The sequence below is a fragment of the Cydia fagiglandana genome, chromosome 7 (genome assembly GCF_963556715.1).
Source record: "Cydia fagiglandana chromosome 7, ilCydFagi1.1, whole genome shotgun sequence".
NCBI classification, from domain to species: Eukaryota; Metazoa; Arthropoda; class Insecta; order Lepidoptera; family Tortricidae; genus Cydia; species Cydia fagiglandana.
The window spans coordinates 5,994,310-6,066,398 of NC_085938.1; the positions used below are offsets into that span (position 1 = coordinate 5,994,310).

The following is a 72,089-nucleotide window of genomic DNA, read 5'->3' on the forward strand; positions in this document are numbered from 1 at the left end:
TTTGTATAGTAACGCCACCATGGTCCGAGTACAGGAACAGAGCACGAGGGCGATTCCATTGGGAAGAGGCGTAAAGCAGGGAGACGTTATCTCTCCGAAACTGTTTTCTGCCGTAATGGAAGACGCCTTCAAGCTCCTGAAATGGGAAGGACTTGGCATCAACATCAACGGCGAATACATCACTCACCTTCGGTTTGCCGACGATATCGTAGTCATGGCAAAGTCGATGGAGGAACTCAGCATGATGCTCGATGACCTCAACCGAACTTGGTTGAGGTCATCGAGATTGAGTCATGAGACTCAAGCACCGCCCATGTTTGCACCGAACAACGGGTGGGCTTGAAAATGAACATGGACAAGACGAAACTTATGTCAAATGCCAATGTTGTGCCCATCCCAGTCTCTGTTGGGAACTCGGTACTCGAAGTTGTTGACTCGTACATCTACCTAGGACAAGTAGTCCAATTGGGTAGGTCCAACTTCGAGAAAGAGGTCAACCGCCGAATCCAACTCAGTTGGGCAGCGTTCGGGAAACTACGTAATGTCTTTTCGTCCGACATAACTCAGTACCTCAAGACAAAAGTTTTTAATCAATGTGTGTTACCAGTGATGACTTACGGCTCCGAAACGTGGTCTTTCACTATCGGCCTCATCTCAAAACTCAAAGTCGCTCAACGAGCTATGGAGAGGGCTATGCTCGGAGTTTCTCTACGTGATCGAATCAGAAATGAGGAGATCCGTAGACGAACTAAAGTCACCGACATAGCCCACCGGATTAGCAAGCTGAAGTGGCAATGGGCAGGCCACATTGCACGCAGTGAAGATGGCCGATGGGGTCGAAAAGTTCTCGAGTGGAGACCACGGACTAGCAAGCGTAGCGTAGGACGTCCACCCACAAGACGGACAGACGACCTTGTTAAGGTCGCCGGAAGACGCTGGATGCGGGTCGCTTCCAACCGGCACGTATGGAGGTCCAAGGGGGAGGCCTATGTTCAGCAGTGGACGTCTTATGGCTGAGATGATGATGATGATGATGATGTCTCTTTGCTTATGAGCGGAAGTGGTCTAAAAACTTTGTGCAGACGCAGGTGCGTGAATTTGAAGCCAGGCGACGCACAGAGCTCGACGTTAAGCGTGACGAGCTAAAGGCCAGACCACCTGTGGCCATCACGTACAATTATATCGGAGGGGTGCTGACCTGCAGCGAATGTGGCCGCACATTTGCTGCAAAGATTGGCTACGTCAGTCACCTGAGAGCACACCAGCGACGCTCTCAGCTGTAGCATAGCAGTCGCTGTAGCCGAAAACGGCTAGGAGGAGATGATGATGATGATGATGATTTTTGAGCCTTTATGTTATTATTTATTCCTTTTGAAAACTGCGTATTTGAAATTTGGATGAGGCGAGCTTTTCTTTAGCCACTTTGGCTGTCACTATATTTTTGATGTTGATTGTACTGATTGCTGAGAATCATTTACTTTGATTTTTGTTTAATTGTTTTGATTTCTGAGTGTTTTTAGACTGATTAGACTTACTGATAAGTTAAAATGTGAAAACAGAATGACAGAATGTCTCTTGAGTCACTAAATTTGTCTCTGGAGGAACCAAAAATGTCTCTTGGATAACTAAATTTGTCTCTGGGAAAACTACGATGTCCCAAAAAATTTCAGGCATGTTTTGCATTTTTCTGGAGAAGAGTGATTAATAAATGTTTTTAATTATAATTTTTTGATTATTTCGTAACATTAACATATTATTCCGATAGGTAGAATATGCATGGTTGCGGTATTTGAGTAATATAAAAACTTTTCGTACATTTTACGACATAAGTGACTCAGGAGACACTATTAGTTGATTTTAAGGAAAACCAAGAAGGGTCTCTTTAATTTTAAGTTAAAAGAAGCAAAGAGTTTATGCTCCTTTATATAATAGACGAATATGTATTTCGATTAAATGAAGTTTTATTTAATAAATCCCGGGTAACCCAGGGGACACGTTTTGAGACAGCACAACATATATAACACCAAAAGTTGTCAAAATAATAAAATTTGTGCGCGGCCCGTAATCGCATACAAAACTTTAAATGTTCTTGTATGCTAAATGTCTGAAAAATAATCATAATTAAAAGATTTATTTTTTCGAAAAAAATCTTTCTCCGTGACATGAAAAAGTTGATCGACCCTAATTTAATAAGTTTCTGGGCATAAGATATTTTCGCCTGATTATAATGAGTTTGATAACTAAACCACTTTAGACGTGTGTATTATAAAGTTCTATTAATATTGTAAATATATCAATTTTGCTTATGTTTTATGCCTGTTTACTGCAACATTGCCATGTAGACATTAGAAAAAAAATAAGCCTATCTTTGGGTCATACACAGCAGGGATGCGGATGCAGGTTTTTTGACATCCGCGGATGCGGATATTTATTGGCTCACATCCGCGGATGTGGATGTCAAGATTTACTTAAAAAACTTGATTTTTTTTTTACTTAAAAAACGGCAAAAAAATATTTTAGTATTTTTTATAAAAAAAACGATGCGTATATTTGCAACATCCCTGATACACAGCTGGTGGTTAATAGTATGCTTTAAGTTTAAAATAATAGGGAGTACCCCTTTATGCAAAAAAAGGGTTCAATAACAAAATTAGGCTTTTAACCTTGGGCACCGGAGAGGCGTGAACCAAATTTATGTGTACCACCCGTTAATATCTTAAATGGACGCTGCATTGTAGATGTCGGTGGCCGATCGTAAGATCAGGCATATCGTGAAATTCCTAGGCATATCGTGAAACGTGAAAATCTTTGACTCGTTCCCTGAGTCGACGGAGCCCCGCTATGCGGGGCTCCTATTTCTGGGAAGTTTGCCCTTCGGGCATCTGAAGCAACCTAACGAACCTATCCTGCCTATATATTGGTTTAATGTGACTATCGTCAAAACATTACACAGGAACATTACGATCTGCCTGATCTTACGATCGGCCGCCGACATATACATTCCAGCGATAGATCCTTAGTTATTACTAATATGATTTTAAATTCAGGAAACAACTAAGTATAGGCAGATGAAGACCACCTATAAACAACCAGTATTTATCACAATTGTCTCGACGGCACCTCAATAGCCATTATTACGTGAAGCCGATTACCTTGATAGATAATAAGTAATAACAACCCATCGTGTTTACAAGGGCTGGGTCTTATTCATGAAGCAAAGTACCTCGCCTCACTAAAACCAGTATAAGTGTGATATTTAATTACACACAGCTGTCACAATATTTGAGATCAAGTTATACGAACGATTGAGCTGTGTTTAAAGTAAACTGCATAGGAATTAGCTGGCTTTAACTACCGTGAAAATCACTGGATAATAAGATTAATAAGACACTGACCTAACAACGAAGTTAATTATTTTCAGCCTCTAAAGTACACTTTGATACTTCGTTATCATTATCACGGAGACGATATTAGGCAAAAGTACTGCGGTCGTAAAAATACAACGTTTTAAAAGTTTATTAAACTTATAGATTGCTGGAGATACTTGACTTTTCAATGTTGATTCTTGGAGATCATATATATTTCTTAGAAATTGTATAGGTAATTGTACTTACCTTTTATTATAATATTTCATGCTATTGATGCTAGACACTTGGCAGGTTTGTAACTTACCTATCATATTTCTTCTGTATTACTTATACAGTCCATATAGGGACTCTAGGGTATAAATATAACAGCACTTAATATCACAACTCAAGTATTTCTGGTAATTCCCATCCTATATTAATGTTAATTGCAGATACCACCTTAATGGGGTAGTGAGGGTGACCTAATAACCCAGACAAGTTAATTTTCTTTAACAGTTCCGAACGGGAATAGAACTGGAACTTTGAGGAAAATATAATTTTATTTATAGCACATAACATTGTCTTCATAGTTCACACTAAGTAACTACTTCTTGAAATTCCGGAAATCGAAATTCCGTCCGTCCGTCCGAAGATAATATATAATTGAGTATTCCTTATTAAGATTATTATTATTACCTTCGATATTATTTTTAACAGCGCACCACGTTGGGCGCCATATTAAATCTACCCCTTGTCTCATTGTCAAAATAAAACTACTTCTACGTGACTAAAGTTGCGAGCAGGGCCAGCGATGTATATATATATATAGGCGTTTTTTAGATATATATCTAAAAAACGTCTATAAAGATAAACTATACATATACCTAAAGTGAAATAAATATCCAATACGAAAGAAAATGTGAACAAAGCCTCCACGTGCCTGAGGCTGGGATCTAACCAGTGTCTTCTGCATTCCCAGCTATTGATATAAAAATAAGTACTTATACCTAAATATTAGTATTTAGATTGAATTCTTGAGAACTTCATACTTATCCCCGAGCTTTCCCTGTCGCACAAAATACCTATTTATTTTATTCATTTTAGGGATAACCAAGATAACCAAGGGATAAGCGTGGCGATTATGGCATTCACCCCCCATCATGCAAGGGGGAGGCCTATGTTCAGCAGTGGACGTCTTATGGCTGAGATGATGATGATGATGAGGGATAACCAACAACTATGCAATATAATGTTACATTTAGTAGCACAAATAAAATTAACTTAACCAACGACATTATTCAGGAATGGTTGGCACAAAAAAAACGATATCATCGTGATCATATTGTACCTATTAGGAAACAAACAAGAACTTTAAATAACTGAGTATATACACTTGTATATCTGTACTATCTTTATCAAAACAAAAGTAGTGTACTAACTTGTACTCAATTCATAGATAGCCTAGACATAGAAAACTAAAAGTAAAAAGTTACAAAAACTAGATTCCTTTTTGTCTATCTAGTTTCAAGCTTGTGGTCTAGTAATTTCAACATGGACCGCTTTACTGATATAACAAAACTTCCGTAAGAGATAAAAAAGGTAATAGTGCTTTTGGTCGAAGCCACAGATTAGATAACATAAATAAAACTTAGCGAGCTAAAGACCGGAGTTTAAACTGAAAGTACGAGTACATACCTACATCACATATTCACAAACAAACATCTTATTTCGTAGAGACAACGCATTTACCTAGTTATTAAAGTTGTTATTGCCTAATACCTACGAAAACAAAACAGTTTAGGGTGAAGCTTGTTTGTTTATACACAAACAAATGTTTCTAGTTATCTCCTAAACGGTAACCCATTCAGCGCTAATCACGACTCGTTGTCGGTTTGCTTCTACGAAGCATTTCGGATACATACCGGGAAACCCATGTTATCGGCTACAATAGCGCTACGGCAGTGCTCAGCGGTGAATGTGTTAAGACCGCGTCAAAGTGGCGCTCTCATTGGGGAATTGTGTTTTCTAATAAGTAACTATTGGTTGTTGTACTAATTCCCCAACTTTTAAGTATTTGTCGCATAGAGGTTTATTTTGCTTATTTTTCGCTTTATGAACTAAACGGCAAATGGTGGCCAAATTTTTCCATGTAGGTAATTCTGCCACTTGATGGTCGACGCCGGTCGATTTTTTTAAACTTGTTCGAGGCGGGGGGTAAATACTAAAATGATAGGTACCTTAGAACGCCATTCAATCAATGATTGATATTATAATAACACTCTACCAGTAACCTCAAATTAATATCAAATCTAAATTGCATTCTTATAGTCCGAAATGCCACTTCTTGCACCTAGAGTGCAAACGCATCAGATGCTGTAATTAGGTTAGATCACTATTAAGTCATTTAAACGTAATTTTTTAGGCCGTTTAGCAAAGACAATGACACTAGAACAAATCGAGCGACTTAATTACGCACCTGTTAAATTATTACGTTAAATCATCCAAAGCAGTCATTTCATGCATGAATAATTTTCAAATAATCTATCTGGCTAGAGTAAGGAAGGAATGAAACGGTGAGTAGCTCTAGAGCGGCAATCTTATATAAATCATCGGTACCCTCTCCCCCGTATTATTTTATTATGGAGTGCGCAGACGGCCCGCGCGCAGTATACTAAGAAAAATCGGCGCGAGAACCTGCGCAATCAATGTGGTGTGACGTTTGACAGTGATTTGAATTTGAATAGTGACTGAATTTAAGAAGAGATGTGGCGGCAAATATATTTGGTGAGCATAATTGCTTTGTCCTGGAGAAAACTACCGTAAAATAATAATATCACACTTAGTGCTTAAATAGTGTTATTTTACACAGGGATTCAGGCTGACTGATTACTCCCACGGGAGTAATGGATTTTATTTAAAATGTCGTTAAGTCAAAGTATGCATGTGAGGGATAAGTACGATTAATATTTTTTGTAAATCAAATAAGAAAAATAATATCTTTTAATGTACGAGTACCATCTACCTGAAACTGAAAATAAATCTCATTTACGATTATATTTAAAAATGAACGAGTAATATGCTAAGAGCGATTCTATACATAATATATATTCTAAGTAGATACTATTAATTTAACTTATTAAAAATAACTTTAATTTAATGTCACACGTTTCATCCTTAAATAACAGTCAGGTAATATATCACAGTACATACAAACTAGTGTATTGATTAACTAAATACATGAGTTGGTACTTGATATGAGTAATTCCAAGTAATTGTCTTCAGGTTAGGGTACAGCAAATTCAATAACAGCCAATGTATATTAATGTAGTTTCGGCTCAAGACCTTCTAGGAAAGGAAAGTAACATTAATAGGTTTATTGGTACCTACCTACCTAGCTAGTAACCGATCCTGCGATAACTGCCTAACCCTCGTTGTGCATTTCATGACTTTTCTCTTTAACACACTTTGACGACCGGTCTAGTGGGTAGTGACCCTGCCTGCGAAGCCGATGGTCCTGGGTTCGAATCCCAGTAAGGGCATTTATTTGTGTGATGAACACTAATATTTGTTCCTGAGTCATGGGTGTTATCTATGTATATAAGTATGTATTTATCAATATAAGTATGTATATCGTCGCCTAGCAGCCATAGTACAAGCTTTGCTTAGTTTGGGGCTAGGTTAATCTGTGTAAGATGTCCCCAATATTTATTTATTTATTATTTATTTACTTTCCTATATTACATTCACTTTTATTCACTCTTGGTCCTATCAATATAAAACTCGGCAAATAGGTAAGTAAATATTCTATCACTTTTAGTTTGTGAGCCGCTTATTTGCAACTGCTCCTATTTCACGAGCCCAGTTCACTATGTTTGAGGTTTGAGTATTAGAGGTATATCTATTAAGTTATACAAAGCTCATTTGAATCCAGCCCCTTGCATGACCTACGGCCTAAAGGTCACATTGTACATGTACATTCCTAATTTTAGATATTTGATTAGCCTTTGGTTATTATTTGATTGCTGTTTATATTGGCATTTAGGTACCGTTTATATGTATATTGTACAGTAGCATTGTAGCTCCCAAACATATTTTTTAAAATATTAAATATATATATATATATTGGATCAAGGGTCAGATGTAGAACGCGGTGATCTTGGACACGGCGCGGATAGTCCGCTGGTTCCTCTCTCTGCAGCCCTGACCACCGGTAGCTTGGGCCTTGCATTGCCTAGGTTAGGTTTTTTTATAATATGTTTATATCTATTTTTTATTGTTTGTAAGTATTTTTATAGAGTCAGACCAAGAAAAGTCTGCAGCGGATTTGATAGCCCACACAGTGCAAGTATTATTTTAAACGTCAAACTTCTATGAAATTATGACGTATATCTAACACACGCAATGCGTGGGATATCAAATCCGCTGCAGACTTTCCTTAGTCCAACTCTATATTACTTTTATATTCGTATTATAAAAACCCTAGCCTAAGAAGGATGATGAATAAGGGAATAAATATACTTATATTTACAATACCTAAACTATAACCTACCTAAACTTTTGCGAAGTTTCTAGAAATAAAGTCGGAAATTTGAATATTTAAATCTCATTCCACGAATTCACGTAATCCAATCTTTTCCAATTACAATTATTAGCATCAACAGCTCAGACTAACCAAGTTATTTACGAAAAAAAGAAACCATTTAGTTATAAAGGGCATTACTAAAGAACTTTCCTTAGGTACACCAATATTTTGCTTGGCGAGTCGTGGCCTATTAGTCTCACTTTCCATCCAATTTCTCGACAAGCAAAGACGAGGGCTCATTATAAATACAATGGTCAGTAAAATGGATTTTATTTGCCTGTTAGTTCAGCTGTACTTAATCATAATACTATTAGGGAGAAGAAAAGAGATTCAATTCATCTCTAGGCGAATTCTGCGTTTAAGGAAATGTTATCACACTGTGTCTCGGAAATATAAGATAAAGAAAAGCAAAACAATTTACTCGTACATGATAAATAAAAATATTGCGAGTTCAAGTCTCGCTAGCGCTTAACAGAATAAAAAGAATTAGATATCTACAAAATGGAATAAGACGGTGTAAAGTTTATATTTTATAGTACTTAATTTGCCAATTAAGAAAATGGTTAAAATACAAATTTAACTGTTCCTTAAATTATGCTATCTTTAGGTGCTTACCTATATCACACTACGTATGATATTATTGCCATTATCGCCATCAGTATAGCAGCTGCCCACTAGTAGATTTTTAGATAGGCAAGTAGTACGATTTTGTCATCGGGTAAGTCTTGGAACAATTGAAACAATTTGAGTCCAACGCATGATTTGATTTGATTTGCATAGGTACAAGTGTTGCGGTTATGATGCCATAGTCAGTGGCGGATTTGCAGTCTTTGCCACTCTAGGCCCAAGGCCCTAGCTGTAGCCGCCCCTTTCTCAGCACCAATCATATTGACTACGAACATTTTGAGTTATTTCTTGTTAACATCAGCGAATTTTTTGTCACAATTTGCCGTCCCTAATATCTTGCCGCCTCAGGCCTGGGCCTACTTGGCCTTAGGGCAAATCCGCCACTGGCCATAGTATTCATTCTTAACACATGCTGTTTTAGGTATTCATTCAAAATTAAAAAACTATTGGATATATTATGTACTTAAAAGTAAAGCGTAGCTTTCATTACCACTATCTTGTCCCATTAGCCGAGTGACTAAGTGCAATTGCAATTAACGACACCACATTTTCCTGGCAATTTCTAAAGCGCCGACACTTGATCTATCTCGCAAAGGTATCGCTTACTATCGCCTATTGACCACTCTCGTTGCATAGCTCCTACTTGAACTTTCTGGGCACTGGAAAAACTAACTTGTGTCCTGTGTAATAAAGTGCAGTTTCCGAAAGCAATAAAAAAAGGAACATGAGGTTTAAGGCATCAGTGGTATTGAAAGCGGCAAAGGAAAGTTAATAATAAAATATCCGCCCCATTTAATTCTGACCGCGAACGTAAACAAATGTCCAGGGCAGATAAACAGAGAAATATTTTATCAATGGACGAACGGGCTTCAATATAGTAATGGATGAGTTACATGTCGTACATACGAAGGATGCCAAATTTGTATGAGATTTATACGATGATGAGGTAAAGGTATCGGCAAAAGTTGAGGTAAATAATTACGCTGTAGGTACCTTTGTATACGAAGAGGGGCCAACAATCTAGAAAAATTAGTGGTGACGGGAAAGGTCGAGGGTAAAAGACCTAGAGGACGAAGTCCAAAGAGATGGTCGGACCAGGTCTCCGAACAGCTGGAGCTACCTGTTACCACCGCCCTCCATCAAGCATCAGACCGCAACAGTTGGAGGCAATTTATAAATCGCAAGTGGAGTCACGATCCTCAGCAATGGGGGAGCGATTAAGAAGAAGACCTTTGTATACACACCGCTACATACTGTACATAGGTACTAATTGTAAATAATGTAGTAAATGAACGAATGAATCAATGTATTAGCTAAACAATACTAAACAAGTAGGTAAACATGTACCTATCTTTGCTTGTTGACTTCAATTTCAAAATCCCCCGGCCGGCATTTAGGTTGGTTAGCTTACCCACCTACATGACATGTTTCTGTGAGCTTGATTGAACACTAGTGGAGAACAAAAATTCCATTTTTGAAAACCATGTAATCAAAATTTTCTATTTTCGATCCAAGTAGGTATTGCATTCAATCTGTACATCTTTGCATATATATATGCATAACTATGAAATCATTGTAAATAATTTCAGTTACGATATTATTTTGATGTCTATAATTGTGATGCGATTGTAGCGAGGCTTATTATCGTAAATGAGTGTAAACACTCTGGCAAGAAAGCTTGTAAAAAGGAAGGCGATCGATCACACATAAAAATTTTGAAATCTCGCGTCTTTTATATACGGAAAAAATGGGCTTTCCAGCAATATAGAACATATCTATACAATTTAGAAACATCAGTTATAAATTTATGAACTTTCTGTCTCTTCCTTCCTTGCTATGGTGGTGCCGCTTAAGGCCAGCAGCACTTAAAGTTCCTCTCCACTCCGCTTTGTTCTTTACATTTTCTTCGCTTACCTGAAACTCAGTCATATCGTGCTCATTTTCCCACCATGTTTAAGTTTAGTATGTAACGTAAGTAAATTGAATTTTCATATTTTATTAAGTAAATCAAACTTTTATCATACTTTTATAGACTTTTCAACTTTTAAAGCTTTTCAGTTTTAGACCGCAAACCGCTCTATTTCGTGGAGTTTTAAAAATCAATTAGTAATTGTTTTTCACTTTATTGTCCTGGGGAAAGTTTAGGTGTCTAGAACCATTCCATTATAACTTTTAATAAAACCGGCTAAGCTGATTCACCTTCAAAGACATGATTAGGTGAAGTTCAAGTTATTAATAGGTAATTCATTTAAAGTTTTACATCTTTAGATATTATATTATATTTTAAAACTATAGTTTGTCAAAGGACTGTCTTATTTCAAACATAGACAGAGATAATCATACTATATTTGTCTTACACTAGTATAAGCACCCAAGAGAAAAGGATGAGTATAGTCTTCCTGGTTCTTACCGACTGACAAATTGGTTTGACCAACTATAACTGGTAGTTTGAAATTAATGTTTATATGTATTATAAGTTAATACAAAATGTATGTACGGTTGGAGTAGAATTAGTAGATACAGATACACCTAACTCCTCCTTATTACACCGTACCAGTAAAAGCAACTTCCGCCGAGAAGGCTTTTTCCCTAACTGAGTGCTTTTACCATTACCCGCTACTTGTATTAAAAGTAAATGCATTCGCCCTATAATTATATCCTCCCGATTCATCACCATACCGTCCTGGCCGGTTTCGACCACGGCGACTGTACATATAGCACTGATTATTGAGAGCGACGTTCGTGAGATCTTTAGGTGCCATAACCGATTTTAGCAGTAAATATACGTGTAGGTACGTGTAATTTTTAGTCCCAAACCTCAACAATCTTCTACTAGTAGAACTTCTTAATAAGCCCCTTGAGACAAGTACAAGTAGACCTATAATCAATACTCAGGTACCTTGCCTATTTATTCGAATAATATTCCTTAGATGTGCTCCCATATTTTCACATCAATAAATTACTTCAGCCGTGTTACATTAGGGGCCAAATTCGACATGTACAACTGTCAGATTTCGCATCCACATCAAATCAACAGTTGATTTTATCATTTGGTACAACCAAAACTCAACTCTGAACTAAGGGTGGTTCGGTTTCGTTTGCTTGTCACCCTAACTGTGGATTGTTAATATCAAATTTTGACATTGTACGTATTCGAGAACTTATGATTTTTTCTAGATCAACACGATACGTCAAACGTCGCTTGTCGAATTTAGGGGTCTAGAACTTTAAACACAAGTAAATTAAATTGTAAAGAAGCCGCTCCGGCCTTGAGCGGCAGGTCAAGTGTACAATAATCACGAGATAGGAAACTAATCGATTTTCAATAAAACCACTTTCTGTATCTTTAGACGTCTGCACCTGACGCAAGATTTTCCAATCGAGTTAATCTGGTCGATTTTGGCACGATTACGCCACAATGGTTACTTTGTAAGACATCGAGACAATTTTGATGTAATTTAAAGCTTTTGTGTGAATTACCGTGTCTGTCACTCGTAAAGCATTGAATTAACAATTAGGATCGTGACAAATAACGATGTAAAGTGCGTATGCAACATTTTGAAATTTCCTATTACAAAAATTAACTATTGCAGCTGTAAAATACTCAAGTAGATAGTGAATTTGTAATGTAAATTCTATACATTGTTATGATTTTTGTATAATTAAACTACGAGCATTTATTGTAATAAGACTTTAGTATAAGATTAAAACTAATTGCTATACCCTGTCCGGGTTCATGTTCACATATATTATGTGTACCTTGTATACTTATAATGTTGTACATGATTGCAATGATTAAATGATTAAACTGATTAAACTGAATAAAACCAGGCGTTATTTTGCGGAAATCCATATTAATGAAAACCAAAATACAATATATTACTTTGCTAATCCGCGAAAAGATAACGTGCTAGTCAATCAGTGCTTAACTTACAGTGCTTAGTTACTTAATCAGTACTTAAGTAGATACCCAAATAAAATTATGAAATGAATTTTAGTTAAAGTATAATAAGTATGCAGCTCTCTTGTTTAGCCATACATATTTAGATGTTTACCAAGCGATTTTCATCGGCTGAACATCATAATCCGGCCGTTTCCACCAGATTATCCTAGTAAAGAGACGACACATTAAGCGATTACAAGACCCCGAGCAAGATATTACGGCCCATTGAATTCTGACCTGCTTCGTTTCATATTTAAAATATAAATGCGGTTTTTCGCGGAACCATGGTTAATATGGAAGCAAAGAAAACACATCATTAGCGGTTCGCGGTTGAACTTTTTACTTTAGTTCGCGTAAAGCGGTTCGCGAGATTACTTAAGAACGAGCGACTATATTTAAGAGAATAAATACGCCAGTTAGGAGTTTAAGTTGGCGCGGACTAAGTTATGAATTATGATATCTAAATAAGTACTAATACGTAATAGGTACGTAGAACGTAGAACCTATATTATGTAATACTAATCCCGTGTATAGGAAAATCTTTATTCTTGATATGATAGTGGTAGACATCATTTTTTAGCGAGATTACCGCCAATTATAATTACCTCTAGGTACCTGTATATATTTTGTGTCGTTAAGGTGTATAATAAAGAATCGTTTTATGAAGGTACTTACCGTTTTTTTAGTCGTTTGTTTTTTATTTACTTAGGGTTTGAGGAAACAAACAAACCCGCACGACGTGATTTGGCGCATCTAGTTAGAAAAATAAGGGTAGTATATTTCGCGAGCGAGATACGAGTACTGTCGCGGTGCACTCGTGCTAAGCCTACCAGGCCGCGTAGCCAACATGCACATCGCTTACGCTCCGTAGCGATCGAAACGCCACTGTCACTGTCGCACTAATATGCAAGAGTGATAGAGTGACACAAAGCGTTTCGTTGTCGTAGCGATAGCGATTGTCACCTTGGCTAGGCGGGCTGGTCGCGAAGATCCGTAGTCATACAATAGTAGATTGTTAACCAAGGGTTGAAAGGCACCCATTTCTGTCGAGGTAGTTTGGCGCTCGAACCCAGTGAGAGCGCCAATAGTCCGAGACAGAAATGGTGTCTTTCACCTGAGTTAAACACTCTACTTTTCGTATCGAATGCGAGGAAACCAAACAAGACAAGGCAATTTCACAAAATCAGTAATGGAAGTACCTAATAGATCTACGGCCATGATTTATTTTCCTTAGGACTTACTTGCAATCGGTAATTAATTTACATGTGTGAAGAATAATAACCCGTAGCGAAAATCATTTAGATTGCAATATTTACGAAAACACACATTTTTTAACAAACTGCAGTAATTTTAAAATGATTTGTTCATTATAGTATAAAAATCAGCGGGATTGCCTCTTACTTTTTAATTTTATACTTTTTCGTTCTAAAAGCCGCAACAGACTACCGGACCGCATCGCGACCTTGGTGCGCCGCACCACGTAATAACATAATAAAAGTATTTTAAATGTTAAATTTAATAACAATTTAATTAACAATATAAGTAATTTTTATCTTGTATTTTATTTTATTTTCATGAATATAGTGCTAAATAACTTTAAAAATCAATTTAATATCGTACAAACTATTAACTGTGGCTGTATAAGATTCTGCCTTTGCTCATTTACGCAAGTGTAAGGTTTAAAAAATATTTTTGGTGTATTCTTTTTGGTTCCCGCCTTAAATGAAATGGAATAAATAGAATTCAACGAAAGGAATCAAGAATAATTTGTTTTTAACAATTCACTTACATAATTATTTATAAAAAAAGGATCAACGTGGGATTAGTAAAAAATTGTTCCAGGCGAGGAAATAAAGACACTATTTTTCCCATTTTGTTTCCACCCAGTTGTTCGTGGGTCGGGGACGCAGAGGAGTACACCACTTTTCTGCACTAGAGCATAAACGTATCACTTTCTGCGCACCTTTTAGAACAATAACGACCCACTTTCAGAGCATGAGATATGAAAAAGTTTAATGGCCCACCGCCACGGAGCGCGATTTGCACCGAACCGTTTATTCTGTGCGTTCATTATATGAACTTATAAGGTTTCCTAATTTTACCACCGTGAGTAACGAAGCGTGAAGTTTATTTTGTTCCAATAATTTTAGTTGACAAACACAGACATTACTTTCTAGAAGTACAATAGTCCTAATTAAGTCTAATGAATTCTCAGCCGGCGAAAAAGTTATTAGACCGGCAACATTATCAGTGCGGTTCCATTACATAGTATTATGCCATCTATTATGTCCCAACTAAATCGTGACAATGAAACACTTGCGGTAATATTTTGCAGCTTTCAATTCGATTCAATGTCTATTGGACTAAACATGCATTGATGTATTGGTAACAGTGTTGTGGCTATTATTAGGGTTCCGTGAAATTGTTGATGTAGCTTTAGGTTAGTAAACGGTACTAAATTGAAAATCGTAATTAGATTCCAAAAAAAGTTGCCACTGCAATAATTTGTTTTTTTTTTAGTAAATTTATTTTCATTTATTTATTTTTCTTATTAGGCTAGGTCATTTATAACATGAATATAAAAGTAAAATACAAAAACACATAAAAAACAACAATAAGTATAAACACATTATAAAAAACCTAACCTAGGGTGCCGCCAGCAGCGGGGCAGCGCCCAAGCTGCCGGTGGTCAGGGCCGCAGAGAGAGGAACCGGCGGACTATCCGCGCCGTGTCCAAGATCACCGCCTTCTGCATCTGACCCTTGATCCAACCACCTAGCGAGTCTCTCAAGATGTCGGTCGAGACTCTTCGCTATTAGACCGTTCACTGAAACGACTATCGGGACAATGATCGTCGAATCAACATCCCACATAGCGGTTATCTCGTGAGCCAAGTCTAGGTACTTACTTTAGTAAATTTATTTTTATAAATAAACACGCTAAGATAATTTATTTAATGGTAATTTTACTCCTACGGTTTAAAAAAGTACTTTCATTTACTTATTTTTACATAAATACAAGACGCGCTAAAGTGGCAAAATATCTTGCTTGTTTTGAAATCTAATTATGATTTTCAGTATAATGTAAGTAAATATTTATAGGTCTCAAGGGACCCTATGTATATTGTATGGGTTTCTCAAAAAGGGAGTGGGGATTTTCAAGGGGTCGGTAATGTCGGTATCGTTTGCATTAAGCAAATTTGCGACGAAATTGACAAAATAAGAATCGACTAGTAAATAAGGTACCTTTGTTTAATTGCAAGTCGAGTTTAGGGACTTTAAAACTCAATTGATTATAAAAAAAAACACTTATTGAAGTCAATCTCATAAATGAGTGCAATATTTACAAGCAGACTCCTGAAAACTATGAATCAATCAATCAAGCATTTTATTCCTGGTAAACTTAAAGCTAAGATTACATACAAAAGTATAACTAAAAACTACAGATATTAATAAAAATTGGTAAGCGTTAAAGTTTACCACGAAAATGGAAAAATATGTGAAAAACTACATTTGTTTCAGATACAATCCATAGCAAAAGAACATTTAGAACAAACTACCACAGGTTAACTCTACGACACTTTGTTATTCAAATCCGTTAAGACGTTTGTTCCCAAAATATAGTCGATAATATGAAAAACAAATCTTTAAACAACACATACTTATTTAACTCTTAATTCGACAAACTACAAAATACTGAACCTGTGACCCTCTTTGCATTTTTTAACCCGAATAATTACGACCATTGCGCGGTAAGTAGGCTTAAATTTTGTGCATATACATTCCCTTGTCGTGTCGAAGAGTTAAAAAAAATCTATCAAAATATTACTCTTCTTCGCCAATCGAGTTGGCAAATGTTATATAATTCGAATTTGAAGATAAGTCGATTACATCGCTAGTGGGAAAACTTGAAAGAACTTCCGTAACTAACCAAGTTCGGAGGACGCCAAGTGTTATCATAATTTTAAGGAGCAGGTACCCAACTTCCTGAACAAGTTGTGGCGTTCGATTTTATATATAACAACCTAAGGATAAAAGCATTGTGGCATTTCTGAGAAAATGTTTTAATGTTTTGTGACCTATATGATGATCTATAATAAACAACCTTTATAGGATCAATTTTTATAGGATCTATATTAAACCTTTTAAGTTTAATGATGATATCAGTGGCCAGTTGACGCTTGTGCAGAGAAATGAAGATTCAGTCGGTGATGAAATCTTGTATCAAAAATGATTTTTTATTTCTCATGCTCTGAGGTTGAAGTTTTACATTTAAAGTACGTTTTGTTTTCATTATTTCTTTACGATTAGCAATGGACTGTCGGTTCTAAATGGATTGGTTGTATCATTTCCATTTGGATACTTACTTAACTCCCGATTTAAATAGAGTTCTACTTCTGCGTTCAACGAAAACAATAAAAGTTTATTCTTATAGTCATATTTTATAAAATAAGTACACATCATGTAGGCAGTTTACTTTCTTCGCATTCAAAATAAAATTTAGAGTGTTTCATTCCAGTGAAAGGCACCCATTCGATTCGAAATATTAGCCAAAATATCTCCTCCGAGATTAGTGCCTTAAATCTCTTGGAACAATTTACCATATTTTCTGACATTTGTTTAGATCCTATTACTTACTGCATCTTGAATTTCCATACAAGAAGCCCCGATTTTCTTACATCATCACAACAAACCTAAAAAAACAGTTCATATCAACTGGCCAGACACCGAACGGGTCGAATTCAGAGCCATCGAAATGGAAGAAACAAAACCAATAGTGTATAGTCTGTGCCGCTCCAATACCCGCGAGTGCAATCGCCACGTACATTTTTTGTCCTCAAATACACTTTTTTTCCCCGGTAGTGACATAGTTTCATTTAATTGATGATTACGTGTCACGATGTAATAGAAATTGTCATATATTTTTTGTCGACGGTTAATCGGCTTTTGGGTTCGTTAAGCAATTGGAACCATAACTTTCTTTGGCTTTGTTGGTATAATTGTTCTAGCTGCTTTAATTATTTTACCGTTGATTTAGTTGGTATCCGGTGATTGGTTTTAATACCTTCCGGTAGCTTTGTTATGCAATATTGGTTGTTCCTATTAAGGTAAAGCAGGTTAAGCGAGTTCTATGTCAAACATTTTTTTTACAAAGAAGTTTTGGTAACGCTTGTTTGTGTTATTTATATTTGTTATTGAATGCGCAATTGTTTTCGGGGCGGGGAATACGGGAGTATGGCACGATTTTATTAGGCATATTTTATTTTTGTTAGGAAACTAAACGTAGGTAGAGTTAAACCAAGAAAAGTCTGCAGCGATTTTGATAGCCCACGCAGTGCAAGTGTAATTAATACGTCATAATTTCATAGATAGAAGAATGACGTTTAAAATAACATTTGCCCTGCGTGGGGTATCAAAATTCCTGCAGACTTTTCTTAGTCTAACTCTACTTTAATTAAATATTTAAAGTTGTAAAAATAGGTACCTGAGTTAAACATATTTGTCTAACGTTAACGATTTTTCTTTCGTTGTTTCAGTTTTGGCTGCTTATAGTCTATGCAGCAGCAATCAAAGTGCCAGTGGACAATAAAGAAGAAACCACAACTCTGGTAGTCAACGACACGAGTCCAACTCCAGATGCTCCCATTTACTATGAATCAGATGAACCTAAAATAGACAGCTATCTCATACCGCCCAACACGCACAATGCAGAGGACAAACAAGATCTAATCCCTACATATCTCCTTCCTCCCACACAAGATAAGCAGGAGGACTATTATGTTGTGCCGACTGATGCAACACAGTCAGACTGGTACCCCATACAATCAGATCCGCAAAATAACCCGGCCATCTTACCGCAGTCTTTACCTCAAATAAATCCTAGCATTTTACCTGAATCACTCTCTCAGGGTCAGAGCTTTATTTTATCACAAGGACAACAAGACGATATCCCAATATTTATGGTAGGAGATAACCTTCCTCCGCGATTTGAACATGTTAGAGCAGGAAAAGCACACAAGCTACAAAAACAAGACATACCTGTGCCGTCAAGACACCTGGAACCTCCAGCGGAGGATGCCGAAAATCATTTCCTCTTGCCTACTCCCACAGCGGAATTGGAATTACCATATCAGGAACAAAATCAACAGTTCGTGGCACCGTCAGAGGAGGTATACGAACTACCTATCAGGGGACCCAATCATAAATTTAATCCATTAAATAACAAGCCTATAAATTTCCGACTCAAGCCGGCTGAGCCGACTCTCTCGTTACATCTCACGCCGCCAAAGCCCCTTCTGTCGAAACACAAAAATCCCACAAAATTGTATCCTAAAAAATATCCAGGGGGATTCCGGCCCGTGCCGATTCCTTTAACCCAGTTTGAAGAGGAATCTTCAGCCGAAGTCCCCAAAGCGAATCCTGCGAAACCGTTTAATCCCGCCGCTGATCCTGATTCTGAATATTCGAAACCGAGCGATAAAGATGCTTACTTGTACGAGAAACTCAAGCAAAAGCGTAAACTGAGGAAGGAAAAAGCCGCTAAGGTAATTTTTCATTTTGAAATAATGATTATGTTGTCTTTATAAATACCGACATATTTAAGGAAACGAGACTCGCTAAATTTAATCTGTTATTATTTTACGGTTTCAGCAACACCTCCCGCCGTTAGAAGAACCGACACACGGTAAACCAGTTTCAGAGCAAGAAACTTCCGAAACACACTTCAGATACCCTGGACGTAAGTATCTAAACGTTTAGGCAAGAAACTGTTCACAATTATTTTAACCCGTTCAGGTACCAAATTCGTTATAGGTACCTAAGGTACCCTTTGGTCATAAATTATGATTATGACTCATACCTAATCAATTATTTCAGCCATGGTATTACAAGATGTGCTTTGATTTTAGTCATTAAAAACCATTTTTTACGTAATTCATTGTCAGTCTCAGCCTAAAACTTCGTTTCATTGACACAATTTTAAAAGAATAAGTAATCCAACTAAAAATCTATACAAAGTGCTCTTCACCTATGACGATACTTAGTATGAGATAGATTGTTATACTGGTTAGATCAACAGGCGCAGTTTTTAAGTTTTTGTGGCACAAGAGGAAAATGTGTTCCTAATAGTAAAAACATCAAATTACACAGAATCAAAATATCCACAACACAAACATTTAGCCTCGGCCTCCCTCTGCTAGTGCTAATACACATTCAACAATAGTGCGTTGGCTTTGCATCCAGCTAATGGTAATTTAATTGCTTGTGTAATTAATTACCATAGGTGTCTGATATCAGACGTGGTTAAAAGCACGAAAATTAGATTGTGGTTAAATAGAAAAGATTAAATTAATATCATGGAATACTATTACAAATTTGATATGATTATTTTATACAACGGTAAACAATTATGACGAAAGGGTTTGTTTACTTATAATTTTATGCGAGTTATATATTTGTATAGGGTTCGGTAGGTAATGTTCAAAAAATAATCAAAGTGAGGGAATATAATATAACGTCGTTGCGTTAATAAATTCCGCCATTTTGGGAAAACTGAAAACTATAGACAAGGTTTAAATAGGTAAGGTAGGTACATACATGCGTTTTTCACTTCCCCAAATCTGACAGATTACGTTGCAGAATTTACAACCGCATCGACAATAGGCTAAATAATGAATAATGATGAATGATATTATGAAATGATTAATGATAATAAAATTAATAAATAAATCATTTCAGGCAACGTGTACCCGACGCCGCTCCGGCAAGCTCCGCCGACGCCGCATCCGCAGCCGCTCTCAGGCGGAGCGCCCTCTAAGCCTCCGCCGGCAGGGGACCGCACGGAATTCCGCATGCACGGCATGAAGGGGCCTCATAGCTACCAGTTCGGTTACGATACGGGGAAGGGGTAAGTAATACAGTATGATGTGTTAGGGCCAAAGCTCCTAAGGAGACCGCAAGGGGCTGCGTAGCTGCTAGTTCCGTTACGACACCGAGAAAGAGATTATAACGAATTAGGGTTCACAAGTGGAGTAGGTACTCGTCAAGCACCCGCCGCTAGAAGACGGAACAGAGTTCCGCTTGCACCTACCTATAGTAACTATGCAGTACCTACTTGGTACAAATTCGAGACAAGTTTGACGACGAACGCGTCACAAGTTATCTCTGAAACACCAACATAATTGATTCCTCAGGATGGTAACCATTATAGTCCATTGATGGATAATTGGACAGTTCAATTAAAGTGAGTACTTACAAGGAAACAGACTCCGTTGCTGCGTTCAAATATTACCGTCTGAAGACGCTAGCAACAAAAGCTGTCACAACCCAAGCTCTTTGTCGACCCTTTAAAGATAATTGTATTGACAGATTAAGGGAAAATACTTGTAAGTTTAGTGAATGTTTTTTTTACTTATAAGTTCTGTTTTTGATTTGGGTTGTACCGGCCTCCAGTATCGAAGAAAGATTTCTATTGTAAAGATAATCTTTGAGGCAAATATGGATTTTGTCGTAGGTTTCAAAGGAACAATATTTAAAATGTGTCGCGCCAGGGTGTTTTTGTCACTTTGGGTGCATATAATGCTATAAAATAAAATATTACTGGTGTTAATGAAGGGCTTAATTGGACTAAAAATACGACCCTTTCAAACTCCGAGCTTTCAAATCAGCCGAAATTATAGGTAATTTCTACCTTTTTTCCGTGTAAGCACGTCTTGGAAATAGCTTATTTTTCTAAAGGTTTGTCAGATATTTAATGTTAGTTAAATGCGTCAAATGTAGTCTATCGGTACATACTCATACGCACACCTATGTAATCGATTTTTACTCAATAATTCACCTACACAGTGTGACATAGAAACTTAACACAAAGGTCCTACATTTGACTCAATTAACGTAACACCATTAAGCGTAGGTACCATTTGTAGGAGTAGGTAAGTCTTCATTGTCGGTCGCGTGATGATAGCGGTAAAGATATGAATCAACGATAGACAAGTCTGTATAAATCATGGCTTTTGTCTATTTATCTGACTTGTAATATTAGAGTGGTTTGAGGTCGCGACGATTCATCAGTTGTCACGCACGACAATTATTATGATAACAAGGATAATAATTGCCTCCATAGTTAAATAAAATTTATGATAGGTAATTGTTGTAGAATGGAATTTTGGGTGAGACTTAGTAGGTGATATTACCACGATATCGGGAGGTTTCTCTAAATTATCTATTGTAGGTACGGAAATTAAGAGTACGAATATTTTGCACCGAAATTTGGTCCAAATTACGAAATTTTGGTTTTAAATATGAACTAAAAAATTAATGTTGAAAGTTTAATTTCTTATAAGGAAGAGTATATCTAATCCTATTATAATATTAAATTACATATTTAAATAACGTTATAACATAATTTATAATTATACCTACCTAATCACGTTTAGCAACTAGGTATGAATAAGGACTTGTCATTTTCATACTTCAGGTAACACTTGGCGGGGCTAGCGTAACCGGAGTTTATCCGATGGCCACACATTAAAAAATAGACCAGATAATTTTGACAACTAATATTACGACGACGATAATGATAACCACAATTTTTTCAGTAAAAACCGCCAATTCCGTTTCGAGGAGCGCGACAACGACGGGCACGTGCGCGGACACTACGGCTACGTGGACAAACACGGCAAACTGCGGGTCATCAACTATGACGCCGACCCCCAACTCGGCTTCCGTGCCGAGGCTCCCGTGGAGTCGGAGCCGTGATCACTTATATGAGTGCAAAAGGACTTATTGTGTACCAATAGGGCCCACTTGCACCATCTCACTATCCCGGGGTTGAGCGGTTAAACCGTTAACCTAGTGTCAAATTGTACTGGCAACCATGGTAACTCCAGGTTTAACCAGTTAACCCCGGGCTAGTGGAATGGTGCAAGTGGCGCTAGGTGTCAAAGGTACACAGATTTAGATTCTAATTTATTATTTCAGTCTCCGAAAATTAAGGACATTTGTGAAATACTTTACCACATGACACTAGAATTGAGGAATGTCTTTTCAAAAGGGCCTATTTGTGTATGGTCTTAAATTATTCATAAGCCCTCTCTTAGACACTCCTCAATTACCTACAAGCCAAAGTTACGTCGGGAGCGGTTGTTGCCAATACAAGTCACAACCGGAAACTTAGGCTGCAGTTTCCTTTATTTTTGGGAATAGAAGAGACAAAATTTGTTTGTGTGTAAGTATGTGTATGAACAGCAACTAGTATAAACAGCAACTCGTAAGTGTACATCGGTGGACCTTATTACAGACCTTATTACAAAAGGCATAAGGTCCACTGATGTACAGTTAACAGTGTGTATTGATTGCAAAGTGACGCGCAACCCAGGCGAGAGAGAAATTGGCATGATTTATGTTGTTTAGCTGTCAAAAAATATATTTCCTTTAGCTCCTTTAGAAACCAAACCCTACTACGCTTCAGTTTCGGTCCTACTAAGCTTTGTACGTGCCTTTTCCAGAAATATATTGGTTAAAACTAAAGTTAAACCAAGTCAGTATTTCAGTTATTGATATAAGGGTTAATTTTGGTTTGGCCTGTGAGATAGGTTTTTATTTCACAAGATTTGTATGCAAGAAGCTTACATTACACATGGAATAAAATTGTACATTAAAAAGAAATGTCTATTGCATTTAGAGTTATTATTCAATGTGATTTATAATTTAATTTTAGATTATAAATTATGTTTAGTTTATTACGTAAGTATATAACATACCTCTCTTTATAGAATATAGGTATCGGTGTCATATTTTATAAATAATATAGATCATAATGATTACTTATGATAGGTATGTGTACGTAGAATCGGTAGGCGTATTTTATAATTTTATAACAAAATAAAATAAATATATTTAAACAATGTGTTTTATTTTTGGTACTAGCACTTCCAATAAAATTATTTCTGACAAACATCCTCTTAAAATTAAAAATATTACTTTAAAAATAATACTACACATTAAATTGAATATTTTGTTTTGTGTCACAGATGCCTCGGAAACATCCAAATACACCTGCATGCACGATTAGCTAGGCATTGATTCGTGTCCATAGAGCAGAGCAGGTACGTTAACTCGTTCGTACCACACAATTACGTACGAATTTACAAGTGCGACAGAGAGGCAACACGTCGAACGTGGTTCACGGTAGGCTCTCTGAGCTTAACTTACTTAAAGGGCGTAAAGTCAGGAAATTAGAAGGAAACAAAACATATGGCGCGCCGCGCCAGCCAAAACAACTTGCCGCGGAATATATGGACATCGCGCGGGTTTTTACTTTTTATCTCAATCACATCGAAAATATACCTCTGTTTAAAATATTGCTCGTCAATTTAATGGTATTTATCCTTGTAAAGATTCAATATATAAACTAAATTATTGCTCCGCATAACAGCCGTAATATCAATTATAAAACTCATTTATTGTTTGTTTACTGTATACTCTCGCAACCAATTCCAAATTCAAACTTATTTACGTTTGAAATCACTGTTTAAACTCCACCGCGTTATTTTGGAGATGGTTGACAATATCGTCGAGAACGCTGGAAGCGCCAATTCGGAAGAGCTTGGGGTCCAACCACTCAGGTCCGAGCTCGGTGTACACTAGTACTAACCAGTTGACGGCGTCGCGGCCCGTCTTGATGCCGCCTGCTGGCTTCAGGCCCACCTGGAGGCAAATTATTTTGTTTTACGTTACGTATATTTTAACCCCTATTACTAAAGGCGCCCACTGATTAACAGTCCGCCGGACGATATCGGCCTGTCAGGTGTTGGGAACGGTCAATACTTTGTTCTAACCCGTTTCTGTTAAGACTCTGCTGTCCATCTGTCCGTCTGTCTGTCACCGAACTGTACCTATCTAATGAACCGTGATAGCTAGGCAGTTGAAATTTTCACAGACGATGTATTTCTGTTGCCGCTATAACAACAGATACTATAAACAGAATAAAATAAATATTAAAGTGGGGCTTCCATGCAACAAACGTGATTTATTTTGCCGTTTTTGCGTAATAGTACGGAACCCTCAGTGCGCCAGTCCGACTCGCACTTGGTATTGCTGGTAGAACCGATGGCTTGGGGTAGAAAGGTTCTCATGTAGACCTCAAACAAAACGATGCAGCCAGAAAAGGTAACAAGGTAAACAGATGGTCAAGATCGCACGCAATCGTTGGTTCAAGGCACCTCGTTTCCCGTTGTCGTGGGTTCCTTGGGGGATGCCTATGTCCAGGGAAGAACGTCTTTCGGCTGATAAGCAGAAACAAACGTAAACCTATGTAAACAAAACTTAAAGGGACAATACAAAAATGTCGTAGTTTGGTATTACAAGCTGGATTGACGTACCTTGTGTCCCGTCATTTGGTAGAACTTCCTTATGGCCCTACACATGACCAGCCCTACTGGTAGGGTCGCGTTCACTGCCTCCTTTCCCGTGGAGGTCTTGATAAGGTCGGCACCGGCCATCATGGACACCATCGAAGCTTTGTACACCTTGAGGAAATTTTAAGTTTTTTAAATGACAGGTCAATAATTATAATACGAATGAAAGTTACCCAATAATGTTACTTTGGGTTTACGTACAGTTGATACTACTTGATACTCATAACAGTCATAACTCATAAATTACTTTGTGCTGGTGGCCTAGCGGTAAGATTGTGCCACTTTCAATCCGGGGGTCGAGGGTTCAAATCCCGGTTCGTACCTATGAGTTTTTCGGAACTTATGTAGGTACAAAGTATCATTTGATATTTACCAGTAGCTTTCCAGTGAAGGAAAACATAGTGAGGAATCCGGACTAATCCCAATAAAAGTTTCCCCTCTGGGTTCGAAGGTCAGATGGCAGTCGCTTTCGTGAAAACTAGTGCCTACATCAATTCTTGGAATTAGTTGTCAAGCGGACCCCAGGCTCCTGGCAAAATGCAGGGATAGTGCAAGGAAGAAGACTCATAAATTACCTACTTTTACTATATAATAAGGTGTCCAAATCATCGTATGGAAGCGTCACTGAGTTCTTGGATCATACTCTGGAGTCCAAATCATGAGAAGTTTAGTTAACATAAATAATAAAATAAAATAAAATAGCCTTTTATTTCGACCTTAAATTTTTAAATGGTACATTTTGTCATGTTATTGGATATTTGTCAAATTATTCATATTAGTCAAACATATTACACTATTATTATTTTTGTTTGTATCTACATTTATTGTTATTAATTATTATAATTTTTAAATATTTAGAATAAGGTTGTTTGTCAGCTCAGAAACTCAGGTGGGCCATAGACAGCTTCCATCCCTTCAAGGCGGCTGGTCCGGATGGGATCTTCCCCGCTCTCCTACAGTGGGGTCTAGGACTCATCCAGGAAACCCTGACCGACATCATGGCAGCCTGCCTAGCCTGGGGGTACGTGCCCAGGAGATGGAGAGATGTGAATGTGGTATTCATACCTAAACCAGGTAAGAACGACTACACAGCTGCCAAATCCTTTAGGCCCATCAGTCTCACATCATTCCTGCTGAAAACTTTGGAAAAACTGTGCGACAGGGACCTGAGGGACCGGGCGCTAAAGAACATACCGATGCACAACAACCAGCACGCGTACAGCTCAGGTAAATCTACGGAGTCGGCTCTTCACATGGTTGTAAGCCGCATTGAGAGAGCCATCCACGGCAAAGAAATGTGCCTCGGCACTTTCATTGACATAGAGGGCGCTTTTGACAAGACTCACTTTTCCAGTATAGGGAACGCCTTGGAAAGCCACGGCGCTGAACCTGGACTAATAAAGTGGATCATGAACATGCTAAATCAAAGGACAATAAGGTATGTAGGTGAACCGCAGGCCGTAGCGGCGGTGCGAGGATGCCCTCAAGGGGGAGTTCTCTCACCTCTGTTGTGGAACCTAGTAGTCAACAACCTCATAACCAAACTGAACGAGGAACACTTCTACACAATAGGCTACGCTGATGATCTGGCAATATTAATATCAGGTAAATTTGCCAGTACAGTATGCGACCTCACCCAGGCAGCTCTTCGGATCGTAGAACGCTGGTGTAGAGATTTTGACCTAACAGTTAACCCCACCAAAACAGAAATGGTAATGTTCACCAATAAAAGGGCACTTGGCCACTTTACCAGACCAACACTCTTCCAGACTGAGCTACAGCTGACCGACGAAGTTAAGTACTTAGGGCTAACGCTCGACAGTAAACTCAACTGGAACAATCACATCAACAAACGCATAGACAAGGCGGGAGTAGTCTTCTGGCAGTGCAGAAGGATGATTGGTAAGAGGTGGGGACTCAACCCGAAAATTACCCTTTGGCTCTATAAGACTATAATCCGCCCCCTACTCTGCTACGGTGCTCTGGTTTGGTGGCCAAGAACAAACCTAGGCAACGTACGAGACAAGCTACAAAGACTCCAGAGGCTCGCATGCGCGGCCACCACTGGCTGCACGAGGTCCACTCCGACTGCAGCCATGGAGGTCATGCTAAACCTTTCACCGCTGCACCTACACATACAACAAGAGGCCAGTCTCTCAGCGGTAAGGTTACGAACCCTCAATATATGGTCTAACACCACAGGAGCTCTTCACACAGCATGCCTGGAAAAAGTATACAGCGAATTTCCAGTGCTCATGGCGGGCACGGATCGAATTCACAAACAAGCTATCTTTGACAAAAGGTACAAAATACAATTATTTGAGGACGACAACTACGAAGGACTCAATCCCCGGGAGCTGAGAATCTTCACTGATGGGTCCAAAACAGACAGCGGATCAGGCTCTGGAACCTTTTCAGAAGACCTGAACATGTCAATCACCACTCCGCTAGGAGCCCATAACTCGGTATTCCAGGCCGAGTGCATGGGCATCATTAACGCGGCGGCTGCCATCACTGCAAGGAAGGTAGTAGGATCCTCCATCCGCATACTCTCCGACAGCAGAGCAGTCTTAATGGCCCTAAAAAGCCATATAGTCACATCCAAACTTATACACGAATGCCACGAACGACTAATGGAGGTATGTCAGAACAATAAGATCACCTTACAATGGATCAAAGGACACAGTGGATCCCGAGGTAACGACGCCGCGGACGAGCTCGCCAGACAAGGATCGGGTGCGGGGGCGATAGGCCCGGAACCGATCCTCCCGATACCGTTTAGTAAGGTACGCTCAATGCTGCTGGCACGTACAGGGAAACTACACACAGAACACTGGCTAAACCAAACTGGATGCAGACAGGCCAAGCAGGCCATGCCTAGCATGAACGGTAAGCTCACAAGGGCGCTCCTTCAACTAGGAAAGGTTCGACTGAGTATGGTAACCAGTGTCATAACAGGTCATGGACTTTTTAACAAACATCTTTTTATAACAGGTGTCACAGACAGTCCCCTATGCCGTGGATGCATGGAGGAAGAAGAAACAGCCTCTCACGTGGTGTTGGAATGCAGCGGATTGGCCCCATACAGGGCAAAACATCTCGGATCCCCGAGTGACCTCCCCGAGGTCCTACTCAACATCAAAGGTTTGATAGGATTCCTCGAGGAGCTGGGCTGGCAAGACTAGCCCACCCCCTATCACGCAAAATAGGCGCAAGACGTCGAATTGCGGAAAATCGCCCGAGCTACAATACAATACAAGGTTGTTTGTCATTTTTGTTAGAGTTGACATCGGTCGACTTGCCCCCCGGCATAGGCCTCCCCTAAGACCTTCCATTCCTCTCTGTTTGTTGCTCTTCTTGTCCATGTCCATGTTGGTCCAGCGATAGCTCTAATGTCGTCTTCCCATCTGCGGTATGGTCTGCCTCTTTTCCTCTTCCCGTCTTTGGGGTACCAGGTTGTAACAATTTTTGACCATTTTTGTCCTGGCTCTCTGAGCATGTGTCCGGTCCATTTCCATTTTAGGCTATCTGTTACGTAGGATACATCCCTTAAATTTGTGTTTTTTCTTATGGTGCTTAGTCTTATTTTGTCTTTCTTTTTGATGTTGAGAATACTTCTCTCTATGTTGTGTTGACATACTTCTAGGGATTTCCTATTTTTTTGTGTTAAGGCCCACGTTTGGCAACCATATGTCATGCTAGGGAGGATGCAAGAGTTGAACAGTTTACTTTTGTGTTTTAGTGGGATTTCCGGGTTCTTCATAACCTCTTTCCATGACCAGTATTTTTTCCATGCAATACACACTCTGTTTAGTTAACATATGTGACGTTATCTATGAAAAGGGAGCTTTTTGTCGATGGCGCTTACGCCATTATTAAAGATGCTCCGACTTAAATACAATGCCACGCGACGCTGCGCGGCGTAAGCGCCATCGACAATAAGGTCCCTTTTCATAGATAATGTGCCATATTACTTACATTTTCATATGTCCCAAGTTCTCCTACGCCAAGTATGACCTTAAGGTGAGCCGTCCCACATTCCTTCCGCATCTGTGCCACCTCATTATACAGGACGTCCCACTTCCCAGTCAGCACGAGACTGCGGTCCAGGACTACATCTATTTCGGTTGCTCCGTCATCTACAGCTTTTCTGATTTCGAGGAGCCTCGGTTGCAGAGGATATAAACCAGATGGGAAGCCAGTGGCAACTGGAATAACAATTTTTTTACATTTTCGAGTAAGAATATATGGGAAAATTGTAGGCAAAATACTAGTTTAACTAACTGGTCAGTAATAGTAGCATGAAAATAACACTAAATTGACTAGATGGGGCTATTAGTTTGAAAGGATTTTGTAAATGTGTTTTTTTTATTAATGTGATTTTGGCAGATTTTAGTTTGTATGTAAGGATTTTATATAATATTAAGGACTATACAGCATCTCTTAAGTAGATGTACTGAACTGGAGAGAATGATAAAAGAAACATGTCAGTGAAAGACTTTGAAATTTTTAAATAAAATTAGTTGGAACAGTACAATGTATACAAACAAAAGTTTTAGTAGGTACAGTTTGAATTTAGTTCAGTTCAAATATATTTATTTCTCTAAGATACTTATCACTTAAACGAGAAACAAACAAAAGTTTTCTTAATAACATAATTCATATGACATTTTGGCTAGGAACTTACCAGAAGCCACTTGTATTTCATCAGTCAAGCCCATGCGCTTGAGTGCACTGTATGCATCAGAAACTCTGTTGGGGTATACACATACTGCAGCTGTGCGCACTTTCTCATCCTCATTGAGTCCCAAATCACTCATTAATTTTGTTGGTAATGGATGGGCAGCCTAGAACAACAATTTATAAAAAAAATATTATTAAGCTTCTGTGATTTTAATGTTATATTTTGTCCAAACTTTGCTCATTGATATTGGTTCTATGTGTAAAATTATTTACATTCTTACATTAACAAATAAATAAAATATATAATTTTAACAAATGTACTTTATAAGTTTAAGTTTTTGTCCAACTTTTTTAGGAGCAATTAGGTTACTTTACCAGAACTTTTATATTTATAAATTGTAGTTAAAAAATATATGGCTGTAAGGCTCATAAAGAGATTACTTTCATCCTTGTTTAAAAAAAACAGTTTATTCTATTAAAGTCTAACTTTAATATAACTTTAAAGTAAGTATTAAACTATGAGATATTGGCACAAACCTTTATACAGAGTCTCAAAACGTTAGAGGCAGTGTCGTCGCCAGCTAAAGTAGTCAAGTCAATAACAGTGATAGCTTTAAGTAACCAAGCATTCAGGTTCTCAGTGCTGGTCACCGGATTTTTATCCAAAATTGTTTTAACTTGAGCATCCACGCTATTTCTATTTATATGGATATTTTTGAACATGGAAGGATCTGGAATATAATTTAATGATTAAAATCTTCCATATTTAGAACGAGGAATAGTGATAAAAATACTTTAAAACTTACCAAAACTTTGGACTACTTGTACCATTATTATAACTTTGTGGCTTAGCAATTGACCCACTGAAACTTAGTATGGTAGATCTTCGGTAATTGATGTAATAACAACTATCGTTTTTAGTCATAAAGTGATAAAGTTATCAATTTTGTGATAAGAATACAACAAGTTATACAAATGAAACAAAGATACGAATATTTCTCTAAACTGTCACTTGTGTCACTGTCAACTGTTACATAAACAAAGCGTTCCCAAATGAACAGTTAATGCCATTAGGTCAGGAAATGAATGCTCAAAAAACGTTGTAGAGGGAAATGCTAGGAACACAATTTTTGACTCCGTAACTTTGTTTGGACTAGTTAGGAGGTGAATATATCAAAAGTCCCCGGCTGTAGCCCCGGTGCTGGGGGGTAGAGGGGGGTAAGAAGGTCGAATTTTTCAGTTTTTCATTGATATCTTGGAAACTTTGCGTCTTAGCGACATGACTACTAAGACAAACCGAAAGCTGATAAAATTAGTTACAAATTTTATCCAGTCAAGTTTTTCGATATCTTGAATAGTTTTTGAGATACCCGCTCTTGAAAGTTTATTTAGGGATTTTAATTTTATCTTGATATCTACATCAGTGAAGCTGTTAGGCCATGTTTGGTATCATTTTCGTATAAATCGGGGGTGCTGAATTCATTTACGGTATCACATTGACACTATTCCGAAGTAAAACCAAAATTTAAAAAAATATATTTTTTTAAATCCCTCTTCACGCTTAAACCGCTGAACCAATTTCGTTGAAATTTGGTATAGAAATAGTTTCAGTCTCGACACAGGACATAGGATAGTTTTTATAACCAAAAGCATCTTTTGAGGGTGTGAAAAGTGGGGTGGAAATTTGTATGGGGAGTCAATAACCGCTGAACCGGTTTAGATGAAATTTAGAATGGTATACATCTGTGTTTAGATGAAAATGATACCAAACATGACTTCAAACCTTACCTTAAGCAGTATTAACCTCAGGAATTCAGTTTCGTCGACGAAGTTGAATTCCCCCCATACTCCATTTCACAACTTTAAAGGATGATTATTGAGATAAAAAGTATCTTATGTCCTGTCTTGGGACTCGATATCTCTGTACACCAAATTTCAATTAAATCGGTTGAGCGGTTTAAGCGTGAAGAGGAATTGAAAAAAAAAAGGTATTTGTTTAAAGTTTATATGCTTTTTCTTAGGAATGGTGTCAATGTGATACCAGATATGAATTCAGCACCCCCGATTTATATGAAAATGATACCAAACACAGCCTAGTAGCTTCACAAATGTAGATATCAAGATAAAATTGAAAGCACCAAATAAACTTTCAAGAGTGGGTATCTCAAAAACTATTCAAGATATCGAAAAACTTGACTGGATAAAACTTGTAACTAATTTTATCAGCTTTCGGTTTGTCTTAGTAGTCATGTCGCTAAGACGCAAAGTTTTCAAGATATCAATGAAAAACTGAAAAATTCGACCTTCTTACCCCCCTCTACCCCCCAGCACCGGGGCTACGGCCGGGGACTTTTGATATGTTCACCTCCTAACTAGTCCAAACAAAGTTAAGGAGTCAAAAATTGTGTTCCTAGCATTTCCCTCTATACCTTCTTATTGCTTGGCCTACATCGTCATGCCATGCCACATAAAATTGTAGAAAAAAAATATAGTTACAGTATGAATTTCAATTTGGTTTTGGATTTCATGTATCAAAGAGCACCACTTTTGATCACCCACCACTTGGCTGAAGACGGTCGAAAGAGATCTTAGAAGCTCAAACTGACACCAAATTGACAATGCCGCACGAAATCGTACTCAGTGGAGAAGGATGCGGGCGAGGAGGGCCGTCTCAAAAAGTAAATGGGACTACTGGTCTACCGGAAACCGGAAAGAATGAAGAAAAGAAGAAGAAACAGCATTACTTTTCCATAATGGCAACATTTAGAAAAGGACAGAAGGTAAGTCCCTCCCGCTCGGCACGTTTTTCTCCATCCTTCTTATGCCGGCTACATACGTAACGATAAATCGTTGCGATAAAACTGTGCAGTCCGACTGTGCAGATAAATCGAACCGTGTGTATGATAAATCGTTACGATAATCGACAACGATTTGTCTGTCATACACACGGTTCGATTTATCTGCACAGTCGGACTGCACAGTTTTATCGCAACGATTTATCGTTATGTATGTAACCGGCATTCCCAAGCGAAATTAAACTTTAATGGAATAGAACATACACATACCTACATACTTACATTACATTACATTTTCACATACATTTACATACACTCATACACATACATACATTTTATTTTTTGACAGTAATAACTCCACCTATCATTTTTGGGCATTAATTAAAATGATTAAGGCCCAGTAAGTTCGTGTTCTTCTCTCACTCTCACCGAGCGCGGGGAGCGCGTATAACATGTTATTTAATTTAAAATTTTTGTACCTACGTTTAAACAATTCTGCACGAATTTTCGTTGGAAATAACCGCATTTGCTTATAGACTTTGCTGGTCTAATATAACTAGATCTAAGATTCCCATTGATCAAAATTTTAAACGGAAATGCGCGGGATTAAGCGAACGTTTGCAAAGACCAAACGCACTTACGTACCGGCCAACTTGATTAAATGCAAATATGAACGAACACAGCCTGGCTAAATTGAATAAATATATCCATGAACTAACCTTTGGAATCGTACGTAGGCTGTTCCATAAGTCTTGCAATGGAAGGAATCTAACAAGTTTTGACATGTATGACTGAGCGTATGGTTATCTGCCACTAATTACAAGTTCTTACATGATGTGTTTGTTGAGCCTGCCAGCAGTACGTGATAATCGGTAAATAGATCGAAACAAGTGTGAAGAGGGTAACCGCGAGTACAGAGTGATTTTCTATTATAATTTCAAACGTGGATTATCTTAACAAGAGTGCCACGAGGAAATGTTCGGTGCCTTTGGTAAAGAGTGCCCTTCCCTTTCTATCGTATTCAGGTGGTACAAGGAATTTCAAAGAGGCAACTATAATTTAGACGACGACGAAAGATCGGGCCGTCCCTTTACAAGCAGGACCCAAGAAAACATAGACGCTGTTAGAAAACTGATAACTATTAATAGGCGAATTACGTGCAGGCAGATTGAGGAGATTCTCCACATTAGTGCATCAACACTTAATTCAATTTTACACGAAGACCTAAGAGTTAAAAAGTTATGTTCTCTCTGGGTCCCTCATCTGGGCAGTTGGCACTTCCACCATGATAACGCTCCTGCTCATCGTGCGATCAGAACTCAGGAGTTTTTGGAGCAATCGGGGCTTACTGTGCTGTACCATTCGTCTTATAACCCCGACCTTGCACCGTGCGATTTTGGTCTCTTCCCCCTGATCAAGAGCCAATTAAAAGGACGACGGTTTGCAACTGATGACGAGCTATTGAGTGCATGGGATGAAGCCTGCGCCATTGTCACAAAGGAGCGGTGGAAGATCATGTTTGATACATGGTTGGAACGCACGCATAAGTGTATTAACAGTCATGGTTTTTATTTTAAAAAAGCTTAATAAGAAGTTACACTTTTGCAAGACTTATGGAACAACCTACGTACTTAGATGCCACTGGGTGTTCCTACCACATTAAATGCGTTTTGCTGGATTTAGTACTAGTAGTCAAAACATAATTATACAATTCATATAGGTAAATTATACACACAGGTCCCAAAATAGTCCCATCTAACGCCACCTATTCAGTTATTTATATATATTTATTATCAACGATCTTAAAACTTCTATTATTTTGAAAATAACATTAACTGTTATTAAAAGGAGGGATTGGAAAGCTACCTTTACTTATACTTTTCCAAGAAGGGCCGGATGAAAATTCTCACTCCAAGTTCTGATTTCCCATTATGTTTGGGGCCTGGAATTTACTTAAACATTAAAGAGAGAAGTTCTCAGCTTTGCATCCATGGTTCGCTACTTAAATAATAAATGATCCGTCTACGCATCTGTGTTGATATTTAGGTAAGTATGTATTGTTTATGTATGGTAGCTGCCCTACATTTGTTATCACTTTTAATTAGGTACTTGTTAAGTCAAAGAAGTCGCATTATTAAAAATTCTACAAAGGCCAAGACGCTAATACAGTCTCGGAAAGGTGTCAAAATGAAATCAATCAGAAAAATTGGACCAATAGCACAGAATAAATAATACTTAGTACTATAGGTACAGAAGATTCACTCTCTAACAAAACGCGTCTGTTACGATTAGGACAGACATGACCGCTAGGCGGCGACAGCGCCACGCGCGGCTTATGGCTAGCCACCGAAATTGTGTGTGGGACAGATGTACTTGTAGCTTCCTGTTGCAAAGCGACGAAATCGCTAGTCGGAGTGAGCCACGCCTGAAAATAGCTACCTATCTTTAATCAAAAACCGATATCTACGAGAATTATTGTTAAAGAAATGAAAAAGAAACAATTACCTGATTCAAATCAAATAAGCCACAGGAACTTTGTAAAATGAGCAGACTTTCCCAGGCATTCGTTTTCTTTTGCTGAAAAACGCTTTGAAGATAAGCTCTGGCCAAGTGATATTTGTTTACTTAGGCACCTTTGAAAAATCTATTTAGATTTCTCATTTCCTTTTTTTAGTTCTTAATTAAAAACATCGAAGTGACTAAGTTATATCATTCGAGATAGTTTTTATTTTTTGGGAGCGCAGCGTGGGCCATGCCGGTATCATACATTCGAATAGAGAGACGCTAATCAAGGAATAAATCTCCTGGCCGGTAGGATTTATTGCGATCTGAGATTTGTTTCTTTTGTTTAAGTTAAAGGCTCCACCGGCAGCGGGCAGAGCACGCTCGCTATAAACATTTCACCGGGCCATTACGGAACCCTACCGAGAAAATGTCTCTTAGTTTTTGCTTTAAAAGTTTTAAAGGAATTACTCCTGTTTCCTTGTTTGTTTCGCGCGACACAGATTGAATCACGGCACTTCGTATTTTTATCTCAGTCCAATTGGCCAGATCTTTGGAATCTCGGTGTTTTGTACATGTTTTGGTTGTCCTTTGTTATCTTGGTCGTTCCACAGCTGGAAATTAGTTATTGTACGCTTGATTGGCAATAAATTCTAGAGCGCAGTGTCCCCGTGGAATGTGTTCTTTTATTAGCTGATAAATTGGTTCCCGGCGAGAGCGAATGTCACGGCGGAATTACGTTTCCATTGTCTCTTGATCTTAACATAGAAAATGTTTTAACCTAAACAAAGGCTATTTCACTTCACTGCCTAAAACATGAACCAATATAAACAGTGGCGGATTTGCAGTCTTGCCGCCCTAGGCCCTGTAGCCGGCCCTTTCTCAGGAGCCGTCATATTGACTACATTTTGAGTTATTTCTTGTTAGCATTAGCGAATTTTTCATCACAATTTGCTGCCCCTAATATCTAGCCGCTCTATGCCCGGGCCTTAGGGTAAATCCGCCACTGAATATAAACTTGTTAGTTCAAATTTTGGTCACGATTTGGATGAAATTAACTAACTAAATTAATAAACGTTAATATTAAGGAACAAAAGCTAAAAGTTGAGTTGGTGCTTTGCTGCTACACTGGTGACATTATTTGAACCAGTCCTTACAGATGTGCACAGAAAAGCCAGAAATGCTGCCGTCCCCATATGAAGCGATGTTTACGTTTTGAATGTAGGTTAAAACTAAAAAAATACTCCTGAAATTTGAGCGGCGAACGTTCATGTCTGAACACGCCAATGCAAACCCTGCAAACCGCACTGAAAAGGCTCCTCTTCACATTGGGCCAACGCCAACGCCAACGAGGGACGCAGCCATGCGGTAGAATGAGATAGCAATATCACATTTATGCGTTAGAGGGAGCCTCTAACGCATAAATGCGTCCCTCGTTGGCGTTAGCGTTGGCCCAACGTGAAGAGGAGCCAAAAAACATCGGTTAACCGCAACGCGGTTCTTTTACTCATGTTGATATTAGTATTGGTGTAGACGAATTCTGGTTTTTTGTGCATGTTTGATGATAGGGGTTAAAATGAAAGCGCCCTTCTTATGTTATGTGAATTTGTGTGTCTGCCCTCTTAAAATTACGGGCACATTACATTTTAATAATTTTATATTTTGTAATACGTTAGATTGAATTGTTAGTTTTATTTTATAAAATTGTTGATGTTATTATTTTTGCTTTTATGTAAATTCAATGTTGACGTGTAAAAGTGCCCTTGTGGCCTATTTGCTGAATAAATGTTGATGTTTGATGTTTGATGTTTAACAAGTACTTAAGTACCTACTTCTTATAAGAATAGACGATGTACTGAAAACAATAAAAATTTCAACAAATTATTTATAAATCAATTTTTTAAACATGCAGCTACGTCTGCGAGCGATATTCCAAATTATATATTAAAGGAAAAAATTTAAAAAATTACGCTTCCGGTAATACGTAATTACGGTTCAAGGTTCTGGTAGGCTTCCGTAGCTCAATTTGGCAGAGCTAACGCACGGATTGCGGTGGTTGCGGGTTCAAGTCCTGCCGGAAGCGTAATTATTCCATTTTTTCTTTAATATAAATATTGAAATTATTTATAACTACGTATACCTACGAAAAAAACAAGCAATCTCTTTTTTAAAGCTTATGGTAATTCCTGTAAATAGTGAATCCTGCTGAACTCTCATATGTATGTAGGTAGTGTTTACAGAATTAAGGCTAAAGCCTGAACCTTCGAAAACCCATCCTCACAATTTTTCGAATCAACCACATAATGTAAAATTCCGTCAGTGTAAAGCCGGCTAATTACGTGTATGCGTATGTTATGGGCGACCGACCTACGCATCATGCATTTATTCATTACGAAAAAATTACTTGTCTACGTGCAAATATTATGAACTAAAAAAAAAAGCGCTGGTGGCCTAGCGGTAAGAGCGTGCGACTGGAGGTCGCGGGTTCAAACCCCGGCTCGTACCAATGAGTTTTTCGGAACTTATGTACGAAATATCATTTGATATTTACCAGTCGCTTTTCGGTGAAGGAAAACATCGTGAGGAAACCGGACTAATCCCAATAAGGCCTAGTTTACCCTCTGGGTTGGAAGGTCAGATGGCAGTCGCTTTCGTAAAACTGGTGCCTACGTCAAATCATGGGTTTAGTTGTCAAGCGGACCCCAGGCTCCCATGAGCCGTGGCAGAATGCCGGGATAACGCGAGGAAGAAGAAGAAATATTATGAACTACAATAGAAGTACGCATAGGTAGGTACTAGGCAGGTATGATGTATCTTGCAAAATTTTTATCTGTAATTTATACTATAACACGGTTTCAGTTTTTCTCTTTGTATTCCAGTAAAATAAAACACCTGTATATATTTTGATACAATTTTTCAATTCCATAATTACTTACCTGTGAGCAAAGAATTTCGTGTTGCAAACGTGACTAATAAAAAGGTTGAGTCGGTTTGGAAGCTCGATAAATCCCCCGAACGTGGGAGATTTATATTTCTATTAGGGAATGTCTTGAGGCACCAAAGTCTTGTATTGCTTACCTAGCGCCGACTCCAGCTAACCAGTATAATCGTGAGCTCTTCTTCTTAATCAGTACCCCATTAAGAATAACTCACGCTAGACCGGGCCGGGGCCGGGCCGGAGCTTCCGGCGCTTCGTTTTGTATGGAAAGCAACACGTGATCACCGATCAGCCGTCATAGAAAATGACATGTCGGACGCCTCGCCCCGGCCCAACCCGGTCTATAGTTCGTTTTTTTAGCATTAGAAAGAACTTCACAGAAGCAAGCGTGCAGTTTTTATCAGGCTCTTTAATTGTTAATAATTATTGAATTATCTAATGTAGCATGGTCAATAAATATAATTTACTTCAAATTATTACCGCTAAAAGTGCCGGATTTGGAACCACAAGCTTACTTCTGCGGAGTTCTGTCTAATGCTAAAAAAAATGGACTAGAGCGTGAGTCATCCTTTACTGAGCTTCGTGACTCCTTTTTAAGTGGTTAAAGATCTGTCTCCATCTGTTGAGGTCCGCTGCCTGTAGAGCGGCGCTGACCGGCACTTCCAGATTTTCAGTTATCTGGTCCGACTACCTTTTCGGATTTTGACCTCTGGGTCTATTTCCTTAAACCTTTCCCGTCACTATCAATTTTTTTTCAAATTTTTACATTTACAGTGACTTACGAATCCGCTGCGTTGGCGTTGGCGCATCCTTAGGACCAAGCGACTTCTTGTCTTTCACACACCTAAAATATACCTACTTAATAGTGTCCATATGAAGGCTGAACGGACACCAAGTGCGATCTCCACGTTAGGCTTTTTTGTGTATCGAAAGTGTTTAATGACCAGCTATCATAACTAGTTACATTCGAAACACGCAATTCCGATAACTCATAAAATTCATAAACAATTTTTAACGCTAAATTAATTATAAAGTGATGTCTGTTGTATTGTATTTCAGGAAAAATGATTTTCATAGCAGATAAAAATGCTACAATAGACCCAGTTCATGCAAAAATAGAGACTAAGTATATGAATTTCCATTGGTTTACCTTAGGTGAACTACAGTCTGTATTCCTGTAAGTCATTGCCGTGGGAATAGCTCCTATGGACGACGACAGAATCGGTTTCCTTAAATATTAGAGGCTCCGTGCTTATTCGAGCGTTCAACTTAACACTTTCAGCGCCCTTCCGACTGTCTCATTGTCGTCCAAAAACTCGTTCAAGGCAATCAAGGGGAAAACATTCAGTAGCAATAAATAAATTTCGAATCCTCTTCTGCTTGTTGCATTTCGCAATTACGGGGGGCCTAGCCTTGTGATAATCGTTTAAATATAATACGATCGATACTAAAATAATGTGTAGAAATGATCACGTGACTATTGTTCGCATCTGTCATTCCGATACAATTTTACATTTCGATTGGCATTTGTCGATAACCCATTTAAACTTGGTCAAGCAGATCTTGTCAGTAGAAAAAGGCGGCAAATTTGAAAAATGTAGGCGCAATGGGACAGCGTCCCATAGAAAATTTGAATTTCGCGCCTTTTTCTACTGACAAGATTTGCTTGACCGTCTATAATTGTCATGTTGGTTACAGCTCCTGATTCAATTCGAATTTACCTAATCTGATAATCAGAGCGTACACGTTACGAGCACAAAAAAGGTGATTGATAATAAATGAGTAGAATCTGCTTCTGTTTTGGGTCAAAATGGAATCTCAGTGATGAATTGGAAATCAGAATTTAGTTAAGGTTTACAGGTGTAAAGTGGACTTTAAAAAACTAAACTATCCCAAAAACTATTTCATATAAAATACTTACAAAATAATTTCTTAAAAAAAGTGTATAATTAAAAAAATTTAAAAATATTAGGTATGTATATAATTAAAAAATACAAAATATTTAATTTGCATTATAAATACAAGTATTTCAGTTCAGATTAACCTCATCTCTGTCTACCGTAATCTAGAACAAGTCAAACATCCATAACTCGATTTTAATTCTGTTCATACGACCATATTATTAATATTATTATCGAACGAAGCCACCAGCCCACCATAAGTACCACTACAATGAAAAACGATTGAGAATAAAGTAACACCCAATTCAATCACCGTTGTACAGATTTACGACGATCGGACGACCACATTGTTGCTTTATATGCTCTCACAGTTTACTAGCACACTGCGAATCTCATTCTAAATCCAACAATAGCCTCAAAAGCAATTTGCGATAACGCTCAATTAATTAATTTTCCGTACCTCAAAAGGAAAAAAACGAAACCCTTATAGGATTACTCGTGCGTCTGTCTGTCTGTCTGAGCAGCCCCCCCCCTTTTAAACTCAAAACTGCTGGGTCTAATGTTTTGAAGAAAAAAAAATACACAAAATAGTTCTTTACTATAATAATATCTTCAAAATGTTTACTTATACCAAAAATTGCGTAAACCTAAACGAGATGTTCTATCTTAATTTTGTTTTCTTGTCGGTCATTTAAATATTTATCATCCCCCTAATTGTAAGAGGGAGCGTAAATCTAAATTATTCTAAATCAGACAAAGACTGTTCAACAGGTCTATTTGTTTTTCCTTAGTGTGATAAATTCAAATTTCAATATTTTTCCGTCGCCCCGGATTCGAGCTCCGATAGGTAAGTCGGGCGGATAGGATTGCCCAATTCTTTTTACGTGATGATTTGTGGTTGGCTCGCATTAGTGGAACAGCTTTTGGAAGTGAAACTAAATAAGCGGTTCAGCCGGCCTAGCCAAGGTCACAATCGCTATCGCTTCGACAACGAAAACCATTATGTCTCTCTATCACACTTCCATATTAGTGCGACAGTGACAGTTGCGTTTCGATCGCTACGGAGCGTAAGCGATCGGCATCTTGGCTACGCGGCCAGAGATGCTGTGTGAGTAAACTGTTTTCTATCCTATTCAATTATTTAGGTATAGGTATAAAATAGGATACAACTAACTGTTGGATTTATTTAAATATCTAAAAAACAGACACCATATTTTATTTTTAGGAATAAATATGTATTCAACAATATTACAAATATTATAATAACATTATTTATTTATACACACACACACACACACACACACTCACACACACAGTGTGTGTTCTCACACACTTAAACTATTGTGACCAGTAGAAGAAGTAGCTTTATACCATATCTAAGAGTATCTTATTCCTTAGACTTTTATTTCTTATTTTATAAGTTCAAGGGTCCACTGAAAACCAGCGTCGTTGCACTAAGTGCTCCGACACATGCTGAGTGGTATCCTCTTTGGGACAACCAAAATTACATAACCTATGTTACATATTTGTCTGTATTAATTTTAAGATTGTGTTGTTTCAAATAAATTATTTTCTATTCTACTCGTATTCTAAACGTATGAAATTATCCTCTTTCTTACCATTAGGTACATGTCTGTCATTCAAAATGTAATGGCAAGCGCGTATCACTCAACAATATACTGCAGTAAGGGAATTACTTTCACAGCTAAATTATCTTTTAGCAAGCGCGTTGGTGTTCTCAATGCTTACGCGAGACAGGGTGAGTGGGATCGGGACTCCCGCTGCCATCTCTTGGCGGGAGTTACACCTTTTTTAGGGTTCCGTACCCAAAGGGTAAAAACGGGACCCTATTACTAAGACTCCGCTGTCCGTCGGTCCGTCTGTCGGTCACCAGGCTGTATCTCATGAACCGTGATACTTGATAGCTAAACTTTTGAAATTTTCACAGATGATGTACCTGTTTCTGTTGCCGCTATAAGAACAAATACTAAAAACAAACTAAAATAAATATTTAAGTGGGGATACAACAAACCTGATTCCTTTGCCGTTTTTGCGTAATGGTACGGAACCCTTTGTGCGCGAGACCAACTCGCACTTGGCCGGTTTTTTACTGGTCGTCTGAACTTTTAATACGCCCGGACTCGCTTAGCAATTAAGACACCCTTGGTTTTAATTCCATTTCCCTAATGGAATTCACTCACTTTTCAATGACTCAGTGTCCACTTTTCTTTGATGCTCATAATGGTACATTTTATTTCTGACAACCGTATAACCTTGCGAGCAATTAGGTTACTGAAAGAATGCCTGAATATTTAATTACACTTAGATAAATGTTGTCTCGGACTCGAAGTTGGTATTTAATGTAAGCCAGTTACTGTTAAATTAGCTCCAGTAGGCCAAGCACATGATTGGCGCGACAGTATCTCGCCACGAGATAGACTATAAGGCCCACTTGCACCATCCCACTAACCCGGGGTTATGCGGTTAAACCGTTAACTCAGTGTCAAATTGTACTGGTAACCATGGTAACTCCATGTTTAACCGGTTAACCCCGGACTAGTGGAATGGTGCAAGTGGGCCTAACTGTATTAACTAAAGAGGGACGGGTAGTCAGTCTATCTCGCGGCGAGATACTATCGCGCAAATCATGTGGTATCTCGGCTGTTGTGCAAAGCTTTTAGGAATAAAAATACCCATTTTGACGCTAAATTTACTAAATTAGTAATGTTAACTTCACTTCGCCTTATCCACCACCTAATACGGCTTTGCGTCTCTTTTGTTGTTCTATACTGGAGACAGAGATACAAACCTAACACTTCGTTTTCTATAGAAAGCATCACGTGATCACCGGTCACCTCATAGAAAATGAAGCGTCGGTTGCCTCGGCCCGGACCCGGGCTGTTCTAGCATGAGTCATCCTTAAAACGGTTCTAGTGCACGTGGGACTTTTAGACTTACTACTTACTGCACGAATATTGCTACAAAAACATTATCTTGGAAGATATATCTGATATAGAATTTATAATGTAACGCAAATGTAAAATAACGTTTAGATGTCTTCACTGTAAATTTATAAACTATCTACATAGATATATCTGATATAGAATTTATAATGTAACGCAAATGTAAAATAACGTATACATGTCTTCACTATAAAATTTATAAACTATCAACATAGATATATCTGAAAGGCGGACTTAGGCTTAGTAATAGAGTTACGTTTACTCCTTTTGTGTATATAATTCAAAGACCCAAGTAATTAATTAACAAAGTGCAACGTTTGAATCAGAATTTAATTTAATTTTAAATTTAGTATAGAAAACAAGAGCCATACACGAATAAATCCTTCGTAGAAGGAAACGAATGAATGAATGACGATTTATGTATGGGGACAATGGGGCACATATGGGGATACAATTTGTTTACATGGAAGCCTGAAGGGAGCGTTAATAAATTGGCACGGGAACAAAAGATATTCATAATATTCAAACTTTTGATTCTATGTACATTTATGTGGGCAACCACCTATTAAACAAAAGAGGAGGGTAGGACTTACAACCCCACAAGGTAAAAACGTTCTCAAGTTCAATATATATAGAAAAGTCTGGAATGCCTGTAAAACAAAGACCATGGCGAAGACTATAAAGAAATAAAAACTTTTTACAAAAAAAAGAAAACCGACTTCAAAAAGGATGAAATAAAATATTATCCTTTTTAAGTCTATGCGTTACCAACTGATATGTTTGAAGTCGGTGCCAAGCCAAGTAGTAACAATACCCGTCAAAAATAATCAGCTTTATGATTATCACCCAAATCACTATGTATGTGCCTTTAAAAATTGAGGAGTTCCCTCAATTCCTCATGGATCCCATCATCAGAACAGAACCAAATTAAAATGGGACCAACTCGGAGGTAGCTCCTTTCGAACAAAAAAAGAATTACTCAAATCGGACTACGGATGTCGGAGTAATCGGTGAACGTACATAGAAAAAAAAAACATAGCCACAACCGAATACAGAACCTCCTCCTTCTATAAAATGGAAGTCGGTTAAAAAGGAAATTGCCTACGATTTGATACATGGAATGTGCAAACCATGCTGCAAATAGATGGTTCAGATTGCCCTTGAACAATCTCGATGATAATAGCCTTACAAGAGATTAGAAGACAGATGACACACACATACACACACAAGACACATGGAGAAGATGGTGGATGGATGAAGGCAGATGGTAGGGATCTGGCTCTATAGATAAGCCTGAGTATACTATACATTACAGTTGTGCCGATAGACATAGGCATCGCGGTACTGCAGCAGGTTTCATTGTTAGCAAGAAACTGCGTAGTTTAGCTTTGAGCTAGTGGGCACCGCTGAAGGAGGGAGTAAAGGACGCCAAGACCCTATGTAGCTATAGCACCATCGAAGTAAGTAAAGGTAATTAAACGCGCTAAAACTAAAAATTGGTGTGAGATACCCTGTTGTCACCTGTAGCCTACAAAAACAGCTGAACACCAGGCCTATTTGTCACCGTCGTAAAAATACTCCGAAATCTAATATTAAAGTTGAACCCTCATCTCATTATTCGGAAACAATGAGACAGTAACGTAGGTAGATCCGCAGTTATAAGCCGCAATATGGTGGAAGGGAGAGCTGCCGACGAACCGCCGAATGTTTCCACATACGTTTACAATTTCACACACCAGAGGATCTCTTAATTAACCTGTTCAGCTTATTTAAAACGAGTTGTGACCAAATTTACTCTTATTCAAAGTTTTGATCCCTAACCTGCAATTATTTTATTAAGTAGCATTAAAATAAGTTTTTGATATAAGTTTAGCTTTCATCGTATAGGCAGGTAAATCACCGAAGCGATTCTAAATTGATCCAAATTTTGCATGTTAGTAAGTATACCGGGTGTGGCCTGTAACATGAGCAAATAATTAAAACATAGATTGTACTCCTCAAACGGTAACACTTTTGTTCTACAGCTTTTAAAAATTATGAAGTATTTAGACTCCCTATTTTTCATACAAAATAAATATTATCTTCAATGGACGCCACATATCATTGTGATTGACGTTGCTTGTCACGCCAAAAACATAACAAAATTCGCAATACTACATACCTAAATGTTGGTCAGTATGAGGAGTACAGCCTACAGTTTAATTTTTTGCTCATATTACAGGCCACACCCGGTATATTAACTTATACTTACTAAAACAGTAAGTTTGTAAAATAGTAATTATTAGTCGTTTTACGAGAGCTCCTTTGATAACTAAAAACTGCGTTAAAGCAACAAAATGATATAAATTGTACAACTTTACAATACAAATCCTCTTTATTGCACAACCTCAAAATAAATTTACAAAGAAACACACAACAGTACGGATATGATGGTCGTATTTGTCTACGTGACAGCGTGATAAAACGGTGTCCGTCTTTTTCTATCCCGCAGAGTTAAAAAGTGACAGTTGTTTTATCACGTGGATAAATGTGGATAAAGCGATCCATAATAGGCTTGCAGGTATATACATAGGTAATCAACATGAGGCATTATCGCTAAACAGCGATCTCTTGCAGATAACCTTTAGTACTCTATTGTATACTTTAATATTTATTGTATAGTGACTAAAGTATGTAAAAAATACTTTTTGCATGTTCCCTACTATGGGCTGCAATTTAAAGATGACGTGAGTAAATTATTATCCCTATAGGATTCATCATATTTTCGACTGGGTATTGCCCTAATTTCAGCCCGGAACTATTTGGGGCTTGTTAAGGATGACTCACGCTAGACAGGGCCGTGCCCGGGCCGAGGCGTCCGACATATCATTTTCTAAGATAGCTGATCGGCACATGGTATTTTAGGCCCGGCCCGGTCTAGCGTGGGTCATCCTTTACTCGTGTTTTGATAACTCGTTTATGCGGTTGACTTGCTCGTCCCTTCCGTCGATCTAGCTGAAATGATTGATTTTGACAAGATGTGGATAATTGGATTTCAATATGACATTGAAGTGAATAAAATGTATAATATATGATTCATGGTCATTTAGCAAAAAATAATCCTTATGATGAAGCCTTTCGATCGGTATGATAAAACTACAGGATGATTTTTTTTCTCGTGTAGCGGGTTCGATTCCCGGTTCAACCATGTAATTATTTAAAAATCTATGAATGCAGTTTAAATTGTTTTTTAAATTAAAATAATGTCTTCTTTCAGAAAAATATCCTATCTACGATATTTAAGGTACTTTCCCTTGATGTCCCATAGCCTTGGGACATCCTGTATTTTATACAAAAGCGAAGTGAATCAATAAGTTTACTGTCTTGTAAATATTTGCTTATAATAGTTATAATGCATTATTTTTATAGTATTAGGTACTATTTTAAAATTTTAAACAAGCAGATACGTCTGCGAGCGATATTCCAAATTTTATATTAAACGCGTAATTTTTTCAATTTTTTCCTTTAATATATATTTTATAACTTTCATTTTCTTTAAAATGTGAGCCGTGCATTAAATTATGTGCAAGAAACTAGCACAAAAATAGACAGGTGAAACAGGTACGAGGGGAAAGAAAAAGTCTTTCTCCACAGCAGTAAAGGAACGTGATTTCCACAGAAACGGTACCTAACAAAGTGCACATTCGGGAACAGAATTTAAGTGACCCGTAAAATAACGAGAATTCAAGTTTTCCACTCGAGTGCATTCAAAGAGTTTTGAGTTATAGATGTTGGCGAACCTACGTGACATTAAGAGAGCAAAAGTCGGCTGTATTTTACATTAACTTTCCGTTAAGACGAATCTAATTAAGAAAGTTTCCTCAAGTTTGGTCATATTATAAATGCAGAGAAAAGAAGCTAAATTCTCGTTTGCTGGCAAGTGTAATAGTATTTTATTCTTGCATCTTAGGCAAACTTGAGACCCTGAACTTATACTTTACTTCGTATCCTGTTTAACTTAGTTTACGTACTTAGGATGACTTATTTATTTTGTACCCAATCTACATTGAATCTTATTGTCATAACTTGAAATGACTTTTTTTATCAAGATTAATACATTAATCTCGGAATCATGAATAAAGAATGAATTGCGGCTCGAAAGGTCCGGAGAAAAAGTATCCTCATATTAAAATTCTCAAAACACTTCGGATAAAAGTATACCGGCGGCAACATAGCTTCATTCATTGTGGCATTTTTATTGCGTAATAAGACAGAATTTAGATGGATAATCTCGGGCAGTGAACGAGCGGAATAATACGAAAGGCATGTTTGGTATGACTTTTCCATAGACATAAATAATGGAAATGGAACATGATGGCTACGTGCGGCGGGCACAGAATAGATAATTGCACTAACCTACAAAAGTCGCACTGTATAAAATCGATGCTTGACATCTTAAGGCAGATATCATTTAGGTATCTACTAAATGGACCATCTAATACAACAGTAGCTGCACCGTATTTCAGGCGGAGTGCCTGGCTGTCGAACAGGCATGTCTAAGATGTTACATCCAGAAACTGAGGAAGGTCACCATCTTCTCAGACTCCAAAGCAGTCCTGATGGAACTGTCTAACCGGAGCAGTACTAACCGGAATATAAATGCTGTTCACAAAATAATAAACAACATCAGGGAGTCTGGGGAGACGGAGATCCAATTCTGTTGGATTAAGGCGCATGCTGGCCTCGATGGCAATGAGAGAGCGGATATCGCAGCCAAGCATGCGGCCGCACTCCATAAGCAACCGGATTATGTTCATTTCCCACTCTCGCACCATAAAGCCCAAATGAAGAAAAATTTGCACACACTCCATAATAAAACATATATAGAGAGCAGAACAGGTAAACACGTAAAAAACTGGCTACCCACATTGGACGATATATACTTGTTACGCAAACATACAACTATCACATTTCAGTTGACACAAATTCTAACCGGTCACGGATATACCAAATTCTATCTAAAACGTTTTCACAAAATTGACAATGACGCGTGTCCCTGCGACGATGTCACACAGCAAACAATTGATCACCTTATTAAAACTTGCCCAAGGTTCCTTTACGCAAGAACGATCCACGATACCATATGCACCAAGTACAACATAGACCCGCTGAATATAAACAAACTTACGGAAAAAGAAGAAGCCCTCAACTCTTTTTTAAGGTATACTGAATACATAATAGATAATTTAAAATCATTTAATAAATAATACGAACTTAAAGGCAATCGGCCGCCCGTACTCCTAGCGATGGACCCTCACCAAAAAGCATTAAAAAAAAAAAAAAAAACAACAACTGGAGGCATAGTCTAATAAAACATGGTCTTCTCTTCCCAGCGTGACACAGGCCTACGTCACAATAACATGGCCGCTATATATATATAAGTATATAGCGCTGTCGCATATTATCATATAGCGCTGTCGCATATTATCACATAGCGCTGTCGCATGATGACGTAGGCTTGTGTCAGTCAGGTGACCTAGAAAAGATGGGAAGAGAGTACCAGGCGGAGTATATTATTATACCATGACTGGAGGTTACCACACAATGGCACTCTCATACCTAGCATGGGAGCGCAACGTTCATTTCAGTTGCTTCCGCGTTTACGACCTGTAAGAAAATTGAGTTGTAGGTAAAGGTAACACGTAAGGCCCCCCCCACATCTAGCGTCTTTCGAGCGTCGGCGTCTTGTCGGCGTCTGGTCAGCGCTATGGAAAATGACGTTGCTGCGCAGTTGCGTCGACGTTGCGTGGACGTTGCGTCGAGCGCGGCCATACAGTTGTAGACGCCGACGCTCAAATGACACTAGATGTGGGGGGGCCCTAACACGGGTTGGTCCGGTTGATGTAGGTACTTAGTTAAGTAATGTAATGGTGTCAGTTCAGAGTGATATTTTGTTCAAAAAGAGCCCGTGTGCGATAACAAAGATTCTTCATTCACGCTTCTTAATGCGAATAGGTCACATCTTAGGATGTTAGGAGCAGTCCGAAAGCCAGAGGGCCATCCAGCTTGGCCGTTTATTGAAGTGTAATCCCACTGGCGCAGACTAAAATTAAATGGTGTAAGTAAAAGAGATGAGGCCGGCTATCTATAAGAGCAGCCAGAACGGATCCGGTCGGATTTTAACGCGAATCCTTGTAATTTATATCAATTTTAAGCTCTTAGATTAATAGCTACGTATTAGATGTTTTTATCCATCTTAAACTCTTACTCTTTTTCTGCAGTTGCTTACAATTACTAGTTTGACTATTTGTCTATATGACAATTAGATAAAAGGTATGTTTAATTATCATGGCAACAAAACAGGCTTTTCTAGTGAACCTGGCTGAATTTGATTAGATATTGAGTATCACTTTCTATCTCAGTGCACACGATAGTAAATGTATGTCAGGAACTGCATAATATTACTCGTAAAGATGGAAAGGTGCCAATATCTTGGAAATGACTTGATTTTATTTTAAACAAGATTCTTTGAGATGGAATTTTCTAGGTGGCAAAGTAGTTAACCTAGTCATTTACTAGGTCTTAGGTGTAGGTTAGGTATTACAAACTCAAGAAAATGTTTAAACAAATATTGGTTCTTTCGTTTATGCAGTAAAAATTGACCTTGAGTGAATTAGGGCACTAGGGGTCGAATTATTATTAATAGGCATAAGTATTAATATTATAATATTTATTAAAACTACGGTAAGTAGCTTTCGATAGAGAACGCACTCGTAACGCATTCATAAGAATTATTGTCCTACTTAATTGAGCTAACATTTTAGGTTTATTTTGTAACACTGTCGCCTAATATTTTATTTATTTATGACTTTATGCCTTTGACTGCGCTTGGTAGGAGTTTGCACTATAAACTTAAATTGACAAATAAATAGACACGAGCATCCTCTGTGGCTGCGGTCAACCAATCTCGTTGTATTTCCCCAACTACCTACTCACTCGATAGCTTGATACGTATCGCGTGACAGACTCTTTTAAACTTCCTAACAGAGTCGCCCGAAACGCTATGTCACCGTGGAGAAAATTATGAGACTGGAAAACTGAGAACTCTGCCAAAAAATCTGTAAGTTAAAAGCTTAGCGCTTAGACCGCTGTGGTATATTGCTACATTCAGACATTGGGTGGTGGTATAATGCAAACAAGAGACCAACTTTTTAGAGTTCCATGTGTGAAGTGTGCCATCAGGGCCCTGAACTGAAAATAAGCATTCTAGAAATTATTTTGCCGATACGTTGTAAAAAATGTGAATGTATTAAAGGTGGTCTGGTTGTATTTACTAGTGACACACTAGAATATAATCAATTATTTAAATACGTTACCTATTCTGAATCTCGTATTCTCGAGTAGGTATACGATCGCGACTACAACAAAATACTTCAAAAATGGTCGAACAATTAACATGGTAAAACTATAAATAAGGGTTTCGTGTTCTCAAGTTTTTCTTCTTCCAATAAACGATAATTTACTCTATTAATATCCGTTAGGGAACTTGCCTAAAAATAAAATTAATACTACATACATACTAATTATAATATCTCTCTGTCTTGACCAAAAACCACATACATAATACAATTTGGTCACCGTCTATAACTATGAATTGGATACAGGAGTATCCAATTTCTACACTAAAACTCGTTCATTTTTTAGACGTTTCCCAAGGATAACAAAGGCGGGCGATAATGCTCGGATTATACGGAAACTATCCACTCGTCCGGATTTATACGTGCCTCTGTTTTATTGGATGCCGAGGGGCATTAATTGCCCGGGGCGTGATTGGGCCCGGCATGTTTTTCTTCAACTTTCTTTTTGGCCTAGTGCGGAACATAAAACTGTCCTTAATTAATGTTGAGTACAAACAAAATTACAGTTTGAGATTGAAGGAAATAATAATTTAGTAAGAATAGGAAAGTGCGATGCTAATCACGACATTACAGAAAGGAAGTTATGGAAAGAGTTGTCTGATACCACCGATATGAGTATTAAGCTTTGGTCTAATTTTGTTTTAGAGCGAAGAGGTCACAAACCCACCGCGTGGATTATGTATAATAAATACGTTGAAATTATTTGCTAGGCTATACAGGAAAAAAACCGTTTTCACGTGTTAACTAAAGCCGAATTTCTAATTGTTCGAAACCATAGTAGTTACTCCTCGGTTCAAATATTGTGGTCGTTTGTTTCACCGACGTTCTTAACAATCGGGAACAGCAAAGAAAAAAAGACTTATATTGACCCTCCGCTTACAAGTTGAGATGTAATATAACTAAAGATCAACCATCAATCCTAAAAATCGTAGTCGAGAGGTCGGTAACGGGCGATTGCAGTTCAGATGGGAGTCGTTTTGTCAGCGTCAGCCGCCATAAAACTAGAGATCAACAAATAATACAGACAATTTACATGCAATGTTATCCCTACACAAAATGTCTGCCATGTATACGTCTGACAACGCGAGTTTACGACTAAAACACATGTAAATGGAACTGACAGGCTCCGGTGTCAGGATCCGTAAAATTGAATTTGGCTTCTCGCTGGTGATAGTGAAACAAAATAAAAGCATTTTATGCACATCCCGCCATTGTTTAGTATTTAGCATAGGCAACTTAGAGATCTATGAAAGGTACTTCGTTAATATGACGCCATTTATAACAATGATGAGACGCGAAACTTTGAAATCTGCATTACGGATGACTCACGCCAGTCACGCCTCACTCTAGACCGGGCCGGAGTTTCCGGAGCTTCGTTTTCTATGGAAAGCACCACGTGATCACCGATCAGCCGTCATAGAAAATGACCTGTCGGACGCTTCGGGCCGGGCTCGGCCTTGTCTAGCGTAAGTCATACTGTGTACTAGGCCTTTGAGTCTTTATTATTTACTGTTCTCTACCAACCATGAAGCCTTTCCCGGCCGCTGCTTACGCAACGCTACACTTCCATAAATTCCAATGCAGTATGTGGACTGTGTGGGTCCACTTTGCCAAATCATAATCATTAGTGCCTCGGAGCCCGACGCACGACCTAGATATCCTAAAACGCGTGAAACTATTCACTGAGTGCTCTCTACTACTCGGGCCAACTCACTTGGTCATATTTAGCCAAATATTTATATTTTTACTCGTCTCCGACAGCTAAAGGATGAAAAATGCCTTTATGTTTCTGTCGTGTTTATCGCCGAAACGTTAAAACTATTGAGCCGATAGTGATAACCGAAGTGTTAGTGATAGATAAAAGCTACTACACTTAAACTGACTTCCTAGAATGAAGAAGGTTTTATAAAAATCACAGCCATTAACTATTAAAACTTCTTTAGAACAAGAGTCAATCAACATAAACTATTATAAGTAATATATTTAATATGTCTGTGTCTCACGGAAGTTCTGTTATTAAAATATATTAGTTTTCCCCCTTGCCTACAGTTAGTCATACTTAAAATATAGACTTCAGGTAATATAATAATTCGGGTAACCTTCAGGTACTTCAGGTACAATCTGCTTTGAAAAACCGCTTTTTTTAACTTCCCGAATAGCGCAGTTTGAATTTAATTCGAATGGAATTGCCAGTAGCCGAATACAGACCAAGGACGCAGCGTGAAACTATACCGTTGTGATGAATTACCCCGCCGGTTCGCGATGACTTGCGAGCTTGTTGTTCGACTTGCTAATGAGTTCTCGATTTTGCAGAGTGGAGACTGTGCTCCGCGCATTTTCACTCTCATTACTTACTATGTGTTTTGACATTTGCTATCGCGCGCTCAGCTAAATGGTCTCAAAGTTTCCTTGAACTTAAGCTCGGCACCTACAAAGAAGAGCTATTTTATTTACCTACTCGCAACAAACAGCGGGCTGGAACTTCTGAGATTCCACGAGTGAAACGAAAAGGAAACCGTTTTGCTTTTTGTTTTCTACTCGTTTTCTTCTAAGATACATTCTTTCTAATTAAAAGTGAGATGTACCTTAAGTTCCATTCTAGCCAATTAACAATAGAAAAGGTGTACTACCCGCCTTAGGGATTTCAGAGACACAACCTTCCAGTTTACAAGTATTTATGTTGTTTATACTTAACTATGTACTTTTCTGAAATAAAATACTTTCAATAGTTTCATAGGTATACATACTAGGTTTCCTCACTGCTGGGCACAGGTTTCTTCTCATGGTACATGGTACGAGTACAAGGAGGGTTTTGGACTATATATAGGGCACACGCTAACTCACCCAAGACCTCCAGTTTGGAAGCCACCCTCTTTACCGCCTAGATACCAGCTACGTTTATAGGTACAAAACAAAAGAAAAGTTGCTATATTATTTACCGTATTACCAATCTATTTATATACTCGATATTACAAGTTGATTTTGGTAAGCTTCGTTCAATATTGATGTTCTTCCTGCCCTGTGTTATAAATGGGCTATAAGCAGTCCGTAGATCGATTGTTTTTCCATTCCCCGTCGTCTGCCGATTACAATAATGAGGGGTCTTGAGCCGGCATGTGGATATAAGGGTCACACATTGTCACCCGTGGGAGGAAACGGAATCTCTCCCGAGTATTTTCCTGGTTTCTCCCGTACGCTGGAATATAAATTATAGCATTACCATTAAGTAGCGCGTGCTGAAAATACTTGTCGAATTTCACAGCTACAAATATAAACTTTAATCGCTTTGTGTTCTGTTATTTCCTCCGAGAGTGGGTTAAACACATAAATATTCAGCAAAGTTCAGAAATGTCTTTTCCTGTTCCGCAGTTTCGATACCGGCTGAGAGCGTTGTGGTGCATGTATTACTGTATTTACCGAGAAATATTTCGGTAAACGATGTCTCCGCGACCCAATCAGAAACAGATAGCGAATACCCACGCTGGGTAAGTACCTATCGTATGTTCTGTCTACATTGTTTGTAAGTTTGTACATTTTGGTAAATTACTGTTTCTGTATTTTATATTGGGGAGTTAATGTTGGATCATTTTAGCGAAGCGGGAATTAATTGAGTGTAATTTATCTACTTACCCCTGTCATATCGATTTCAGTCTTCACGCTTCCCCGGGCGTTAACTCACGTTAATGCTTAAACAAATATGCTGTGCAACTGTTTTGTTAAAATAATAAATATAATCAAATTAATAAGTATAGTGTTGATTTTTACATTTTAGTGCACCCAGGAAAAAATCATTTCATATTATGGAGCATTCCACGGGCTGTCCCGTAAAAATGCATTTTATTTCCTGTGTTGCGACTTTTTTCTCCGCATTTAAAGCAGGCGATTATTTTTCTGTGCATATTTTTTGACCATTTGTCATAGAAAAGTAGTGTCCGACCGAAGGTTCGGTTTCGGTTTCGGCCAGTTTCGGCCAAAAAATCATGTTTCGGCTGTAGTTTCGGTTTCGGCCAAAAAACGGCCGAACCTTTCGGCCGGGCCGAAACTTACGAAATGGTACCTCGGACAAAGACCAAAAGTTGGGGAATAAGTAGGACAACAATATTAAATCACATATACTGATTCATGTATAGGTACAGAAATTAATTGGTTTATTATAAAACACAATTCCACTAATGAGGGCGCCACTGGACGGCCGACGCAGTCTTAAGAGGCTGTCGATACTTATAACGCGCACACTGTCTAATTGTATCGGAGTGAATGAGATAGCACTGTCGCATGTTACTGGGCCCTGGGCAAGAGAATAATAAGAAAACTCGTCATCTTCCTCGCGTAATCCCGGAATTTTTGCCATGCCCTGGCAATGGGAATGGGAGTCTGGGGTCCAATAGACAACTAATCCCAAAAATTGGTGTAGGCACTAGTTTTTACGAAAGCGACTGCCATCAGACTGACCTTCAAACCCAGAGTGTTAACTAGGCCTTATCGGGACTAGTCCGGCTTCCTCACGATGTTTTTCCTTCACCGAAAAGCAAATAGTAAATATCAAATGATATTTCGTAGGTAAATACCTAAGTACCGAAAAACTTTTGCTTCGTCGAAAGTCGAGCGTCGACGAAACTGCGGTCTCGCTTTTTAATACAATGGACAATTGGACATTGGTTGGAGTCTGTGCTCAAATACTTATCCTGAAGCCTGAAGCACGGCTTTGACTTCGCATGAAAGTTCGCCTCACTGGGGCACTTCGGACTTTTAGGCCCAGGTGAAGATCGGTACCTGGCCTTGCGATATTGTTAACAAAATAATTCGCGCTCGCTGCGCTCGCGTTTTTGGTTGGTGTTTTGGTTGACCCTGTATCTACATGTTAGCTTGACTGGTGACTGAATAGAGTTAGACCAAGAAAATTCTGCAATGATTTTGATATGCAGTGCAACTAGTGCAAATGTTATTGATACGTCATAATTTCATAGAAGTTTTGACGTTTAAAATTAACATTTGCACTGCGTGTGTTATCAAAATCGTCGCAGAATTATCTTGGTCTTAGTAATTTTCTTAAAAAAACTGCTTAAGTAACATCAATTTCAAGGACATTCGGTGTTGACAGCCCCATAATATGTGTATAAAAGCGGTTTTATGACATTTTTCAACGATTTTATCAAGTCTACAAAAGTTTCGGTTTCGGTTTCGGTTTCGGCCGAAACTAGAGCCAAAGCCGAACATTCGGTTTCGGTTTCGGTTTCGGCAAAAAAACATGTTTCGGTCGGACACTATAGAAAAGCAAACTATTATACCTTTAAATCTTCAGAAACTTCGCGTTTGTACGGGACAACGGTTGACAATTTCATGGAATGCTCCTTATTTGATAACACTTGATAACACGAGTTCATGCTTACGAAAACAAACTAGAGTTAATTAACAAATAACCAAAAAGTAATTTATATCTATCAATGAATCATCGATTTAAAAACCATCACAAAGCAATTAACGTTGAAAGAGGTCGTACACACTTTTACAATACACGTATTTTCACGAACATGTACTTGCTCTTACTTTCCTATAAAATTCGAACGCGAGAATTATTGTAGGGTTGAACTCGTTCCCCGATCGGTCTATTTGTTATTATTAGGCCAGAGCGGCTCTCCTGCGGTTCGGCGATCTCTAGAATTAAGTGATTTACACTAGCCCCGGATCCACGACTACTAACCATTAAACTGAGATTTGTAACACATGGTTGACTAAACGCACGCAGGGGACGAGTGGCATTTGGATTGGACGTTGTAGGTCAGGGCCTGTGTTGGACACATAGTTGGACACTACGTTTGGTGACCTTGTTGCTTGTGAATTATTATAGTGGACACTGACTAGCCTGGCGAATATTGGTTCTATCTGATTATTCTAGGCTATGTTAATGCCACTTGTATATAATTAAGATGCCACTCAGCCACAATTAAGTTTAGAGAGTGCAGTTCCAGTCAGCATTCATAGTTAGCGTATGAAACAACGCGCCAAAAGTGCATGCCACCCTCGAATACTTTTCCAAATAGAGAAAGATATTGTAATGGAATTAGTTAGGAGATATTATTGAGGTCACTGGGCATCGCACGCGCTCAAATAAGTGCGAGCAAGATGTCCCATGAGACGTGTGATTGCATTTCACGCACATCAATCACCAATGAAAGTCATCTCAAAAGATATTTCGCGATATGCCTCACAACGCGACTCAAAGTAAATTGTGTTCAAAGTTATGTCTCATTAAAATAAAATCGGCCTCAGATTTTTAAATCTCCGGATACCGCTCCATGTGTATTTCTTTACAACAAACGATTTTGGCTACATTACGAAACAATTGCTACGAGTTATGACGCGCTGCTTGGCGTAGCGTAGCACTCGCTCTTGGCTACACAACTAGTAAACGGAAACAAGGAACAGAGAGCCGTATTCGAACAATGAGATACGTCAAATATTGAAAAGATATGTCAGTGTCAAACAAGTGTCAAAAGTAACGTTTTTTTTTTGAAGAAATGTAAATTTTGACACTTGTTTGACACTGACATATCTAATCCATATCGTTTCAATATCTAGTATTTGACGTATTTCATTGTTCGATTACGGGTGAGAGATGCCTTGGCATCCCGTGGATTAGGAGGCCGCCAAAAAGTGACCTGAGTGAGCAAGGGGTTTGAACTGACTGGACGCATGTATCATACTTTTTGTTTTACATAAGTAATGAATAGCTATAATAAACAGACAATGTTAGCATGCGATTACCGCTTAAACAATAGATGCGAGGTTTAGTTCAGGTAACTATCTACAGGATGATTCAGGAGACATGAGCAGGACTAACACTGCGCATTTCTTAAATTATAAGCAACTGTTTCGTATCAGTATTAGTGAGGGTAACGTTAATTTTCTAGGCGTGTTGAAAAAAAAAAGTTATTAATTTATTTACGACATGCATGGTTAGCCTACAATTAGAATACTAAACTACCGATATTCTGTGTCAAATTGAATGTCATCACGGTCTGGTTACTTTTGAAAACTCGTATCTCACTCAAGTTTGACAGTTTCTTTCTTCGTAATCATAATGCTGTCATTACGGATAAAGAGGTTTTACGTTTATTAATTAGGTCTTGTAGGGTGACCATGATTGTACAGAATTGAATTTGCCCTCGCCAAAAAGATAAAAAATAGGAAAAAGTGTGGTTGTTTCACCTAAATACGACGGTGATCGATCAATTATCAGTTACTGAGTGTGAAGGATTAGTCCTGCTCACGTCTCATGAATCACCCTGTATAAGTCGCAGACTATGCCTGAGTTGATTGCCGCCCCGGGAGAGCGCTAGTGATAATCAAATGTATGGTCATAGCCTTATGGGACCCGGGATCTTCTACACGGTGACTGTATGTACCTATACGCAATGTGGTTGTCCCTGTTGAACATAGGTAGGTACCTAAAATTATCTGTGCTGTGAAATAAAAGTTATGAGCTTTGACTGTCTTCGTTTTTCTTTCGTTAGAGATAATATTAAATTATTATTTAAAGTCATGTAATTATTTGAAAACTTTATAAAAAAACAGTATAGCTTCTGACGGCAACTTTGTTCGCGTATATGAAATATCAGTGATAAAAATGTAATAATTATTATATGTTCTTCCCTGGAACTAAACTAAGTATCTCCATACTAAAGTTTATCTAATTCGGTCATTAGTTCAAGCTTAGCGTCAGTCAGGTGTAAGTCAGACAGAAATATATTCGCATGTATAATAACTAAAAATAACTAAATATATAAATAATCTTTATTTAATATTTCTTGGTAATAAACTTATGGTAGGTTGTATCTACTTTACGCAAACATGAATATATTGTTCTGAAATTCAATAAAAGTAGCTGACACTTGCCGTCGCTAGATAATCATTAACAATGAAAGCGAGGATGGATGGGACTCTTGGGCAATTACACTCATAAGTCGATTAAAAACCACTAATCAGCTTATAGACACAATAATTATGTGATACTAATATGCTCCGATTTAGTAAAAGTGTTAGCGGTAGGTAATATATCGATTTTAAGGGTTGCAAAATCTAATAAGGAACCCTTTCAGTTTTATTGTATAACGCTTTCCAATTTATTCTATATAGAAGTTATAAAATACTAAATTAAGTTTAAATCTTACTATTAATAACCTTTCGCAGAGCTCACTTAAAATATAAATGGGTTATTATCTATGTACGGAGTAAGCACTCTAAGCTTACCTACTTATTTTGCTATCACACTAAAGGAACTTAAATATTAAAACAGTATCTCTTCTAGTGACGTAATTTAAGTATTTTCTCGAGAAGATAATAAATGAGCTCGGTGTAAGCTTCAGATTCTTTGTTAATTAAATTATTTAAATGACTTAAGCTCTCAAAGTGCACGCTACCAAATTATTTTGTACAATTAAGTCCGTTGAAGCCTTTTCAGTCTTCATGGCCGTTATTTTCGTCGCTAGCGGAGCGCAGGAGCGGCATTCGAACTTTATTATTTGATTATATTTTGATATAACATCTGAACCAATATAGCGAAAGTGTGTATAAATTAGACCGAATATTGATTAATTGAACCACGTTCCTTACCTTTATGCAAAAGGAAAATCAAGACAACGTCGTACATAGGTATTTCTCTTGAATAAAGCCTCTTAAATTATTTATTTAATTTTTATACTTAACTATATTTTTAAATCATAATAAAAACACTAAAAACTTATAAATAAAACAAAAATCCCTAAGCCGTAGTTGCTCGGTAGGGTTACTTCATTTTTAAATTTTAACAACAAAACTTCTCCGTCCGGTCAAATCCGTCTCGATTTTGGGCGGTCTTCGGTATGTCGTTCGGATCATCCAGCCCGCCAGCTCCTCGCGCCCTTGCGGCATTCACTCCGTAGCCATTTTTCCTAAAATGGCACATCCCTAGCCAGGCGACGTGACGCCCGGCAGCTAGTAATTAAGACCGTCGTACGTCTAAGGTCTGTCGTGGGAGTGGCCAAATAACAGGATATTTTTAAGCCTTAAATGTCTAAGAAATACTGGAAAAATACAAAACCTTTTACTGAGCAGACAATTGATAAATAACAACGTGACAAGCTTGTAGATTATTTTGTATAAATAGACTTACATTACACGTTTCTTCAGATTTACCGTGGTAATAAATAGATATTTTGCGCACTCATGTTTTTCATTTACTACTTAATAAAAAAGCGCTATTATCAAATGTACATCTAAAAGTCAAACTCGTGTATCCCGGCTTTCTCTATCATTTATTGCGTGATAAACGGGATACAGGGCTATAACCGCGAAAATCGAAGTTCGCAAATTGCGGGCATCTTTCTCTCACCCTTATTACCCTTATTACGCCTTCATTGGAGTAAAAGAGAAAGATCCCCGCAATTTGCGAATTTCGGTTTTCGCGGTAGCCCCTCAGTACCTACGCTTTCTAATATTGCAGGACTAAATTGACTATGTTAGCCAGGCAGCGTTTTATCAAATGGGTATTTTCGCAGTCGGTAAAACACAAACGTCAAAGTACGAAGATGGGTGAATTTATGAATAATATCAACGTTCGTTTTGGCATACATCCCACGCATTAGAGACAAGTTAAAATACCGACTGGTAGGCATTTTGACTATGCTTTAGATTATTGAGTGAGCTTTAAAATGGTTTTTAATATAAAAATAATAATAAAGAGGTATGTGCGACTAAAGAGACATTTTAATTTGCTGACAAGTGTTGAGTTGACAAGAGATTTAGGTACTTACCTTATCAACCGGTCTAGCATGAGGTGCGTTCTCGCGCGCGACTTCATATGTTCATACATCAACCGCGAATCATGTACGGACAAATTATGATAGACCGCCTGATCTGCGCCATCCGACATTTACCTATTATCGTATATGTATTGTACCTATTATATATTATGTGCATGCGAAATGAAACCGCGAACGTCATCTAACTGATATAATTCCAATTACATTCTAATATGGGTTTGATGTTGGCTGCAAGTTCGAATAGGCCTGTAAGTCTATAACAATATAAAAACAATACGTAGAAAGTAAATACGAGCAGTATAGAAATTACTAGTCTTTATTGTCCGCTGGTCCATGTTTGCTCGAAGATATGATTGTGTTCGGAAGACTGATATACTTTTTTAATGCAAATAATAACGTTGTTATTAGACATTTCGACTTATATAAGCAGAATGAACGCGGGCAAAAAACGAATAAGGTACGTCTGTGTACTTAATATAATGTAACCACCTGGGACCTGAAAACGATGAAACAGGCTTTTTACGTGGTTTCGTTCCAAATTAAAATTCGTTCAATAGGTAGGTATCTACATATTTTGTACAAATGGTACAGTACGGTACCTACCGTTACACTAATTGTGTGCGTGAGCACCCATTGACTACAGCAGAATAACGTTTAGTTATGTACGACTGATTTGAAATTCAGCCCTCTATTTAAACTAGAGTCAGACCAAGAAAAGTCTGCAGCGGATTTGATAGTCCACGCAGTGCAAGTATTATTTTTAACGTCAAACTTCTATGAAATTAATAAATTATGCCGTATAAGTAAATAACACTGGCACTGCGAGGGCTATCAAAACCGCTGCAAACTTTTCGTGGCTTAACTCTACCTTTAATAATAAACTTCTTGGTGAACTGTCGAACATGATTAGCTTTACGCCATGCAATTAAAATACCTAATCTAAAATATAACGTTATCTTATTTGTAAAAGACCGCCTAATGTAAATGTAACATCGCTAATTGCACCTTTAGGGGTATTTGAACCCTAATTACACATTCATTATAGACGGTACGTTTGAATCGAGTGCTAACCTCCCGGCATATACAGTATATAAGCAACACTCTGAATGCGTGATGAGTATCTAGTAGTACCTACTGATAAGCTAAACACGTAGACCTCACCTGTTACTGGGACTTTGACAATAGAAATACGATTATGATTACGCCAGATAGATAGAATTATGTTTAGCGTGCCTTTGTTGGGAATACGAATATCCCAACCAAAACATACCTACATGTGAAATGAGAGTCAAGTTCAATAGTTGGTAAGAATATAATATGTGGTTGTAAGAGTAGGTATTATCACAAAAGAGATAGGTACAGAAATCAATCTACATATAAAGCGCGCTCGAGCAACGCACACATAAACACTGCTCACGGACACGATATCTCGGACCAGTTGGGACCAGTGCGAGCGCGAGTGCCATCCGCTTGGGACACGCGTCTGTGAACTTTTTTGTGCAATAATGGAGAAACAAAACAAAAAGTTATTATAACTGTACAGTGGACGGTTGTTTAAATTGAACATTAACCGGTGAATTGTCGTTTTTTAAGCTACCAGTGGTTTCAGAGAGAATGCGTATGCGAATTTATTACATTGTATATGAGAATGCGTATTTATTACACTTTAAAATATAATAATCGCACATTTCGCCAATCTCGAAATCATCACAAGATATTTTCTGTGGCAAATTTGTAATATAACAATGTGATTAAAATTAAAATACCAATTTGAATTATTAATGTTATTATTAATTTATATTTCCATTCTTCCCGTTTCATCCTCAACAATAAATCAAACAACTAAATACGAGATACGATATGATAGATACGAGTGCCACTACCACGATAGTTTTTTGTGCATAAGTCATAGTTCGCAACAATCGCAACCCTAGAGCGACCGCCGAGCGTAGGTATGAAAAGTAAAGTACATACATGTGATTGACTTCTGTACTTATCAGTTTTGTGGTATTATGGCGATGCCAGCAACTTCGCTGATTTAAAATATTGGTCCTGAATGTTGTTTATAGGTACCACGTCGTTAGTGGCAAACAAGCATACGGCCCACCGGCTGGTAAGCAGTCACCGTAGCCTACGGACGCCTGCAACTCTAGAGCTACTATACATGCGCATTGCCAACCCTCCAGTCCTGAAATGGCTCTGTTGACAGGTGACAGATCATATCCAAAACCGATATTATATAAAAATAAATCTGAATCGGGCTTCAGGACTTGCAGACAACAACGGATGATGTCTTAACAAACTTTTATTGACTTTCAGCTTTCGCGGTGTTTGTTTGAATACAAATCTTGTAAATTAAATTTGACCCACTTCCCGATTTCAATTGACCTGAAATTTAGCAAATATAAAAATGAACGTCTAATCAACCATTGATGATGGAGATCGAAAGGCCATGGGAATTCTACAGCTAATAAATGAACAATACTCCATCGAATTTCGACTCGTTATCAGGATCTACTTCCCCAAAAACACGTTTATTGTAAATAGGTTCATTTCCGCTTTGTTTCCGCTGTCCGAACAGATGACTAATCAGCTTCCAGCTACTAATGAGCATCCAGCGTGTGGTTTTCTATAGAAAGCACCACGTGATCACCGATCAGCCGTCATAAAAAATGACATGTCGGACGCCTCGGATCGGGCCCGGCCGCGTAGCCAAGATGCCAATCGCTTACGCTCCGTAGCGATCGAAACGCAACTGTCACTGTCACACTAAATATGGAAGAGTGATAGAGAGACAGGCCGCGTAGCCAAGAAGCCAATCGCTTACGCTCCGTAGCGATCGAAACGCAACCGTCACTGTTGCACTAACATGGAAGAGTGATAGAGAGACATAAAGCTTTTCGCTGTCGAAGCGATAGCGATTGTAACCATGGCTAGGCCGGCAGAATGCTTTTCGTTGTTGAAGCGATAGCGATTGTAACCTTGGCTAGGCCGGCCGGCCCGGTCTAGCGCGAGTCATCCTTAAACTTCTACGGTTGTTACAACGGCGTCGTGATAACCACCGCGCTTTGTTGCTTGCATTTAGTCAAAGTGATCTACACAATAACAATATAATGAAAATTGTACCTACATGGTTGATACTATGATATGCCGATCGCTACGTAGTGCGGCAAATCGAATTGAAGTAGCTATTTTTCTGTAAATCAGCAAATGTAACTAGAAAAACAGGCAGTTTGGCAGTAAAATATAAAATTTAAAGCCCTTTCATACTCGTAGCCCGGCGTGGACGCTCAGTTGTGATTCATGTGTATGCACTTAATGCACGTATTTATGTTTAATTTAAAACGTTGTGTCGAGAGTTCATTCAAGCATATTTTAAATTCACCCACCTACGTGTCGGAGTGTAAAAGCGTGACACAACCGTTTTATTGCATTCCCATGCGATATTATTGATGAAGGTAAAATCAGACTTCGATACGGATTGTATTAATCATTTAATGACAGCTTTTATGTCTGCAAGCATGGTTTTATTTTTGTTTTTTGTGTTTTTATGAGCGCAGCTTAGATCGTCTATGGATGCTTAGGCCCTTGGCCTGACTCTCACACTTTCAATTAGTTAGGTATTATTCTTTACTCCTTCTGTACTCATCTGTTTTACATTAATTATTAGTTTCAGTTCAATTTCAACACCGCAGTTGAAGGATTTCGTCGTAATACTACTGTATAAGTGTAAATTAATGTAAATATTAATTTTAATTATGTACCTAAATGTTTAGCTTGTACAGCGTCATCATCTTCTTCGCGATGTCTCGGCTTCACGGCACGTACGAGCCTGGGGTTCGCTAAAGTAAAGTTCTTTATTAGCATAAAATATGGTACAGCAATAGGTGGTAAATAAATAGAAAAATAAATCCAGTACAGAGACATATTTTGCTATACAATAGCATGCAAAGTAATCTTAAAGCTAGACTTAAATTTAACCCTTAAACACTAGACTTACATAAAGTATACGTATACATGTATTATGTGTTCCTGTCGAAGAGGGCATTCGTTGAGTAAAACATTTGTTCCTTAAACCATTGATTGAGCTTACTTTTGAATACATTTAAAGGGAGAGCTTTAAAATTGTCTGGAATTGCGTTAAAAATTGTGATGCACATGTGGTAACAATTTTTCATAAAGAGAGCACTATTAGGAACTATATCTAACACAAGTCTGTCCTGATTTCTTGTACTTCGTGGGTATATTTCCGGATGTTTTTTTACATAGACAGCTGCCTCAAACATATATAAACACGGTAATGTCAGAATTGCATATTTTTCAAATAAAGATTTACATGACTCTCGCGAGGGCATGCCAAATGCCGCTTGACATTAATCTCATGAATTGGCGTAGGCACTAGTTTTTACGAAAGTGACTGTCATTTGCCATAACCCAGAGGGGAACCTAGGCCTTATTCGGATTAATCAGGTTTCCCCACGTTAGCTTGTACAGCGTTTGTAGATGGCATACAATTAGGTATGTCGGTGCCATTTCACGTAACATGCAACATGTCTTGTGACTACTTGGTATATGTATTGTAACATGGCAAACCTGCATGTACAGTCACCGCGCACACTGGCCGGTTGTAAATAAAAAATCTAAGGGTATAGCCGTCTTTTGTTTTTTCTTCGTAAAATTTTCCTTTGGAAATGTTGTCAGATATGGCACAATTCTGTAATTATTATTTTAATGCGACTGTATGATTATAATTAGTGATAAAGTTTAATACTAGGGCTGCCACTAATGCAGGTAAAGTTTGTATAATTGTATATATAGCATTAAGTTTAGGTTTATGTTGAAATTAAACCTAATCCAAGTCTTATTTGTACGTAATGCACGTCACTGGTTCTTGTAACGGAATAAGGCCTGGGTTAGGTTTCGACTACAAGTCTAAGAACGTACGATTGTTCCAGCCCTTTCTTCTACTTTTAAATTGAAGAGCTACTACTGTTGCTGCTTATTATTTGAATAATTGCTGCTGAAGCTTTCCTCTCTGTGGACCTTGCTGCGTGGAGCCTACATTGCTAAAGCTGATTCCTGCACCCGCAGCCACAGTTGATCGTACGGTTCGACTAAGAATGCATGGGATTCAACAACGTTAAGGCCAGTGACGATATTTATTTGGTTTAGGTTCAAGTACTGACAGAAATTAGTTTATTTTATTGTACATATTTTCATATTATATTGTTTACTGTAAAGAACCTGGTTTTCTTTTACCGCACTAGCTAGCCGGTTACATTGGCGCCCAAAGGGTTTTCTGTCAGTACGTGGGTCTTTAAAGACTTGGATTGGGTTATGTACATACTTGTAAATACTTTATGTGTTTGTACATACCTTATTAATTTTATTGTATATGCTGTTTTTTTTTCGTAGTTTTTGTGTACTAATTAAGTATATAGTCATTAATAGACTTATTGGCGTTACCAAATTTGCAGTTTGCATTTTGCCGTTTTATTCGTATGCATATTAATATACCTAGCTAAGTATACACTTCTTATAGTATAACGTATACATAGTACATATTATGTACTATTTATTTGTATGTATGTCTGTATGTTTTTCTTGTAAATAGTCTGTTTTATTTGTACTTGCGTTATTTCATAGGGATCTAACATGGATTTGTCTAGTGTAAATGTAAATATGTTAAATAAGTCTGAACTTATTTACGAAATAAGTATCAGACAAGAAAAGCCTCTCGACACTGTTGTAGAACTGAGACAACAGTTGAGTAACTTGTTAATAAAATATGCGGATGTGGACTTGCTCTCTAGTTTTTCAGTCGCCGATGACTTGTCAGGCGCTGAAAAATCACTTTCCTTTATTGAGGATAAGATAGTATTATACGAAAGTATCGGTGACTCAAAACTTGTAAATAAAATTCAGGCCTATCTTGTACATATATACATGCGCCTTCAGCGTATTGATGCGGACACTGAGCAACATCGTAACACTTATAAAGGTCTCGTATCTAAATTCAGCGCGTTGAAAATGCGTTTTGATACAAAAAATGGTAACAACAGCGATTCTTCATCTTCATTTGTTACCGCGAGTTCTGACAAAGGTTCTGAGGGTAAACTTATTGTTCATTGTGACAGGGCGGTAACTAGCGAATTTCGGAAGTTTACATACGCGGGTGAAGGTTGTCCCCGTAGTTTTGTGCAGAAGGTTGAGGAATTTGCGATTTCTAGGAGCTTGCCTACTAGTACCTTATTAAAACATTCTTATGAAATATTTACGGATGCAGCACTTCACTGGTTCCGTGCCTACAAGGACAGTTTTTCCACCTGGGAAAGCTTAAAAGTAAAACTGTTTGATGATTTTGGTGTTCTGGATTATGACTATAAACTAATGCGTGAAATTCAGGACCGTACTCAGGGTAAGGATGAGTCGGTCGTTGCGTACTTTGCCGTTATGTCAGGTTTATTTGGCCGGCTCAGCTATACTATGCCGGAGACGGATAGGTTGCAAATTTTATTCAGAAATATCCGTCCTGAATACGATTGTATGGTAGCTCAAGCTGATATTAAAACTATTGAGCACTTGAAGGCTGTATGTAGGAAGTATGAGGCGTGCCTTGATCGCTCGAGGAACTTTAAGGAGCCTCCTACTGCCAGTCCGTCGTCTTTGACTGATGATTTTGTATATAAACCTGTAAATAGTAAGTCGGTAAATATAGTTAGTTCAAGTAAGCAGTTTTGTGTGCGCTGTAGAGTGAATGGCCATTCTTTGCGTTCATGTAAGCAACCGCGCAAGATAGTGTGCTTTAAATGCGGCCAAGGTGGTTACCGCAGCACTGAATGTCCTCAATGTAACAAGTCTACTCGTACTACTAGTATGCCAAAAAACGAGTAAACGAGGATCAAAGATTGGATGTAAATAATAGTGATAAGTTTTCACGTCGCGAGTGGGAAGATTGGCTATCAGTTGTTCGTCTTTTCATGTTGTCATGTAAAACATCTTTGATCCTCTTTGATGATCAAAATGATCACGATCGGCCTTATGTAAATATTAATGTAAATAATTTGTCTCTCTGCGGTCTCTTGGACAGTGGGAGTTCTCTTACTATACTTGGTAATAATTCTCACCATGTTTTACTAGAACAAGGTTTTATTCTCAACACATCACACAAACTCTCTGTGCGAGTTGCTAAAAAACAGAACGCTTCCGCTGACTCTATTGGTTACATTGACTTACCAGTATGTTTTGATAATAAATGTCTTAACATTACTGCACACGTTATCCCTGATATTTCTTCACATCTAATACTTGGTATTGATTTTTGGAAAGGATTTGACCTTTTACCTAAATGTGTTACACACGCTAAATTGATGCGACCTTCTAATTGCTCTACTTTAATTGCGAATAATGATACAAATACTACTAGTACTAATAAACAAGTTCTTCCTTTTGAAGACTTATCTCAAGAACAACAGGCTCAAGCGAATGATATTATATCGCGATTTCATGAAGCGTCGACGGAATCTAGTCCGCTCGGTCGCACGCATTTGATTGAGCATCGAATTGACACTGGTGAACATGAACCGATCAGGCAGAGATGTTATAGACTCTCTCCTGAAAAACAAAAGGTGTTGGTAGATGAAGTTGACAAGATGCTTGCTTTAGACATCATAGAACCGTGCGAAAGTCCGTGGTTGAGTCCTGTTCTTGTTACTCCTAAAAAGGATGGAAGCTGGAGATTCTGTTTGGATAGCAGAAAACTTAACTCAGTTACTAAAAAAGACGCATATAAGCTGCCTTTTATAAATGAAATACTAGACAATTTACGTGATGCAAAATATCTATCTAGCATTGATATTGCCAAGGCCTTTTGGGAAGTGCCTCTACGCGAAGAAGATAGGGATAAGACCGCGTTTTATGTAGCAGGCCGTGGCATGTATCGTTTTAAGGTCACTCCTTTCGGTCTTACGAATGCGCCAGCCACCCAGCAGCGTCTAATGGATATGCTATTTACTCCTGAATTTGAAAACCGCGTGTTTTGGTATTTAGATGATATTATTGTAATATCAAATAGTTTCGATGAACACATTTCTTTACTATCCCGAGTTTTAGACAAGTTAAAATTTGCTCAGCTTACAATTAATTATGAAAAATCTGCGTTCTTTCGACGTGAGTTGAAATATCTTGGTTATATTGTTGACCACAAAGGCTTAAGAACCGACCCTGAAAAAGTGAAGGCAATTCTTGATATTCCTGTTCCTACCACGAGACGTGAACTTAAAAAGTTTCTCGGTACGGCCAGCTGGTACAGGCGTTTTGTACCTAATTTCAGTACTTTGGCCGCTCCTCTTAATATGCTTACATCTAAGGCTCCTCCATTTAAGTGGCATGAGGAGGCTAACATTGCTTTTGACAATATAAAGCAAGCACTTGTGTCTAGTTCTGTTTTGGCTTGTCCTGATTTTTCTAAAACATTTTCTGTCCATTGTGATGCTTCAAATTACGGGATCGGTGCTATGCTGACACAAGATGAAGACGGTATTGAAACACCTATAGCTTATTTTAGCCGTTCTTTATCAAAACAACAACAAAACTATTCAATAACGGAACGTGAACTTTTGAGCGTTATTCTAGCATTAGAACACTGGCAATGTTATTTAGATAACGGTCAGAAATTCATTGTATATACTGACCATGCGGCTCTCAAATGGTTTTTAAGTTTAGACAACCCTACTGGGCGTTTGGCTCGTTGGAGCGTCCGTTTGTCTTCATTTAATTTTGAGATAAAACATAAAATGGGTAAAGATCATGTGGTGCCTGATGCTTTATCGCGCTCAGTACCAGTCGATTTGGTTTACGTTGAGTCTAACGACGACTGGTTTAATAACCTCTTACAAGGTTGTCAGGACAACCCTTCTGAATTTCCTGACTACAAAGTTGTAAATAATAATTTGTACAGACTCAAGCGAACTAGTTCTTTTCTGACTTCCGAATATGATTGGAAACTGGTAATTCCAAAAGAAATGAGGCAAGATATTATCAATGAGAATCATTCACAGCCTACTGCTGGTCACTTTGGTATTTTTAAAACGCATAAAAGGATTTCTTTGCGTTATTTCTGGCCTGGCATGTACAGGGACATCAGTAAATATATAGCGAAATGTGAGACATGTTTAGCCTATAAGTACCAGAATCATCAAACTTTGGGGATGATGGGCAAACCAAAGGAGTGTTGCAGACCGTTTCAGTGTTTGTCTATCGACCTTGTTGGCACATTACCAATGACTCGTAAACAAAATCGGTACATTTTAGTTGTCAATTGCTGCTTTTCCAAATACTGTTTAATATTTCCAATTAAAAAGGCAACGTCTAATATAATTTGTAAAATTTTGGAAGATTTTGTATTCTTGGTGCACGGTTTTCCACGGACTGTTATAATGGACAATGGTGCTCAGTTTATAAGTAATGATTTACAGGATCTTTTTAGTAAATATCAAATCCCTGAAGTACATTTTACTCCTAAATATTGCCCTCAAGTAAATTCTGTTGAGCGATACAATCGAACCTTAATGACAGCTGTTAGCTCTTTTGTAGAGAACGATCATAGAAATTGGGATCTTAATATTCCTAAAATCCAATTTGCTATGAACACCAGTGTTAATGAAGTAACTGGGTTCAGTCCAGCTTTTCTGGTGTACGGTAGAGAGCTTGTCCCTTGCGGGTCTTTCTATGGTGCCCCCAATTCAAGTGAAATCGACTATGACGACTTCATTTTTGCACCGCGTGATATATACGCTGAGAACTTGGGCCACTTGTCCCCTATTCTCGACAAAGTGCAGGCTGCAATTTGGGATGCACATGTAAAAAATTGTAAATATTATAATTTAAGGCGTAAACATGCAGAGTTTAATGAAGGCGATGTTGTTTGGCGTCGTAATTATCAGCTTAGTGATGCTGGTAAATATTTTACTGCAAAACTAGCGCCTAAATTTGTAAAATGTACTGTATTAAAAAAAGTATCTCCTCTTGTATATGAACTTGCCGATTCTAATGGGCGTGCCCTGGGTAGATGGCACATTAAGGATCTGAAATTGTAAGTATTGTATAATATAGGAATTTTAAAGTTTTTTTTCTTTCTGGAATTTTCCTTCATGTTGTATTCTGGAAAATTCTCCTGGGCGCGAGGGGTACTGTAACATGGCAAACCTGCATGTACAGTCACCGCGCACACTGGCCGGTTGTAAATAAAAAATCTAAGGGTATAGCCGTCTTTTGTTTTTTCTTCGTAAAATTTTCCTTTGGAAATGTTGTCAGATATGGCACAATTCTGTAATTATTATTTTAATGCGACTGTATGATTATAATTAGTGATAAAGTTTAATACTAGGTCTGCCACTAATGCAGGTAAAGTTTGTATAATTGTATATATAGCATTAAGTTTAGGTTTATGTTGAAATTAAACCTAATCCAAGTCTTATTTGTACGTAATGCACGTCACTGGTTCTTGTAACGGAATAAGGCCTGGGTTAGGTTTCGACTACAAGTCTAAGAACGTACGATTGTTCCAGCCCTTTCTTCTACTTTTAAATTGAAGAGCTACTACTGTTGCTGCTTATTATTTGAATAATTGCTGCTGAAGCTTTCCTCTCTGTGGACCTTGCTGCGTGGAGCCTACATTGCTAAAGCTGATTCCTGCACCCGCAGCCACAGTTGATCGTACGGTTCGACTAAGAATGCATGGGATTCAACAACGTTAAGGCCAGTGACGATATTTATTTGGTTTAGGTTCAAGTACTGACAGAAATTAGTTTATTTTATTGTACATATTTTCATATTATATTGTTTACTGTAAAGAACCTGGTTTTCTTTTACCGCACTAGCTAGCCGGTTACATTGGCGCCCAAAGGGTTTTCTGTCAGTACGTGGGTCTTTAAAGACTTGGATTGGGTTATGTACATACTTGTAAATACTTTATGTGTTTGTACATACCTTATTAATTTTATTGTATATGCTGTTTTTTTTTCGTAGTTTTTGTGTACTAATTAAGTATATAGTCATTAATAGACTTATTGGCGTTACCAAATTTGCAGTTTGCATTTTGCCGTTTTATTCGTATGCATATTAATATACCTAGCTAAGTATACACTTCTTATAGTATAACGTATACATAGTACATATTATGTACTATTTATTTGTATGTATGTCTGTATGTTTTTCTTGTAAATAGTCTGTTTTATTTGTACTTGCGTTATTTCATAGGGATCTAACATGGATTTGTCTAGTGTAAATGTAAATATGTTAAATAAGTCTGAACTTATTTACGAAATAAGTATCAGACAAGAAAAGCCTCTCGACACTGTTGTAGAACTGAGACAACAGTTGAGTAACTTGTTAATAAAATATGCGGATGTGGACTTGCTCTCTAGTTTTTCAGTCGCCGATGACTTGTCAGGCGCTGAAAAATCACTTTCCTTTATTGAGGATAAGATAGTATTATACGAAAGTATCGGTGACTCAAAACTTGTAAATAAAATTCAGGCCTATCTTGTACATATATACATGCGCCTTCAGCGTATTGATGCGGACACTGAGCAACATCGTAACACTTATAAAGGTCTCGTATCTAAATTCAGCGCGTTGAAAATGCGTTTTGATACAAAAAATGGTAACAACAGCGATTCTTCATCTTCATTTGTTACCGCGAGTTCTGACAAAGGTTCTGAGGGTAAACTTATTGTTCATTGTGACAGGGCGGTAACTAGCGAATTTCGGAAGTTTACATACGCGGGTGAAGGTTGTCCCCGTAGTTTTGTGCAGAAGGTTGAGGAATTTGCGATTTCTAGGAGCTTGCCTACTAGTACCTTATTAAAACATTCTTATGAAATATTTACGGATGCAGCACTTCACTGGTTCCGTGCCTACAAGGACAGTTTTTCCACCTGGGAAAGCTTAAAAGTAAAACTGTTTGATGATTTTGGTGTTCTGGATTATGACTATAAACTAATGCGTGAAATTCAGGACCGTACTCAGGGTAAGGATGAGTCGGTCGTTGCGTACTTTGCCGTTATGTCAGGTTTATTTGGCCGGCTCAGCTATACTATGCCGGAGACGGATAGGTTGCAAATTTTATTCAGAAATATCCGTCCTGAATACGATTGTATGGTAGCTCAAGCTGATATTAAAACTATTGAGCACT

General features: G+C 38.0%; 2 protein-coding genes across 2 annotated transcripts; one reads left to right on the top strand and one right to left on the bottom strand.

Annotated features, from left to right (window-relative positions):
- Positions 1-5,989: 5,989 nt before the first annotated feature.
- Positions 5,990-23,402, top strand: LOC134665779 (uncharacterized). Its single transcript, XM_063522761.1, has 5 exons — positions 5,990-6,131; positions 18,036-19,043; positions 19,150-19,237; positions 20,236-20,404; positions 22,095-23,402. Exons 1-5 carry the CDS (start codon positions 6,111-6,113, stop codon positions 22,252-22,254), a joined length of 1,446 nt encoding a protein of 481 aa, XP_063378831.1. The 5' UTR covers positions 5,990-6,110; the 3' UTR covers positions 22,255-23,402.
- LOC134665780 (deoxyribose-phosphate aldolase) lies at positions 23,394-30,590 on the bottom strand. The gene is made up of 6 exons (XM_063522762.1): positions 30,404-30,590; positions 30,135-30,328; positions 29,602-29,761; positions 28,893-29,122; positions 24,879-25,025; positions 23,394-24,204 (listed from the first exon to the last, which is right to left on the bottom strand). Exons 1-6 carry the CDS (start codon positions 30,426-30,428, stop codon positions 24,022-24,024), a joined length of 939 nt encoding a protein of 312 aa, XP_063378832.1. The 5' UTR covers positions 30,429-30,590; the 3' UTR covers positions 23,394-24,021.
- Positions 30,591-72,089: the final 41,499 nt, after the last annotated feature.

Coding starts and splice junctions, on each gene's coding strand:
- LOC134665779 (XM_063522761.1), top strand. CDS start 6,111: ATGTGGCGGCAAATATATTTG. Junction 19,044..19,149: donor GGAAGGAAAAAGCCGCTAAG/GTAATTTTTCAT, acceptor TTACGGTTTCAG/CAACACCTCCCGCCGTTAGA. Junction 20,405..22,094: donor GGTTACGATACGGGGAAGGG/GTAAGTAATACA, acceptor CAATTTTTTCAG/TAAAAACCGCCAATTCCGTT.
- LOC134665780 (XM_063522762.1), bottom strand. CDS start 30,428: ATGGTACAAGTAGTCCAAAGTTTTG. Junction 29,762..30,134: donor TTTTGAGACTCTGTATAAAG/GTTTGTGCCAAT, acceptor TTGTTGTTCTAG/GCTGCCCATCCATTACCAAC. Junction 29,123..29,601: donor TGAAATACAAGTGGCTTCTG/GTAAGTTCCTAG, acceptor TTGTTATTCCAG/TTGCCACTGGCTTCCCATCT.